Source organism: Ornithorhynchus anatinus, chromosome 11 (assembly GCF_004115215.2).
Source record: "Ornithorhynchus anatinus isolate Pmale09 chromosome 11, mOrnAna1.pri.v4, whole genome shotgun sequence".
In the NCBI taxonomy this organism is placed as follows: domain Eukaryota; kingdom Metazoa; phylum Chordata; class Mammalia; order Monotremata; family Ornithorhynchidae; genus Ornithorhynchus; species Ornithorhynchus anatinus.
In genome coordinates this window covers 11,214,762-11,286,850 of record NC_041738.1, presented here as the reverse complement: position 1 = coordinate 11,286,850, position 72,089 = coordinate 11,214,762, and positions in this window count along the sequence as shown.

The following is a 72,089-nucleotide window of genomic DNA, read 5'->3' as shown; positions in this document are numbered from 1 at the left end:
CTTACTATGAGAGCAGAACTGACTAAGCACTTGGGAGAGTACAGCATAATGATATAACTGACCCATTCCCTGCCAGCAATGTTAGTGGGATGCTGTAATTAATCAGGGAAGACTTCCTGGATGAGGTGGGGTTTCAGGAGGGTTTTACCAAGGGGGAGAAGTGTGGTGTGGCAGATTTGAGAGAGGAGGGAATTCCAGGCTGGGAGGAGAAGGGATCAAAGCTGGAAATGTCAAGAGAGGGGTCAATTTGAAGTATAGCATGGAGGAGAGAAGAATACAAGCCTGGGAGTAATAGGGGAAGACCACTGACTCATAAATTGGGAAGAGCTGGTGGAGAGTCCAGTGTCAGCATGTTTTGACATTTTCACCAGAACATTCCAGGCTTTCTTCTCCATACGTTCTGATCGAAATAGGGACTGCAAGCTCCATTACAGTATAAGTTCCTTGAAGGCAGGGATCTTATATGCCAACTGTATTGTACTCTCCCAAGCACTCTGTACAGTGTTCTGCCCCAGGCAAGCACTCAGTAAATATGATGGATGGATGGATCGATTGATTAAAGAAGTGTGAGCATTAATAGCGTTTGCCTTCCAAACAGTGAGAAACCCAACCCTTTCGAGTCAGCGCTGTTCCATTGTGGACACATTGTTCCACACGGACACAAGTGATTGCTAACAAATTTGACAGTTTCAGTTTGGCTTCTCCACACAGTCTGAGAAACTTCTGCCCTGATTCTTTTTAAAGCTATCTCAGGCATAACCCCCTGAGGGGAGTCAGACAAGGTCTTCTCCGGCCTTGTGTGGGAAGCTTTGTCCTTCTTCCCCTCAGCCTATTAACTTTCATTCATCTGGAGCAGCAGTGACCCCTCGCCGTGACCTTTTGCCAACCCCTGTAAAAGGGACTCAATCTGTAGATTTCCCTCAGGTTTACAAAGGCCGAGAGGGTGTCCGTTTATGGTCCAGTCGGCTCGGTCGGGGCGAGAGCTGGGAGTCCAGGGCAGGGAAATAAAATAGACTTCTGGCCTCATCGGTGGGGAGACCGGCTGTTACCTAGCAACCAGGATGATGGACAAGGGACTGGTCCATAGCCCTGGTGCTCTGGCTCCACTAAGAGCAGTGGCCTTCAAGAGGGACCCTCGGATGGGGGGAAGAGATGGCCATTACAGTGGCCTAGCCAGAATTGACTGTTATCACCACTGCCGAGGAGTTACAAGGCTGTACAGCAGAGTCCCTGTGGATGCAAAAAGTGGGGATGTAAAAACTCCAGGGTTGTGTGTATGTGGTGTGGGAGGATCTTTTTAGAATCTATTGATTGGAGGAGAATACTTGTAGGGAGGAGCTTTCAGGTAGCCTAAGAGTGAGGTCAGTATCTGGGTCAGGAACAATAGCACAGGCTGAGGGCTGTAATTAGTCAATCAAAGGTTTTTATTGAGTGCTTACTATGTGCAGAGCACCTTGGGCAGGGAATGTGTTCGGGTTATTGTTGTATTGCACTCTCCCAAGCACTTAGTACAATGCTCTACAAACAATAAGAGCTCAATAAATAGGAATGAATGAATGAATGTTTGAGAAGAGTACAATACAACACAATTAGCAGACCCTTTCCCTGACTCTAAGAAGTAGTTGGGGAACCAACAAAAGAAATACAAAACAAAATCCCAGCCTGAAAGGAGCTAAGAGTCCTGTGAGGGAGATAGAAGAAGTACATTGGTATCTTTACAGTAATTAGAACAGTTACTGAGTAGAGTCAAATAATGGAAAGGAAGTATAGTCGTAGTGGTGGCAGTAGTGGTGATAATCTCAGGCATAGTTTCTCCCCTTAAGTATGTGACAAAATTCTGCAGTCAGACACGTTTCCAAGAGAGGCAGTGTGGCCTATTGGAAAAAGTGCAGGCCTGGGAGTCGGAAGACCTGGATTCTAATTCCAGGTCTGCTATGTGACACTGGAGAGGTCACTTAACTTCTCTGTGCCTCAGTTACCTCATCTGTAAACTGGGATGAAGACTGTGAGCCCCATGTGGGCCATGGGCTGGGTCCAACCTGATTATCTTGTATCTACGACAGAGCACAGTTCAGTGCCTGGCACAGAGTAAGTGCCTAACAAATGACATTTAAAATAACAAAAAACAAAAAAACCCAGAATGGCATCACTTCCATCTTACAGGGAAACCAGGCTGGATCCACCAAATAAATCCCAAATGGCATGCTTTCTCTCGGGGCAGGTGGAACCAAGAGATGAAGGCTTTTCTGAGGATTATTTTTTTTTCTTCAGCAAGTGTCTTTAGCCATCAGGAGAACATAAAACACACAAGTTCAGCCTAGAGAAAACAGCTGAACATAACATTTGTCTAGCTAGCATCAATGCCCAAAGTATTTGGCTTGGAAATAAATCAGTCAATCTATCAGTGGTATTTATTGAGTGACTTGGGAACCAGGCTTCTGATCTCCCCGTGTTGGGCTGCATTCAGGACTGGAATCCCTCATCCCTTGTCCTCATGAGCAATGAAAATATGGTTGGATTGGCTCGTGGCCCGAAAGCAGATCTACCCACTTTCCCAACCACCTAGGACATAGTAAGTGCTCAATAAACACCACTGATTGATTGATGGACTCCACCATTGAACACCTTGCCAAAGGGCAGGAACAGCATCATGCCTATGGAAGTTGGGGACCAGGAGAGGGTACCATACCATACTTACCTCAAGTTGGGAAACCCCAGAGGGGAGGCAGTCAAGAGTTAAAACAGTCTCTCTCTCTTCAGCTTTCATCTTCTAAGTTCAAGGCAGCAATAGGGCAAGACCACACCTATGTCTTGGAATTCATTGTATCTTCATGTACTGTGCTTTAAGCCCTTGGTTCAGTACTGTGCATACAGGAAGGGCTCAATAAATACCATGGACTGATATTTGTGCCTAAATATTCTTCCACAGAAAGTCGTTTTTAGACCTCCCCAAAATAAACAAATAAAAAGGAAAGCTTCAGACTAGAAAGGACATGCAGAGGTCATCTAATCCCTCCCCCTGCCTCCAGGCAAGCCCCATTCAAACCAGCCCTGTCAACTCATTTACCAGTAATCGATTGAGTCCTCCAGGGCAGTATAGGAAAGTTGACAAGCAGACAGGCTTCACAGGAGAACCTAACAGAAAAGGCAAGTGGAGTGAGTTTCTTCCGGAGAAACAGGGAGTCTGAGTCTCCTCTTTAAGAAATGTGGCTCATTTTCTGTCTTAGCATTGTGGTTCTGGTGGTCTAAGTGATCTCCCCTCCCCCTATTTCTTCCATGTAAGTGAACCTCACTGACTGGAGCTAGTGGGCTCATAATGACAATAATAATTGTGATGTTTGTTAAACATTTAGAATATGCCAAGCACTGTGCTGAATGTTGAGGAAGATGCAATCAGACCAAGACAGGCCCTGTCCCACAAGTGTCTCACAATCTAAGTTAGGGCAGCATGGGAACAGGTACTGAATCCCCCTCTATAGATGAGGAAAACGAGGTCCAGAGAAGTGAAATGACTTGCTCAAATCCAGGCAGCAGCCAAGTAATAATAGCTATTATGGTATTTGTTAAGGGCTTACTACATACCAGACACTGTTCTAAGCGCTGGGGTAGACACAAGATAGTCAGGTTGGACACAATTCCTGTCCCACATGGGACTCAGTCTTAATCCCCATTTTACAGATGAGGAAATGAGGCCCAGAGAAGTGAAACGACTTGCCCAATATCACACTGCAGACAAGTGGCGAAGTCAGGATTAAAACTCATGACGTTCTGACTCTCAGGCTTGTGTTCTATCTACTGGGCCATGCTGCTTCTCACTAGAATTGGAAATCAGGTCTTCTGTTTCTGAGTCCTGTATTATTCCCACAAGGAAGGTCACAGTGCTGCTCCATTTATGATTGATGTTTGCAAGACAAAGGGAGCAAGCAGAGGCGGGCTGAAGGAACCAAATTCCTGGATGGAGGTGGTCCTACTATTTGGGGACAGTGAGCATTTTTTCTAGACTCCACACTAATTAGTAGTTGTGACTTTAAAAAATTTAGCATTAAATAAGGTCCTCAAGTGACTGTCTGGGGTTGGAAGGAGGGAGGCAGGTATCATCAAAAACAAGACTGGGTGTTTTCCACATGATGCCTTCCCTTCCTCCAGCCCTATGGGGAGGAGTAGGAAAAGGGCTCCTGAAGGAGAGTGGGGTGCTCAGAATGGGAGGAGGGAGACCCAGGTCCTCTCAGTTGTAATGAGGAGGAGTCGAAGGATCAGCAAAGTTGGACTTTTTGAAATGTGGTATTTGTTAAGCCCTTGCTATGTGCCGCATACTGTAGAGAGTGCTGAGGTAGATACAAGATAATCAGGATGAACATAGCCCAAGTCCTATGTGAGACTCACAGCCTTAATCCCCATTTTACAGATGAGGTAACTGAGGCACAGAGAAGTGAAGTGACTTGACCAAGGTCACACAGCAGACATGAGGCGGAGCCAGGACTATAACTCACATCCTTCTGGCTCCCAGGCCTGTGCTCTAGCCACTAAGCCACACTGCTTCTCAAAAGGGCATTGGATAGAAGGAGGCAAGGTATAAGGAAAGGAAAGCTGCCTTTTCTCTAAGCAACCTAGAGAGAGACAGATTAGTGCATTTAGGATTTTGACAACAAACCTTTTGTTTGAAAGGGAATCATTTTCCTTAAAATGCAGGTAGTTGTCAGTGGGTCTATTGGTGATACATCACCTCAGTCAGTCAATGGTATTTATTGAGCACTTACTGAGTGCAGAGTACTGTACCACCTCCAATGTTAGAACAAGAAGAAATCAATTTAAGTGAAACAGGAGGGACTTAGGCTAGACTTTAAGCTAAAAGACTAAGAGATTAAGAAATGAGTGATGAAGGGAACTTTAAAAAAAGATGGAGACACCCTCCCTGCCCTCCTCACTGCCTGGGCGAGGTTGGGGGAAGACTGGTTAGGAGACAGGGGATTGGATGAGATGACCTCTGGAAACTCTTCCAGATTTAAGTTTTGATTCCCTTTCGAACGAAAGGTTTGCTGTCAAAATCCTAAATGTGCTCCACACTCTCTCTCTAGGACACTTAGAGAAAATGCAGCTCTCCTGTACTCATACCTTTCTGTCTCCTGTCCAATGCCCCTTTGAGAAGCAACGTGGCTTAGTGGATACAGCACAGGGCCGGGAATCAGGACATGGGTTCAAGTCCTGACTCCCCCACATGTCTGCTGTGTGACCTTGGTCAGATCACTTCACTTCTCTGTGCCTCAGTTACCTCATCTGTAAAATGGGGGTAAAGGTGTGAGCCCCATGTGGGTCAGGGACTGTTTCCAACCTGATTAACTTGTATTTACCTCAGCTCTTAGCTGTATTTGGTATACAGTAAGTGCTTAACAAGTACCAAAATTTATTTTTTTATTTTTTACAGTCAAGGCTTGCCATCACTGAGGAATAAGAGGAAAAGGAGGAGGAGTGGATTGAGGGTCAGGGAGAGGGAGGAGAAAATGGGGGAGATCAGAAATGATTAAGATGATGGATGAAGAAATGAAGAAGGAAAAGATGGTGGGGTTGGTTGAGGTGATGGTGTTGATTACGATAATGGAGTGGGAGGATAAAGGTGGTGGTGGAGAGAATGGTGATTGCAGTGAAAGGAGGGGAGAATAATAAGAAGAAGAAGAAAAAGAAGAAGCAGAAGAAGAAGAAGGTGATTATGTTGATGAAGGCGTAAGTCAAGATAGATGTTGAGTGGAAGAAGAGAGAGGAGGAGAAGTCCAGTCTAAGATTATTCCAGTAGACAAAAGGACTTCACCCAGTCACAGAGCCCTGGGACTCTCAATCATTGGTATTTATTGAACACTTACTGTATGCGGGGCAATGTACAACTGTGTTGATAGACACGGTCTCTGCTCACAAAGAGCTTACCATCCAGCTAGTTATGGATAGAGAACGTGTCCACTAATTCTGCTAAATTATACGCTCCCAAGCACTTACTACAGTGCTCTGAACATAGTAAGTGGTCTATATATACCACTGATTGATTGAATGATTGATTGAATCAGGGCTGGTCTCCACTTCACTCTCTTGCCTTCCCCTGTACCCCTCCACACCTCCCCTCTGGCCCAGGCCTAAGATTTGACTGTTGTGGATTTCCAGTGCCTGAAGCCCAACATTCATATCTTGTCTAAAAGAGAATAAATAAATAGGAAATATCTTTTTAATATGATTACCTGGACAGACCCAGAATACTAACAAACTAAAATCGATGCTGCAGAGAAGTCACATTGGGCAGTATTGACAGCCATGCTGGGTGTATTTTTCCTCTTGAACTAGCAGAATGAAAACTAAAAGCTGCACTCGTTTTTTTTGTTGTTGTTGCTGTTGGTTTTTTTTAATTAAGACTCTGGCATTATCAGGCTTTAGAAGACAGAGCGGAATGCACAGATGAATTACCATTTAATTAAGCTTTCCAAGAAACTTTTGAAGGCTGCAGATTAAATATGGACTCAGGTTTCACAGTGCTTTTTTAAGAGGTTTTAATTGTTTCCCCTGTGATTGTTAAATAAATAAATTAATTAAAGCATGATCTGAGAGAGAATGGGGGCACCCACTTTTCTTCCCTCCGGTTGGAGGAGGAAGCCAGCAGCGAGATTCATGTGCATGGGATCGGCCTGAATGATAAAGTAAATCAGTTGTACTTAATGAATGCGTACTGTGTGGATAGCACTCCACTAAGGGTGTGGGAGAGTACAGCAAACGCTTAGCACAGTACAACAGTTTAGTACAGTGCTCTGCATTTGCACAAAGTAAGCTCTCAGTATCATTGACGATAATACAATAGAGTTAGTAGGCATAATCCTTTCTCTCAAGACACTTACAGTGTAAGGAAAACGCTTCAAGGAAATGTTACACCATAGGGCATAATGGGAAAAAGGTGTCCTGTTGGTAGCAGGAAGAGATATTGGTTAGGATATTAGTCAATCAAGTAATGGTTTCTTCTGAGTGCCTGTTGTGGGCAGAGTTCGGTACTAAGCACTTGAGAGAGTAGCGGAGCGGTAAAAGATGCATTCCCTGTCTACGACAAGTTTACAGTCTGTTGGCGGACATAGACGTAGAATGATATACATCTAAGAAGAGGTGGTGCATAAATAATAGCATGTGTGAATTGATATTTACAAAATGACTTAGGGACATAGAGGGTGCCAAAGTGCTGAGATGGTAGTTTGGAGGTTGTGAGGTGAGAAGAAGGATTGAATGGATGAACGAATGAATGAATGGTTGCTATTTTTAGTGGTATTTGTTAAGCACTCAATTTGGGCCAGGCATTGTGCTAAGCGCTGGGGTAGTTTTTTTATGGTATTTGGTAAGTTCTTACTATGTGTCAGGCACTGCACTAAGTGCTGGGCTAGATACAAGCTAATTAGGTTGAATACAGTTCTTGTCCCATGTAGGGCTCACAGTCTTAATCCCCCTTTTACAGATGAGGTAACTGAGGCAGAGAGAAGCTAAGTGATTCCCCAAGGTCACACAGCAGACAAGTGGCAGAGTCAGGATTAGAACCCAAGTCCTTTTGACTCCCAGGCTCACGCTCTATCCACTAAGCCAGGCTGCTTCTATATTGAAGACAGACTCTAGACTCAAGATTCTAGGTAGTCTGATTGGACACGGTCCTTGGCCCACATAGGGCTCATAGCATTAATTCCTATTTAACAGAAGAGGTAGTTAAGTCACAGAGAAGTAAAGTGACTTGCCCAAATTCAAACAGCAGGTAAGTGTTGGATTCAGGATTAGAACTCAGGTTCTCTGATTCCTAGGCCTATGATCTGTCAATAAGGCCATGCTGCTTCTCAATAGTTAATCAAGAAAAGTCTCCTGGAGGAAGTGGGATTTCAGCAGGGGTTTGAAGATGGGGAAAACAGAGAACTGACAGATTTGAGGGGGAAATAGGTGAGTCAGAAGGTCATGGGTTCTAATCCCACATCTGCCACTTGTCTACTGTGTGACCTTGGGCAAGTCACTTCATTTCTCTGTGCCTCAGTTCCCTCATCTGTCAAATGGGGATTGAGACTGTGAATCCCACGTGGGACAGGGACTATGTCCAATCCCATTTGCTTTTACCCACCCCAGTGCTTAGTACAGTACCTGGCATATAACAAGTGGTTAACAAATACCACAGTTATTACTAGTATTACTCCAGTCAAGCAGAAGGGCCTGATCCAGGGTCTGTGATGGGAATTTCTGAGAATGAGGAATAGTGAAGAAGTAAGCTGGGGAGCAGGGTGAGTGACAACTGAGATACAGTAAAAGAGAGAAAAAAGGACCAAGTGTGTTCAATTTTCATCATTCAATCAATCAGTGGTATTTATTGAGCACTTATCGTGTGCAGGGCACTGTACTAAGCACTTGGGAGAATTAGCAGATATGTTCTCTGTTCATAAGCTTTTGAAATCATTCAGGGCTGAAGATGGCCTCCTGTCCAGGCCCTTGTATTTAAAAATATAGTGAGTTAACAAAATTTTAGAACTGGAAGTGATCTCCAGGGTCAACAGGTCCAACCCTCTGCCTTCAGTCAGGTCAACATTAAATTATCTAGGACCAGTGGTTGTCTCAGCAAGTGGGATGTTGGTGAGTACAGAGTCAGTCAGTCATTCAATCACATTTATTGAGCTCTTTCTGTGTGCACAGTACTATCCTAAATGCTTGGGAGGATGAAATACAAAATAAATAATAATAATAATGTTGGTATTTGTTAAGCGCTTACTATGTGCCGAGCACTGTTCTAAGTGCTGGGGTAGACACAAGGGAATCAGGTTGTCCCACGTGGGGCTCACAGTCTTAATCCCCATTTTACAGATGAGGTAACTGAGGCACCGAGAAGTTAAGTGACTTGCCCAAAGTCACACAGCTCACAAATGGCCAAGCCGGGATTTGAACCCATGACCTCTGACTCCAAAGCCCATGCTCTTTCCACTGAGCCACACTGCTTCTCATAGATTCCTGACCACAATGAACTTACAGTGTAGAGGGAGAGTCAGACATCAATATAAATAAAGTACAGATATGTACATAAGTACTGTGGGGCTGGGAAGGGGCATGAGTTTAAAGGAAGAAGTCCTTCCTCTTCCATTTTTTAATTGATCTTAGGTCTGTCTTTCAATCTGGGATATAAGCTCCTTAAGGTCTGGGATCATATCTTTTAGCTCTATTGTACTCTTCCAAGGGCTCAGTACAGTGCTCTGCACATAGTGCTTAGAGCCTTCCCCAGCTAGGCCCTCATTTCTTCTATTCTCCTACTCATTTCTTTACTCTCACTTCTGCATTGCCTATGCACTTGGATCTATATCTTTAAGCTTGTTATGGGCAGGGATAAGTCTATCAACTCTGTTATATAGAACTCAATCAGGCACTTAGTATAGAGCACAGCACTGAATAAGTGCTCAATAAATACGATTGAATAATTGATGAATTAAGCACTTAATATTCACCTTACCCTCAGCCCCAAAGCACTAATGGACATTTGAATCTTTATCTCCCCTTCTAGGCTGTAATCACAGAGGGCAGGGAATGTGTCTACCAACTCTGTTGTACTGAACTCTCTCAATTGATTAGCAGAGTGCTCTGCACACAATAAGTGCTCAGAAAATTGGCCCTCAGGCCCTTCTGCTTCCCCCCCCCCCCCCACCCCCCACCAAAAAAAAATCCCAGGGGAATCCAGGAAACAGACTCTGCCTCGCATCACCTGATCTGAGCCTGGGACTTGACACCACGGAGACTGAGCTTCCCCGTTCACAAATTCAACAACCAGGCAAGGGTTTCCTGGAAATCCTCACCTAACTATGCTTTCAGATAATGTCTTCATTTCACCTGCTCCCAGTTTCCCTCCACTTATCCCAGAGAGTCAGAATGGAATGGATTAAAGTGCTAGATCATAATTTCATCTGCTCTCCCGTGAATCCGGGCAACAGGCCGAGGAGTTAAATGTGGGCTGGGTGATCTGGGTGAATTATCGTTTGTGTCTGGGGGTGGTACCTGGGGTGATCCCTGGAAGGGGGTTTGGGTTATCTGGTTCCTTCCTGGGTCATTGATATCCTGGGTCTGTTTCTGTGGTGTTAAAAGAGAGAAGAGGAATTTTCTAATTGTTTCAGTGAATGGCAGTGGAAGGGAAAGGTATCCAAAAAACGTTAGTATGCAGCACAAGGGAGGAAAGGATGATGATGAAAATAATCCCCTCAGCACTTGCGTTCATATATATAAATCATATATTATTTATATTAATGACTAACCTGTACCTACCCTAGCGCTTAGAACAGTGCTTGGCACATAGTAAGCACTTAACCAACACCATCGTCATCAAACAAGGCTTGTGGAGCCTGGGATTTGAAAGCTGAGTGGGCTCTGTTGGTTCCAGCCCTCTTCTCAAGCCCCTCAGCTACCACCAGGCGCTAGCCCACTTCCAGGACGAGCCAGCCGGGTGGTGGTGGTGGGTCTGGCATCTCACGTAGAACATTTGCAGGCCACCGGCCTGCAGAATCACCTTGGCTGCCCTCTCCACCACTTCCTGCAAGGACCACAGATGGACCTGTATGAAGAGGTCTCAGAGGACCAGCTGGGCAGATTTGCTGCCGAGAGTTACACTCGTGGCCTTCGGCAGGAAATGTTCTAATCATGTCGACCAAGCGGAAAGAGCAGGCACCTGGGATTCAGGAGTCTTGAATCCTCTCCCGGGCTCCATTCCCGACCTGCTGTGTGACCTTGGGCTTTGTGCTGAACTTCTCTGGCCACTGGTATCTTGTTAAGGAAACAGGGGTGGCCAGAGCTATTCAGACAGAGGAAACGATGCATGACAATGTTAAGCCGGCAGCCAGAGAATCTGACTTAATCTTCCTCGACCTCTCGGCTGCTTTTGACACTGGGGACCAATCCCTTCTCCTGGAAGTGCTAACTGAACTTGGTTTCTCTAATGCGGTTGTCTTCAGGTTTTCCTCCTATCCCTGTGACAGTTTCTTCTTGGTCTTTTTTGCCAGCTCATTCTTTGTCTCCTTAACTGTACACAGAGGTTAAGTCCAAGGTCACATAGTACACCAGTGGTAAAGCCGAGGCTAGAAGTAGGATCTCCTGATCCAAGCTTCAGATTCTGTATACTACATAATGCTGAAGAAATAGAAGGAGGGAGAGAGAAAGAGAGCAAGAAAGAGAAAAAGAGAGAGAGAGAGATCTCTCGTATACAAGGATAGAGAATATCTATGTATCCATTTATATGAATGTGGATTTGTGCATGAATTCTCTAGCAATGTTTATGCGTGTTTTAAAAAGCATCATTCTGTTTTGTCCACCCACAGCCAAAGATTTACAAGGATCATCCCAGGATTCAGAGCACTGCCAGGGAACGTAAAGAGTTAACAGTCCAGAGCATTTCATGGTTTTCATCTCCAGTCCAAATTGTTGCTTTAATACTTGAGTTTAATGCAGAATGTTTGGGTAATTTAGCCAGCAGCGATAAACAATAAAGCCCTCAAAATAGAGTGACACCACATTGGACATGGGGATCGAGAGGAATAGGAGGGTATTTCTAAAATAAAAATGCAAAATCCCTCTAAGCATTTGAATCATGCCCAAAACTTGCTAGTTTTACCGGTGGTTTTCTGGCCAATGGGTACTGATACCATTATGTAATGCAAATTACATGGAAAAAGCCTTAGAAAAATATAATTTCTAAAAGGAAGCTAAAGTCTCCAGCATTCTCCCCAAGGATCTTCCCTAGGACGTGGCAAAGATAACAATGATTGACTGTAGGAAGCTCCTTATAATTTTCCATCCTGAGAGATCTCAAAGCACATGACAGACCTTAGATCCCAACTGGACCATTGTCTTTCCTGGGGCTTTCAGCTGCCTCACACTGTCGGCAATGATGGATCCGCTTTCATCCTTACAAATTGGGGGCGGAAAGTTCCATCTGCTCCAAACTGCTTCTCGTCCCTCAACCAAGCTGACTGAGGGGAAAGTTCCACCTAGAAACTGTTCTCCTGTCAGGGCCGGGATGCTGTATTAGGCATCACAGAGTACACTTATGGGGAAAAATCTAGTAAAGGGCCAAAACCATGTATGAGTGCTATGACTACTTGTTTGTTATTGTGGTGCAGATGAAGAAGGTGGTTCTGGACCCTTCATGGCATCCGGCTGGTGAAAATGGGATTGTATAACTACTGCAATATTTTCTTGTAGCTAATGAACCCAGAATTCAAGTTCTACTCTGCTTGTTTTGTCCCCTCCCAAGCACTCAGTACAGGGTTCTGTGCTCGATAAATACATTTAATGATGATGATGGTGATGCAGGGAGAGGAGGTTCCAACCTTGTGCTTTTGGGGGTACATTTAGGTCTCTTCGAGAACTGGGGAAGCTCCCTGTTATGTGGCATGGCCTAGTGGAAAGATCCCAGGGCTGGGAGTCAGAGGACCTGGCTTCTAATCCCATCTCCACCACTTGTCTGCTGTGTGACCTTAGGCAAATAACTTGACTTCTCTGGGCCTCAGTTACTTCATTTGTAAAATGGGGGTTAAGATTGTGAATCCCGCGTGGGACATGGGCTGGGCACAACCCGTTTTGTCTGTATCCATTCCAGTGCTTAGTACAGTGCCTGGCACACAGTAAGCACTTATCAAATACCGGAATTATTATTTAGCCTGTAAAGAAGTTCTCCTGTGGGTTAGCCTGGATTTGGGGGACTTGAACTGTGGAAGATGATACCACTTAACTCCTTAATTAGATTGGAAGCTTACGGCTGGCAGGGCATTGTTCTTATTGCAGGTCTGTTGAGCACTTATTATGTTTCAAGCACTGGAGTAGAGATGAGAAGGAGCATAGCCTAGTGGAAAGAGCACAGGCTTGGGTTCTAATCCTGGGTTCTAATTCTGGCTCAGCCAATTGTCTGCTGTATGTCCTTGGGAAAGTTACTTAACTTCTCCATGCTTCAGTTCCCTATCTGTAATTTGGTGACTAAGGGTGTGAGCCCCATGTGGGAAGTGAACTGTGTCCAAACTGATTAGTTTGTATTTATTCCTGCGCTTAGTATAGCGCCTGGTACATAATAAGTGTTTAACAAATGCCATAAAAAAAATGTAGCATGGGTCACTGGGATTTTTGAGACTGAGGCAAGAACCCAGGCAGATCTGACCTCCTCCATGGGCACCAGTGAATGGATGAAGCCAACCCAACTTTCAGCCCAGCTCCTGACTCCTCTGGCTTCACTGTCCTCTTCAGCTAATTCTGCTGTCTCACCTTGGTCTACCGTAAAGCCATTCCCCATTGTAGGAGGTTTCTCTGCAGCTGCTTCTGCCTCATGGAGAGAACTCCCTGGTTTGCTCAGGGCATTCATTTCCATCCCTTACATTCATAATAATAATAACAATAATGGTATTTTTAAGTGCTTAACTATGTGCTAGGCACTGTACTAAGCGCTGAGATGGATACAAGCAGATTTGGTTGGACACAGTCCCTGTCCCACATGGGGCTCACAGTCTCAGTCTCCATTTTACATATGAGGTAACTGAGGCACAGAGAAGTGAAGTGACTTGCCCAAGTTCACACAGTAGACGAGTGGCAAGGCCAGGATTAGAACCCATGACCTTCGGACTCCCAGACCCGTGCTCTATCCACTATGCCATGCTGCTTCTGTGACCCAGCTGAGTCACGGTACCCGTCGAGATAGACAAGGGGGACTCTTCTTGGTGTTGAACTGATTGACCGAGGGAGAGATAGATTGGGTTTTACGTTGGGAAATCAACAGTTTGGAAATGTTTTGGTGTCTACTGACATTAAAACTCTCCCTTTCTCCACCAGCTATTAGGCAGGTGGCGTTCCCTCTGCTGAGGCTGAAGAGAGACGCTTCGGAGAGCCAAATTACAGGGGCCGTTTCCACATTTTGTTTTGTTTTTTCATGGTATTAAGCATTTACTATCTGCCAGACACTCTACTAAGCACCAGGGTAGATACAAACTAACCTGGTTGGACACAGTCCATATCCCACCCAGGGCTCACAGTATCTATCCCCATTTTACAGATGCAGTAATTGAGGCACCGAGAAATTAAGTGACTTTCCCAACATGATGCAGCGGATGTGTAGCGGGGCTGGGATTAGAACCTAGGTTCTCTGACTCCCAGGCCTGTGCTCTTTCTATTAAGGTGCTTCTCATATGTTTCTGAGTTCCATTCTTCACCATCTCTCCACTAAACTGCCATCTCAGAATGTCACATCACTGGTCCTCATTTCAAAAAGAAATGAAATAATTAAAAATTGAGCTACACCCAAAGGGGGAAAGAGGACGGATCCCGTAAATTATTTAATAACCGTAGGTTGATGGGGGAGAGAGGGAGAGCTTTTCTCAGAGATTAGAGGAATCCAGTTGTATTTGTATAAAGATAATATTACCTGGAATTTGTCTCACGGTTTCCAAAGACCTAGTATGAGAGTAATCTCATTTTACCTTCACACCAGCTCTGTGAGGTAGGTATTTTAATTCCCACATTTTGGTTGAGGAAACTGAGGCCGAGGAAGGTTATGCAACTTGCCCAAGGTCACTCAGCAGAAGGCCAGAGCCAAAGCTCTGGGTCTCTTGACTCCCGATCTCACATTTCTTCCTCTAGGCCACACTGCTTCTCATGATCCCTTGCACTAATGCAATTTTCAAGATGGCTTCCTTAGCAAGGCCAGCCTGGATAATTTCTTCCTTCAGGGAAGTAAAGCTCTTCCACTGTGAGCCTTGACCAGTTTGATTCAAGCAAATCAGATTAAGGTAGTTAGGTCGGACTTGAATTCCATAGAATTATAGAGTTGGAAGAGTCCCAGGGATGTGCATGACTCAACTTTCCAAGGCAGAGAGTTGTCTTATTACTGAATATTACATTTCCAGGAATGGAAACTCCCCAGCCTCTCTCTGGAGCTGGCCCAGGATTTTAACCCCCAGAGTTCCACGGAGTTCCTTCTGAACAGCCCAGCTTGGGGTCCAGTGGCAAGAAGACTGCTCTGAAAGTCAGGACACCTGGGTTCTAATTCCTGCCCAGCTTGCTGGGGGTGATGATGATGATGATGATGATGATGATATTTGCTAGGTTCTTATTATGTGCCAAGCAGTGTTCTAAGCACTGGATGGACATTCTGTGCTCAGCTAAAGACATAGGACAACATACAATAATGATACTAGGGACATTTATTAAACGCTTGCTATGTACAGTGCTAGGTACTGTTCTAAGCACTGGGTTAGCTATAAGGTAATCAGGTAAGCTCAGTGGGGGCAGGAGATGTATCTGTTCACTGTTATATTGTACTCTCCCAGGCACTTAGATACAGCTCTCTGCACTCAGTGGGCTCTCAGTAAATATGACTGAATGAAGGTTGGAGACCCCACTATCCTCTCCACACTGCCCCTCAAGTGGAAATTTGTTGCAGCCAACTTTGTTCGTCACTGATGACTCTCTCTTGCCAATGAATGCTAAATATGGCAGACTGGAGTGTTGGTGGGATCATTCCACCAATCAGTCAACCAATTGAGTGTTTACTGTGTGCAGAATACTGTCCTAAACACCTGGAAAAGTTCAATGAAATACAGTTGGTGGACATGATCCCTGCCTTTAATAATTATTATTATTATTAAAATGAAAAATTATAGCATTTTAAGCACATTATTTGCCCAGCACTGCTGTAAGCATAAGGTAGATTTGTTTATTCATTCAGTCATATTTATTGAGCACTTACTATGTGCAGAACACTCTACTAAGCACTTGGGAGAGTACAACAATAAACAGATATATTCCCTGCTTATAATGAGCTTACAGTCTAAAGGATGATACAAGATAATCAGGTTGGGTACAGTCCCATGTCACCTATGGGGCTCACGATTTAGGCAGGAGGGAGTAAGATTTCATCCCCATTTTACAGATGAGGAAACTGAGGCACAGAGAAGTGAACCTACTTGCCCAAGGTCACATAGGAGATAAGTGGAAGAGCCAGGATTAAGATCCAGGTCTTCTGACTCGTAGGCCCGTGTTTTTCCCATTAGGGCCATGCTGCTTACAATCAAGAGTTTTGAAGCACTGTTCAATCCATCAATCATTCATCAGGCCAGGACTGTGAAGAGGATGGACAAGAACAGCATGCCTATACCATTCTTCATGGGTGAGCTGACATGGGGTAACTGCAGAAAAAGTGGACCTGTACACTTAGAAACTTTAAATGAAAATAGTGGTATCTTCACTCTGGAAGCACAGTTTTTTAAAAGATCTATGTATGTATTCTATATAAATAGGTTCATATATTATTTTTTATAAACATAATTCTAATTTAATAAGAGATAAATATGTGTGTAAGTATCTTTACAATATACATATATATATATATATACATACACACATATTTTTACCATATATATACATATCTGTATACGATAGAGCCAAATGAGATAGTATAAAAGATGGCACAGCTGATTAACAGCCCCTTAAGCTGAAATTATCTCTCTGAAAACTGGCAGTCACAAAGATGAGTCCTTGTCTCTCAAACTACGATTCATGATACATTTAAACAGAAAGCAAGCTGTTAATGGTAGCTTCGACTCTAAGCAATTTGAGTGCAGGGCCTGTGACTTCTATTTTTACTGTATGCTCCCAAACTCCTTAGTCCAGTGCTCAGCCCACAGGAGGTGTTCATTAACTGTGGAACCTGATAGTAATGATCATTGCACTGTCTTGAGTGGAGCGGTACAAAAGATAAGCAAAAGAGTAGATCTGTGAATGAGTTTTAAAGGAAGTCCAATCACAGAACTGGTGAAAAACAGTTAGCCAACTTCATTGAAGTCTATTTAAGTGAAGATCTGGTTTTCGATGCTAGGGACTCCCTCCAAGAGTGAAATAATATTTTCTTCTTGGGAATGATTTCAATGGAAAAGAATGGAGAAATTGTTTGGATCCTGAAAAAGCAGGAATGTTGGATATCAAGAAGCAGCGTGGTCTAGAGGAATTAAAGCAGGCCTGCTGGTCGGGAGACCTGCATTCTTGTGCTGGCTCTGTCCTGAGCCTGGTGGGAGACCTTGGGCAAGTCATTTCACTTTTCTGGGCCTTGGTTTTGCCATTTGTAAAATGGAGATTAAATTCCTCCCCGCTAGACTGTGAGCCTCACATGAGAAAGGGACTGTGTCTAATCTAAACTACTTTATATCTACCGCAGTGTTTAGTACAGGGCTTGGCAAATGTCAGTCAATCGATGACATTTATTGAGCTCTTGTTATGTAGAGACCACTGTACTAAGTGCTCGGGAAAGTACATTCCAATAGAGTTGGTGGACATGATCAAAGCCTTTAAGGAGTTTATATTCTAGGAACGTAGTAAACATTTACCAATACCATTGTCATTATTATTATTATTATTCTTGATCAATCAATAAAGAAGAAAAGAAAGGTTGTGAACTGCTAGCTCACCCAAGAATTTATTTGAGCATCCTTATTACTGGTTAAGTGCACATTTCATATTTACAAGTAAAACTGTTAAATAACAAAGACAAGCACAAGGTTGTTTGCTGAGAAGAAGCAGGCACAATTCTTGTTGATGAAAAATACCCAAAGATTTCATCTTGCTGATTTTGTCAAAATAATTTAAATGTCTTTGGTCCGTATTGTCCTTCTAACAGAAAGGGTGACAAAAACATCCCTCAAACACCACAAATAATCTAGTGAATTTTAGATAGTTCACTTCCCGGTGCCTTCCCAAATATATGTTTCAATTAGTTCAGCTAATTAAAATAATCAAATCATAATTCAACTTTCTGAGATAGCAGCAAAATTAATCTGGAAAAACATCAAATAAATTACTTCTTTAAAATAGGTTCCCTGGACAGCTTCTCAAAATGAAACTTTCATCTATCTCCGTGTTACGAATAACACATATTAAGGTTACACCAAACAACAGGAATAATGCATATGTTTTGAAGAAAACGATGATTAAATTGAAGCTTCCTGTCCAGTAATTGACATTGTGATTTAAATCCTGATTTAGGTACATTTCATTTCAAGTCAAATCTGCCGTGCTTCTAGCCTGCTGTAAATGGATCGTTTGTTCGGCTGTGCAATTTTCCTAGGTTTCTCCCTATTATTTCTAGGGTCATTCTTTTGTCTCTGTTTAAAAGTAGAATTTTTTGAAATCTCTCCGCCACTCTGCACATCCAAGTTGATGAGGATCATGACCTCCTCTGTCTCCCGTGTATCATAAGACACGAGATCATTTGATTTTTAATATATCACTCAGCTATTTCTTTCCCAAGCTATAGTGGTTCTCAAACCATATAATAATAATTATTATTATTATTATGGTATTTGTTAAGTGCTTACTATGTGTCAGGCACTGTTCTAAGCCTTGGGGTAGATACAAGAAAATAGGGTTGCGTACAGTCCCTGTCCTATATGGGGCTTACAGTCTCAATCCCCATTTTACAGGTGAGGTAATTGAGGCACAGAGAAGTGAAATGGTACACAATAGGCAAGCGGGGGAGCCAGGATTAGAACCCATGTCCTTCCGACTTCCAGGTCCGTCTTCTATCCACTAAACCAAGCTGCTTGACAGGCAGTGATAGCTCACTTGTCATCCCACCTCTTGGCAGGCTTGGACAATTCTCTTCCCGTCACTAGCCTTTGTGCAACTTCTTACCAAATCATCCGGTTTTCAGCTGAGCTAGCCCTTGCCCACTACTGAAACTACACCAGATGTCTTTGGGCCCAGTAATTTTCTTATTTTAATACTACTACTAATAATAATAATGATTATTGTGACATTTAAATATTTACCCTGGGCCAAACAGTGTACCAAGCACTGCCTCTGACCATTTCCTGGAGAAGACAGAGTGTAAAAGAGCCCAGAGCAGAAGAGACTGGCTTATGTCTGCCTCTTGCTTCTGGCACCCTGGAGAGAGTCAGTCAGTCAGTCAATCTTATTTAGTGAGCGCTTACCGTGTGCAGAGAACTGTCCTAAGCACTTGGAAAAGTGCAATGTAACAATACGAAGACACATTCTGTGCATATAATGAACTTACAGTCTTGAGAGGGAGACAGACATTAATATAGGTAAATAAATTAGAGATATGTACCTAAGTGCTGTGAGGCTAGAAGAAGGGATGAATAAAAGGAGCAGGTCAGGGTGATGCAAAAGGGAGTTGAAGAAATGCAAAAGAGAGCTTGGTCAGGGAAGGCTTCTTGGAGGGGATGTGCCATCAATAAAACTTTGAAGCAGGGGAGAGTAACTGTCTGTTGGATATGAGGATGGAGGGCGTTCCAGGTCAGAGGCAGGACATGAGGAAGAGGTTGGTGGTGAGATAGATGGAATTAAGGAACAGTGAGAAGCAGCGTGTCTCAGTGGAAAGAGCACGGGCTTGGTGGTGAGATAGTTGGAATCAAGGAACAGTGAGAAGCAGCGTGTCTCAGTGGAAAGAGCAGTGGAAAGGTTGGTGGTGAGATAGATGGAATTAAGGAACAGTGAGAAGCAGCGTGTCTCAGTGGAAAGAGCACGGGCTTGGTGGTGAGATAGATGGAATCAAGGAACAGTGAGAAGCAGCGTGTCTCAGTGGAAAGGGCACATCTCAGAGGACGTGGGTTCTAGTCCCGCTCTGCCACTTGCCTGCTGTGTGACCTTGGGAAAGTTACTTAATCTCGCTGAGTCTCAGTTACCTCATCTGTAAAATGGGGATTAAAAGAGTGAGTCCCGCATGGGACAACCTGATTGCCCTGTATCTACCCCTGTGCTTAGAATAGTGCTTGGCACATAGTAAGTGCTTAACAAATACCATAATTATTAAGATTGGCATTAGAGGAGTGAAGAGGAACGTAGGACTCTGATTTGAGAGACAGGATGTGACCCCAGTTTCTAGAAACTGTCATCTACTGCCCCCTATGTCCCACCTCAAATTTCTTTAACTATTCTGATCCCTTTTTCATATTCCTTCCTTTTCTCTGGCCCACACTGAGCCTTGGGGTATTCTATAGCCACATAGATATTCCTGTTGACCCTTAGAAGGAGGTGGAGGAGGAAAAGAAGGAGGAGAAATAGGGGGAATAGAAGGAATATGAGGAGGAGGAAAAGGAGGAGGAGGAATAGGGGGAATAGGAGGAATATGAGGAGGAGAAATAGGGAGAATAGGAGGAATATGAGGAGGAAGAGAAGGAGGAGGAGAAGGAGGCGGCAGAATAGGGGGAATATGAGAAGGAGGAAGAGAAGGAGGAGGAGGAATAGGGGGAATAGGAGGAATATGAGGAGGAGGGGGAATAGGAGGAATAGAAGGAGAAGGAGAGAGGGGGGTTGTAAACTCGGGAGGACGTTGCGTTGGGACGATTTGGGGGCCGGAGGGAGATGCACCCTCGGCAGCTGGGACCCGTGTCTGATGCACGGGCTCAAGGGACCCTGGTCCCCAAGGAATGAGCGTGACTCAGTGGGCCCACGGGCCTGGGAGCAGAGCGTGGCCGTCCTTGCCCGCGACCACGCGGCCGTGGGGCTCCACTGCCCCCTGCTGGCCGCCCGAGGCTCTGCTCGCAGCCTCGCCTCTTTCCCGCCGATCGGGCCCTGAATCCCTCCCCTCCGGAGAATCCGGGCTCCGAGGCCATGCAGCTCTGGCCTGGTGGGAGTTGAGGGTTCTGGATCTGATTCCACTCAAACCGGTACTCTCCCTGCCCTGGAGGAGCTGAGACTCTGGGGCCCGAGACCACACAGCCCTATGCTCTCCCTGCCCTGGTGGGAGTTGAGAGTTCCGGGGTCTGATTCCACGCAACCTAGTACTTTCCCTGCCCGGAGAGAGCTGGGACTTTGGGGTCCAAGGGTTCTGCAGATGGCAGGCTGAAATGCGGGGGTAGAAATCGGCAGAATTGGGCACTCTGCCCCCCGTGCCCATTCATCTCCCTGCCAAGGCTCTAGTAGCACTCCTACCCCTCATGGGCACTCAGACCTGCTCCCCAGGGGTCAGCTTTGCCCTCTTCTTGTTCCTAGTTTTAGGTCTCTGCCCTCTCCCTTGGCCCCATCTCTTGTCCTTTCTTCAAGTCTGGTAGCACCTGCCCTTTGCACCGCCCTGCCAGTCATCAGTCACACCCTGGGAGTTTAGCCATCCTGAGCCCCAGGTGGTGATCCGAAAGGAAACCACCTTTACCTTAGGGAGACACAGGTAGGAAGAGAGGAAAGGAAGAAATACAAACTGGTAATGGAGGAAATTCTCTGAAGGAGACAAGAATATGGAGAGATTCCTGCTTGGCTGCTGCTGGTAGCCACAACCTCCGGCAAGGACCGTTTTCAGGTCAAATTCTACGGACCTCTCCTTTCCGATGAAGGGATTCAGAAACCTGCCTACTTCCTCATGTCAAAATTCCTTGGTGGTCCTAATCACCCATCCAACCATCCATCCATCTCTCGTTCTCTCACGGGGTGCAGTGTCCAATTCTGAAAGATATTTATATATACGGAAGAAAGTGATCTCTCTATACGTAAAGATTTAATATCCATAATTCATTTATTGTATCTGTAATTTATTCATTCTATCTGTAATTTATTTATATTAATGTCTGTCTCTCCTTCTAGACTGTAAGCTCACTTTTGGCAGGGAACATGTCCTCCAACTCTCTTAAGTGTTAAGAACAGAGCTCTGCCCACAGTGAGTGCTCAATAAATACGATTGATTGATAAATAAGTATGATTTATTGTTATATAAAGAGATAGCTTTCTTCCATGATATTGCAAGCTCCTAGAGGGCAGGGACAATCCCTTTTCTACTCTGCACTACGTCAGAATTCAGATAGACCTGATATTTGTGTGCAAATGTGGCTGAAAGGACTAATATGGGATCAACATATCTTCTCTGCATTATTCAGCAGAAAGATAAAAGTGGTCCATGTATAAGCCAGTCGTGAGTTTACAGAAGTAGGTCACATATCGGCCCCCCTCAGTCCAGGAAGACCAGTGCCTTCCTAAATAAGACCGATCACACCCTGGGGTCTCCCACCTTTACCTCACTCCCAGAACCAGGATGACCACACATCCCCGGTTAGCTGGGCAGTCCTGGATTTAGGGCTGCATTCTGGGACTCATAGAGAGACAGGCAGTCATGCTCAGTTTGGGTTGCCTGGGCTGCAGATCTCTGAGGAAGCCGGTCGTTCCTATTCTTAGCTCTTCCCAGCATCCTGCGGGGTCTTTACTCAGCCGATGTCTCTTGGGGACCATAGTTGCCTAATCGAATGGGAATGATGAACGCAGGGCTTCGGGCCGCCTGGCTGGATTGGGCGGGTTTACCTCAGGCCCTTAGGGGGTGGCAGCTGGTGATGTCATCGATCCCCTTCCTGGATGATGGTGTCTCCTACATGCCTTGACAAAGTTGCTGTGGAATGCCTTTCTGGGTCCAGACCCTGCCATAAGTCCAGTGGAAAAAGCACAAAGCTCCTGGGAGGCAGGAGACCTGGGTTCCGGCCCTGGCTCTGCCTGTGTGCCATAAGATGGTGAACGTTTCTGACCTAAGGACCGCCAAGGGAGTTCAATGAGATGGACAGGCCTGGCGGGAGTCTGGACGAAGAGTCTGGCGGTTACTGAGGCAACTGTCTGCCGGGTCGCCACACCCTGGGCCAAGGTCAGGCCTGTGCTGTGGTCACTTCAGCTGATACCACATCCTGTGTGTGCTTTTTGCAGGGGGCCTCGCTCTTGCCCGCTTCCTCTCTTGTTGCACCTGGAGCCCCAGCGGGAAGACGATAGGCAGGGACCCGAGAGTAAGGTTGGCACCTTGCAAACCACCAGCATTGCAATCAGTCCCTCCCCTCAGGTTCTCAGGCACTTTCAGAGACTCTACTTCCCTGGACTCAGACTGCCTCAGTTTCCCTCATCCTCAAACCAACTCCCTCTCAATGTCCCGCTTTTCTCTTCTTAATTCCATCTCCTCCGGGAAACTTACCCTGATTTAGCCACCCCCAATCTGCTAACTACCTTCCCCTCAATGTACATTCATTGTATCTATGTTCTTGTTTTGTCTTGCCTCTGCTATTAAAATGAAAGCTCCTATTCAACACACATCCTGAGCATGCTCAGTAAAACTTGATTATTGGATGTGGCTCTTAGACTAGGTATCGTATAAAATATAGAGAAGTAATGTGTCCTAGTGGATAGAGCACAAGTGTGGAAGTCGGAAGGACCTGGGTTCTAATCCCGGTTCTGCCACTTGTCTTCTTTGTGACCTTGAGCAAGTCACTTCACTTCTGTGTACCTCGGTTACCTCATCTGTAAAATGGGAATTAAGTCTGTGAGCTTCATGAGGGATATGGACTATTCTGATCTGATTACCTCATATCTAACCCAGTGTTTAATATAGTACCTGGCAAGTATTGTAAACTTCTAATAAAATAGCATAAAAATACATACGTATATAAATATACACATACATACACATTACATGTCTTCTGCCCTCTGGAGTTTACATGCTAAGGTGGCATGATCCATATGTGTCATGTATGTTCATTCTCACATCTGTTCAGGGTAATAGTAGTAGTGGTACTAAGCACTGATATGTGCCGAACACTGTACAAAGTACTTAGGGAGAAGACATAGTGGGAATTAGACACAGTTCCTGACTCTTGGAGGGGCTCACAATCTAGGAGTTAAACTGGGGAGAAGGAATAGGAGACAGACTCAATCAAGAACGATGAAATATTAAAACACAATATGGACAAGCACATAAAATGGACTCAAAGTCTTGGCAGGGATTGAGGAGGCAGGAGCAGCTTTTATCCTGTGCCTGTGGATGCAGACCAAGCTGGCAGCAGGCACCCCAGGAGGGAAGGTGGTGGTTATCTTAGTGCTTTTCTCAGGGTGTGGAGTTGCGAGAGAGAGAGAGAGAAAGACAGAGAGCATGCATACATATAGTCCTCAGGCATTTGCAGATCAGGTTGATTTTATTTCCTATTATTATCTCAAACACTGTTCCCAGTGCTGGGTTAGTACGAGTTCATTAGGTTGGAGACAGTCCCTGTCCCACAAGGGGTTCACAATCTAAGACAGAGTGAATGGGGGAGTCATTTGGGGCTCTGGGGCTAGGCTGGTCCTGGCTGGATCAGGCAGACATCCGCACAGATGGCAGTTGGGTATCATCATTGCATCAGAATTTATGCTGGCATAGGTAGCATGTGTATTTCGGTGTGCATATGTGTTGTCACATGTCTTGGGGGATTTTTTGTGTGTGAAAGTGTCACGGGCCACTCTAAGTGAGCCTCTTTAATGTCATTCTCTCCTTCCTTTTTGCCTCAGCCTCCCTACCACTTTACCTCCAGTAAACCTTTGCTCTCCCTGTTTTCAAGGCGCTGCTGAGAGACAGCATGGTCTAGTGGATAAAGCATGGGCCTGGAAGTCAGAAGGATCTGGGATCTAATTCTGACTCTGCCACTTGTCTGCTTTGTGACCTTGGGCATGTCACTTCACTTCTCTGTGCCTCAGTTACCTCATCTGTAAAACAGGGATTATGATTGTGAACCCCATGAGGGACAGGGACTGTGTCCAACCTGAATTGCTTGTATCCACCCCAATGCTTAGAACAGTGCCTGGCATATAGTATTTAATAAATATAATAATTATCATTATTATTATTATCCTGAAATTACATCTCTTCCAGGACAATGCTCTGCACAGAGTAAGTGCTCAGTAAATAATACTGACATTGATAACAGGGATTCTGTCTATCAACTGTAGACAAGAGCTTAGTAGAGTGTTCTGATCAGAGTAAGTGCTCAATAAATACTACTGATTTGAAACACTTGAGTTTCAGTCGATCAATAGTATTTATTAAATGTTTGGTGTGTACAGAGGATTGTAATAAGCACTTGAACAAGTACAAGAGAGATGTCACACAAATTAGTGAAGCGTTCCATATTTTTTTAGAGAAGCAGCATGGCTTAATGGTAAGAGCACGGTCTTGGGAGTCTGAGGAGTCAGAGGTCGTGGGTTCTAATCTCACTTCCGCCACTTATCAGCTCTGTGACTTTGGGCAACTCACTTAACTTCTGTGTGTCTCAGTTACCTCATTTGTAAAATGGGGATTAAGTCTGTGAGCCCCACACTGGGCAACTTGATTACCTTGTATCTATCCTAGTTCTTAGAAGAGTGCTTGGCACATAGTAATCACTTAACAAATACCAACATTAGACTGTTGCATTCCCTGTCCTACCCTCAAGGAGCAGCCAGTCTAATGAGGTGAAGCAACATGGCCTAGTGGTAAGACTACAGGCCTGGGAATCAGAGCACCTGGTTTCTAATCCTACCTATGCGGCGTGCCTGTTGTGTGATGTCGAGTAAATGTTCTCTGACTCAGTTTCATCTGCAAAATGAGGATTCAATCAGTACCAGTTTTCCATTCCACTTGGACTTTAAGTCCCAGGAGGGACAGGGACTGTGTCTGACCTGACTTCGTTGTATCTTGAGTAGCAACATGGCCTCCTGGAAAGTGCATGGGCTTGGGAGTATGAGGATCTGGGTTTGAGTCCTGCCTCTGTCCCGTACCTGTTCTATGATCTTGGACAAGTTACTTCTCTGTATCTTAGTTCCCCCATCTGCAAAATGGGAATTCAGTGCTTGTCCTCCCTCCTACTGAGATATGGTTACTCTGTATCTATCCCAATGTTCAGTACAGTGCTTGGCACATAGTAAGCACTTAAAAAGTAATGCAGTTATTATCGTAACTACCCCAATGTAGTGTTTGGCACACAGTTAACACTTAAAAAAATCACACACTTTTTATCATAACTACTCCAGGACTTAGTAGAGTGCCTGGCACATAGTAAGCGCTTAAAAAATAGCAAAATTATCCTTGTCAGAATCCCAGTGCTTAAGACAGAGCTTGCCACATAGTAAGTGCTTAAAAATAGCACAATTATTCCAGCACAAAGGACCATGCTTTACACAAAGTGTGTGCTTAAAAATAGAGCAATTATTATCATCATTAATAGAAAAAGAGAGTGGAAAAGTGGCTACAGGAATAAGTATCTGCCCCTGACAGATACTTGGCCTTAGTATACTTTCCATTTAGTGTTCCTTCCTCTAATACTGGCTTGGTTCTGATGGGTACTTTGTCCCCCGTTAAAGGAAATTTTCCACTGGAAATTGTCCTGTCTGTCCAGCCAAATTCCTTTAAGTGCTCAATAAATGCCACTGATTGATTCATTTTTCAGCTCCCCTCTCTGACAATGCAATGCTGGGGCAGACCTTGCTCACTATAGGTCCCTTCACATTCTGGGAGTTGGACTTCAGAGAGCCCAGGGAGGCCTTTCCCTTCCTGCCTCCACTTGCCCTCTCTTCTCTCCAGAGGGATGGAGAAGCCTCCTGGTGTCCCTTTCACCCCAGATGAGACATCCAGCCAACATCTGGTCATCGTTTGAGCTGAGCCTCCATCGGACAGACGGAGCCGAAGGTGACTTTTTGGCCCATAGCCGATCTGTGCCTAGCAGAAGGAATCCCCTGGCAGAAGGAACTAGGATATTTGGAATCTGTTTATGCTTGTTGCTCATCCAAACCTCTGAAATAATTCTTTCTTTTTACTGAACAGCAGCTATAAGCCCCCTCCTGCCCCCCGTCAGCTAGGATGTAGCTGCCCACTAAAATACTGCTGCAGGAAAGCATTGCCAAGCCATGTCCATCTGGCAGCTCTGAAACCATCGGGGCTTCCAGCTGGATCCATGGCCCAGCGCTTCATGGCCACCCTCTAGAATCTTGTCGACTCACCGGATTCCGCCCCATTGCATAAAGGGAAGGGGCAGAAGTGTTCTCCAAGGCCGTGGTCCCTGCCTCAGATTTCCCTGCCTACTTCGCTGAGGTAGTTAGGCACAAGACTGTATGAAGCAGCATGGAGTAGCGGAAGGAGCATGGTCTTGGGAGTCACAGGGCAATCCTGCCTACTCCACTTGTCTGCTGTGTGATCTTGGGCAAGTCACTTAACTTCTCTGTGCCTCAGTTACCTCATCTGTAAAATGGGGATTAAGACTGTGAGCTCCACGTGGGACAACCTGATTATCTTGTATCTCCCCCAGAGCTTAGAACAGTGCTTGGCCCATAGTAAGTGCTTAACAAATACCATTATTTTTATTATTAATAATGATGTTATTATGGTAAGCACTTAATGAATACCATCATTTTTATAATAATAATAATAATGGTATTTGTTAAGCACTTACTAGGAGCCAAGCACTGTTCTAAGCGCTGTAGGGGATATGAAGTAATCAGGTTGTCCCACTGTGTGGGGCTCACAGTCTTAATCCCCATTTTACAGATGAGGTAACTGAGTCACAGAGTAGTTAAGTGACTTACCCAAAGTCACACAGCTGATAAGTGGCAGAGCCAAGATTATACTGCTTGAGGGCAGGTATCACATCTAGAGTAGCCACGTGGCCTAGCAGATGGAGCATGGGCCTGGAAGTCAAAAGGACCTGGCTTCTAATCCTGGCTCTGCCCCTTGTCTGCTGTGTGATCTTGGGCAAGTTGCTTCTCTGTACCTCAGTTTCCTCATCTGTAAAATGAGGACTATTAATAATAATAATTGTGGCATTTAAGTGCTTACTATGTGCCAAGCACTGTATTAATCACTTGGGCGGGTACAAGCAAATCGGGTTGGACAAGACTGCAAGCTCCATGTGGGACAGGGACCAAGTTCTACCTGACTATCATTTATCTACTCCAGGACTTAGAGATGGCTCTTGTTCCACAGAACGACACAGCTCAAAACATTTCCTACTTTGGCTTCAGATAGTTTTTATTGAATGTTTTCTCTGGGTGGAGTCCTGTACTAATGGAAAAGTACTCTAGAGTTAGTAGAAGTGGATACTGCCCTAAAACTGTTTATAATCTTAGAGAAGCAACGTGGCCTAGTGAAAAGAGCACGGTTCTGGGTTCTAATCCTGGTTCCACCACTTGTCTGCTATTTGACCTTGGGCAAATCATTTAGCTTCTCTGTACCTCGGTATTCTTATCTGCAAATGTAAGCCCCATGTATTCATTCATTCAGTCGTATTGATTAAGAGCTTACTGTGTGCAGAGCTCTGTACTAAGAGCTTGGAAAGTACAATTTGGTAACAGATAGAGACAATCCCTACCCAACAACGGGCTCACAGTCTAGAAGGGAGGAGACAGACAATAAAATAAAACAAAGCAAGTAAATAGACATCATTAGCATCAATATAAATAAACAAAATTATACATATATATCATTAATAAAATAGACTAATAAATGTGTACATATATACACAAGTGCTGTGGGGGGAGGGAGGGAGAGCAGAGGGAGGGAGTTGGGGCAATGAAGAAGGGAGAAGGAGCAGAGGAAAAGGGGGGCTCAGTCTGGGAAGGGCTACTAGAGGAGGTGAGCTTTCAGTAGGACTTTGAAGGTGGGGAAGTGTGCTAGATTGGTAGATATGGGAAGAGAGGGCATTCCAGGCCAGACAACGTGGACTGTGTCCAACCTGATTAACTTGCATCTATACCAGTGCTTAGTACAGTACCTGGCACATAGTAAGAGCTTAACAAACACCACAAAAAAAGTCATAACACAATAACAGAGGGGGGAGATAAAACATGCTTCCTCTTGCCCATAGAATGTCTCTGTGACCTAGCAGAGAAGAGGAACAGGATGGGAAAATTCATTCATTCATTCATTCAATAGTATTTATTGAGCGCTTACTATGTGCAGAGCACTGTACTAAGCACTTGGGATGAACAAGTCGGCAACAGATAGAGACAGTCCCTGCCGTTTGACAGGCTTACAGTCTAATCGGGGGAGACGGACAGACGAGAACAATGGCACTAAACAGCGTCAAGAGGAAGAACATCTCGTAAAAACAATGGCAACTAAATAGAATCAAGGCGATGTACAATTCATTAACAAAATAAATAGGGTAACGAAAATATATACAGTTGAGCGGACGAGTACAGTGCTGTGGGGATGGGAAGGGAGAGGTGGAGGAGCAGAGGGAAAAGGGGAAAATGAGGCTTTAGCTGCGGAGAGGTAAAGGGGGGATGGCAGAGGGAGTAGAGGGGGAAGAGGAGCTCAGTCTGGGAACGCCTCTTGGAGGAGGTGATTTTTAAGTAAGGTTTTGAAGAGGGAAAGAGAATCAGTTTGGCGGAGGTGAGGAGGGAGGGCGTTCCAGGACCGTGGGAGGACGTGACCCAGGGGTCGACGGCGGGATAGGCGAGACCGAGGGACGGTGAGGAGGTGGGCGGCAGAGGAGCGGAGCGTGCGGGGTGGGCGGTAGAAAGAGAGAAGGGAGGAGAGGTAGGAAGGGGCAAGGTGATGGAGAGCCTTGAAGCCTAGAGTGAGGAGTTTTAGGTGGGTTGATAGAACTGCTTTTCCCAAGATCTCCCAGAGTCCTTAAAAGATAAATTTTGCTCCGCTCGGTTCCAGGTGTCCCCATTAGAGAGCTGCATCGAATGGTTTCTTCAGAGCTCTCTGGAGACTCAGTGGAAATGGTGTTCATGCTTGTCAGAGAATTGAACTGACCCCGGGGAGCTGGACGACTTCCCTTCAGACCTGGCTAGCAATGTCCAGGCCATGGAAACCCAAGCTCCCAGTGAAGAGAGTGTTGGAATAACAAGTTATTCCAGGGCCGTGCACCGTGAGACCAGTATTTCAACACAGCCTTTTCTGGTAGAGAAGTTTTGACGTGAATAATGATGATGGTGGAGAGAGAGAAGCCTCCAAAACAAACTATCCATTGTGGTGAGGAGATGGCTGTCGGGCTGGAAACTATCCTGGCCTTGCACCTCACCTTGGCCTCCAGTGCTCAGGGGGGCACTGACAACTTTGAGCTGGAGGAGATGAGGGGGGAGAACACACAAACGCAAACATGCACACAAACACAAACACACACACAGCCCAGTGACAAAGTGATAGCAAGGGAGAGAGATTGCAGCTGGTGACCTGTGCTTAGGATGAAGAATAATGAAAAAGAGGAATCAGAAACTGACTGAAGGGGCAGAGAAGCAGAGTTGCCTAGTGGAAATAGTTCTGGTTTAGGAGTCAGAGAGCCTGTGTTCTAATCCCGGATCTACCACGCTCTTGCTGTGTGACTTTAAAGTCACCTAACTTCTCGGTGTCTTCGTTTCCTCATCCGTGAAATGGAGATTAAATTCATTCTCTCCTATTTAGACCGTGATCTGTGGAACAGGGACTATGTCCAACCTGCTGACCTTATATCTATCCTGTTGGTTTGTACAATGCTTGGTAAATAGTAAAATCTAAACAAATATCACAAATATTATTTATTGTTGTTGTTATTGCTAGCATTATCATTATTCCAGACCCTCTTGGAAAGAACTGAATTTTGGTAAAAGACCTCAGAGACAGAAGTACCCCAGGGAGTGAGACTTAGACAAGTCCGTATACTCCTTCAGCCTACAGCCATGCAGCCATGCAGCCATGCATGCAGGCAAATGGCAAAGGCAAGTTTTGCTCCCCTGAGCTTTGCAGAAGTTGCTTTGCTTTCCTTCATTTTCCAACTTGATTTATCAAAAGGGTTCTCACTACCCGCAGGCTTCTGTGTTTGTGCACAAAATCCAACCAGGGCATTTAAACTCCCTTCAGATGTTAAAACACCAGGGAAGGGAAAGATGACAGACTAACCCTTTAGATTGCCAAAGTAGAAGTCCAAACATATAGTTCTGCACAAACTATAGATTCTAGCTTCCACACCTCTTAATATGGATCATGAGCTCTTTTTCACTAACAGCAAACTGCCACAGTATACCACTAGTCAGTCTCCATTCAGCATGGATGGATCAAAATTATTCGCTTTCAATCACAGGTTCTGGACCCTTCCCTTTTGTAACACTTCCTCAAACCAGCTGTCTGAATGGCTCAGAAGGCCATTTGTTTGACAGCTGCCGCCTGGGGTTCTTGGGGATTCTGGCTGCTTCCTGCACTCCTTTGCCAGGATATTGGGGATTGGTTTGAGACCCTTCAGAATGGTAGGGGGCCTTAGGGGCAGGACCAGTAGGTTGAGAAGTTCAAAGCCCTCTCTGTCCATTCAGGCAATGAGTTAACAAAACAGCTCGTGCACGGGGCATATTCCGAGCCCGAGTCAGTAGCCGCTGGCCCCCAAGGGTCTCGCCTTGTCCATTCATCGTCATATCCCCTCCTGCTATCATCACCCTGAAGGTAGCTTGGGTGTGGGTCAGCTGGGGGAACCACTTGACTGGTCAGTTCGGGCATCTGATGGTTCACACACTGACTGGAAATGTAATAATAATAACTATGGTATTTGTTAAGCACTACTATGTGCCAGGCACTGTGCTGAGCACTGGGGTGGATACAAGCAAATCAGGTAGGACCCAGTCCCTGCCAGAGGTATGCTTTAACAATACTGGGACAGACCAATCGTCTACCCAGCCCATCTGTCTCAACAGCAATGTAGAGTGCACCATAATGGATCCCAGTTTTTCCTCTATTATTTTCCCTGGGATTATCTTCGAGATGCAGAATCCTGTCCCGTGCATTCTCTCTGATGAATAAAGCAGGGGATGGAGGTTTTCCTTGCCAAGTAAGATAGTCGTTGAGACCTTTATTGCCAATGGGGTCTGGGAGTCAGAAGGTCACAATTGTGGTATTAATTAAGTACTTACTATGTGGCAGGCACTGTGCTAAGCACTGGGATAGATCCAAGCTTCTGGAACATTTACTTTTGTCTATCTGTCGCCAGGAGATCTAAACCTCCAGCAACTTCTCATTCCCTTTGAAGAAGTGCGCAGCTTCCCTCCCCGTGAGACAAGCGGGCAACCAACAGCCACAGAAAATCAACCACTAAATTAAATCTCTTGTTCTCTCGCCACTGTAGATTGTTCCTGCTGTTTCTCTAAAGTTCAGGAGGTGTCTATCTTATTGTTTATATATTAACTTAAAAAAAAAGAATGGATACATGTTCCTGGTATTTTCCTTTTGAGCAAAGGTTGATGCTGCTCTGCGTTGGAAATAGAAGCAGCAGAAGCAGTGTGGTTTAATGGACAGGGTATAGTCCTGGGAGTCAGAAGGACCTTGCTGAAGGGAGGGAATGTGTCCTTTGTTATAATGTACTCTATCAAGTGCTTAGTGCAGTGCTTTGCTTACAATAAACGCTCAATAAATACAACTAAATTAATGAACCTGGGTCTAATCCTGCCTCCTCCAGTTTACAGATGAGGTAACTGAAACACAGAGAAGTGAAACGACTTGCTCAAGGTCCCAAAGCAGATAAGTGGCAGAGTGAAGATTAGAACCCAGGTCCTTCTGCCTCCCAGGCTCGTGCTCTATACACTAGACCCTGCTGCTTACTGATGCAAATCCCAGCTAATTGCCCTCTTAGATCTTGTGCCCGGCCTTATGGGGTCATATTTCCATCTCTCCTTTCCTGCTGCCTCTTGCCAGGCATTCATTCAAATTCTTCCAAGCCTTGCTAGAGCGGGGGCTGACAGTCCTTAACAACCCAGCCCACACACTTCACCTCTCTAATGCTAACCTTCTCACCGTTTCTCCATCTTGTCTATCTCGCTGTCGACCACTTGCCCACGTCCTGCCTCTGGCCTGGAATGCCCTCCCTCCTCAAATCTGACAGATGATTACTCTCCCCTCCTTCGAAGCCATACTGAAGGCTTATCTCCTCCAAGAGGTCTTCCCTGACTAAGCCCCCCTTTCCTCTTCTCCCATTCCCTTCTGAGTCACTGTGACTTGCTCCTTTTATTCATCCCCCCTTCCCAGGCCCACAGCACTTATGTTCATATCTGTAATTTATTTATATTAATATCTGTGTCCCCCTCTAGACTGTAAGCTCATTGTGGACAGGCTTATTGCTCTATCGTACTCACCCAAGCACTTAGTATAGTGTTCTGCACTCGGTAAGCTCTCCATAAATATGATTGAATGAATTATGTTAGCTCACAGCTAATAGCCAGACTATGAAATCACTCGGCTGGCTAATCCCAGCCACGTGACCTAATGTTGCAGCAGATTTTCCTCCTGTTGATTACCATGGAGGCCAGGGAGGAGGCTAGGAGAGGCAAGGAAACTGCCGGCCAGGCCAGGCTAGCTTTCTCCCCAGGCAATTGAAGTGAGAGGGAGGGAGCATGGCCCAGGTCAGGGGCAGATCTCATAGGAGGGGCCAGGGCCGCCCATCCTGGACTGATTAGGGGGCAGGAAGTGAAACCTGACATCGCTGACACTTAACACCCACCCCCCACATCCTGTCTCCTAGACGATGAGAATAAAGATATTGTCCTTTCAATGGCGCTGACATTTTTATACCTTGAAATGAAAGGCGAAACTCCTATCCACCGCTGGTGGGAAGGAGGAGGGAGTGGAGAACTCCCTCGGCCCATCAGGGGAAAGAGAGGATCTGCGTGGGAAGTTGTATACAGGGAAGAAGCATCAAATGCCATCCCGTGGTTTAATAAAGCCTCGGCCTTAGCCGCCTCGTGAAAAGAAGTTGGGGGAGAGAGAGGAAAAAGCCACTTCCAAAGGGAGAAATGGAATAATACCACCTTGTAGTTGAGGAATGCTTTTATTTTTCCAGTGTGCTTTCACATCAGTTGTCTCATTTTACACTCACAACCTCCCTTGAGGGAGGGGCAGGCAGGTACTATTACAGAGGAGGAAACCAAGGCCCAGAGAGGTTAAGCAATCCGTCCAAGGTCCCAGAGCAAATCAGGACAGAGCTAGGACTAGAATCTGGGTCTCTGGACCTCCAGACCTCCCTTCTTTCCACCAAGCCTCTCTGACAGGAATATTCCTGAACATCAGTGCATTTAACCTTGTCAATGAAGATTTTTCAGCAAGGAAAGGGGCCCTGGCCTGGGAGTCAGAGGACTTGGGCTCTACTCCAGGCTCCACCTCTTGCCTGCTGTGTGATCTCAGGCAAGTCACTTCAGTTCACTGTGCATCAATTTCCTCAACTGTAAAATGGGGATAAAATCCTACTCTCTTCTACTTAAGCTGTCAGCCCCATGTGGGACAAGGATTGTGTCTGACCTGATTATCTTGTATCTACCCGGCACTTAGAACATAGTAAGCTTTTAACCAATATAATTATTATTATCATTATTATTATTATCATTATCATCACCATCATTCTCACCTCACTCTGTAACTGTTGATCCAAGCCTGAAGAAAGCCCACTGACCATCCCAGGCATCTAACAGATGTATCTTAGGAAGCTTCATTGCTTTTGGGCAGGCGCAATCCCTTACTAAATGGACCCTCGATGGCTCGCAAGAGTTATTCAAACTTCTAACAGTATGGGGTGAATCGTTTCTCCGAGTGACAAATCAAGTCCAGTTGGACATCTCTCTGTTCAAACTCTGTCAATGAGCTGGGGGCTAAGGGAGGGCTCCAGCCACTGGATTTACTTTGGAAAGGGAATGTTGACAGCCCCTAGACTTTCCCATTGAGTTCACTGGAGGGGCTTCCACCTTGAGCTCTCTGCTACCGGAGTACCACAAGCAAATACGCGGGCAGGGGCACATAACAATGCCATCTGCACCCAAAACTCTTTAATGGATGGAACCAGCTAGCGGGTAGCTCCTCATGAGTAGGGACCACATCTGCCAACTCTGTTGGACTGTTGTCAGTCAGTGGTATTTACTAAGCACTTTCTGTGTGCAAGGACAGTACTAAGTGCTTGGGAGTGTATAATATAACAATAAACAGACACATTTCCTGTCCACAATGAACTTACAGTGAAGAGGGGAGGCTGTACTCCCCCTGCCTCTGGAGTACTGTATTGTACTCTCCCATGTGCTTAGTACAGTGCTCGGCACACAGTAAGCACTCAATAAATACTGTTGACTGACTGACCGGCAGGACCCTCTGATGGTCAAAGTGAGCACAGCTTGGTGCCAATGCTGGGCTGGATCGACGGGATCCAGCAGGTGGTTGCCTTGGTGGTCACTGCCATCTTCGCTGCCGGTCAGCCATGACTAGCCTGGCTCACTTATAGGAAACCCTCGGGAATTCTCTGGTTGGAAGAACCACTGATGGATTAGCTCCAGCAAGCAGCCCGGTCTCCTGACTTCCAGCACCATAATCTTTTTGCTGTACTCACAACAGAGGGACATAATAATACTAATAGTGGTATTTGTTAAGTGGTTACTATATACCAAGCACTATACTAAGCTCTGAGGGGGAAAACAGGCAAATGGAGTTGGACACAGTTGTTGTCCCACATAGGGCTCACAGTTATTATTATCCCAAAATATAGGAAAACTTCAACAGCAAAACCAGTTGTCCTCCTCAACCCCCGAGGGTTCCAGCTACTAGCGTGCTCTGACATGCACTTTTGGCATCCCCCTACACCATGACTGGACAGATGCCCACAGTGCTCCCTGCTGGTACTGGGTGTAGTGGATAGAGCCCGGGTCTGGGATTCAGAAAGTCATGGGTCCTAGTCCCGGCTCTGTTAATTGACTGCTCTGTGACTTTGGGCAAATCACTTCACATCTCTGGGCCTCAGTTACCTCATCTGTAAAATAGGGATTGAGACTGTGAGCCCCCTAGTGGGACAGGGACTGTGTACAACCCATTTTGCTTGTACCTACCCAGCTTTTAGTACAGTGCCTGGCACATAGTAAGTGCTTAAGAAATATCACAATTATTATTATTATTAGCTCTCCCCCACCCCACTGATGAAACTCTATCCTGTCCACCCTTCCACTGCCACAGAGTGAAAGAGAGAGACAAGACCCTGGGAAGATTGGTGTCTGCTGCGGTGGTCTCTGTGGCTATGGATCTCCTTGGACTCTGAGTCACGAGGAGCCTGAAATTATTCTCTAACCACTGCACCCTGCTAATTTTGTTTTTATTTCATGGGTGGTTGTCAGTGGTTTTTAATTTTTGTTTATGGTATTTGTTAAATTCTGGTATTTATGAAGTGCTTACTATGTGCCAGGTACTGTACTAAGCACTGGTTAGATAATAATTGGGTAGGGCACAGTCTCTGTCCCAGATGAGGCTCCTAGTCTTCATCCCCATTTTATAGATGAGGTACCTGAGGTACAAAGAATTGAAGTGATTTGCCCAAGTTCAAGGAGTAGGCAATTGGCGGAGCCAGAATTAGAACCCAGTTTCTTCTGACTCCCAGACCAGTGCTCTATCCACTGGACAACATTGTTTCTCACCACCGGGCTCCTCATCTTTACTCCAGGTTTCTCTATCCCTGGAACAGCCTTCTCTGCCTGACTGATTTTTGCATCTCCTCTGCCAGCTCTTCGAATGCTATGACAAAGCACCAGGCTCTTTTCATTAAGAGGTCTGCTGGCCGCTTTCTGAATCCTCATTCCCCAGGCCTATTTTTTCTTGATTGCTCCAATTTCAGAATCTCCTCTCCTCTCCAAAGATAGCCCTCCTCTCGAAATGAAAATATTTCAGCAGGGCCCCCCGGTGCCGAATATTGTATTATTATGAAGTGTCGCTTTAACAAAGTGTGGAGTAAAGTGCTTTCTATAGACTTCTGGTGTCCGTAGCCTTCGGTCTCTTTGGAATTGCAATAAAATTCTCCCAGTTTGAACTCACCTCCAAATATGTGTGCTTTGGGGAGGGTAAAGCCTTCCTTGTCAGCAGTAGTTAAAGGACAATTAGGGTGGTGTGGGGGTGTAAGCCTGCGGTTGCTCAAAATTGTACTCCTGGCTTCTGTTTGGCTTAACTTCTGATGACATTCTGCTTTATCTTCTCCTCCAGAAATTGTATTTCAAATGAACTGCGAAGCTGCGTGTCTTAGTGGAAAGAGTACGAGTTTGGGAGTCAGAGAACCTGGGTTCTAATCCAGGCTCCCCATTTGTCCTGTGTGACTTTGGACAGTCATTTGACTTCTCTGTGCTTCAGTTCTCGTGTTTTCCCTCCTACTTAGATTGTGAGCCCCATGTGTGGACAGGGATTGTGTCTAACCCAATTAACCTGTATCCACCCCAACGATTAAAACAGTTTTTAACACATAGTAAATATTTAATAAGTATCATGAAAAAAAAGGAAAAAAAAAAATTGTTGCGTAGCCCTGAGCAGTGTAGCCCAGGGGAAATAGCACAAGACTGGAAGTCAGGGATCTGGGTTCTATTTCCGACACCACCACTTCAGTCAATATTTATTGAGGACTTACTATGTGCAGAGCACTATACTAAGCACTTGGAAGAGCACACTACAACAGAGTTAGTAGACATATTCTCTGCCCACACAAGCTTACAGTCTAGAGGGGAAGATAGAAATTGTTATAAATAATGTATAGATATGCATATAAATGCTCTGGGGCTGAGAGTAGGGTGAATACCTAATGCTCAAAGGGCACAGATCTGAGTACATAGATGACACAGAAGGGGAGGGGGCCACTTGCCTGCTGAATGATCTTGGGCAAGTCACTTCACTTCTATGGGTCTCAGTTTCCCCTTCTATAAAATAGGAATAAGACATCCAGTCTCCCTCTTAGATAGAGGTTCCCTTGTGGGCCAGGACCTGAGAAGGATGAGGGCAAGGATTGTGTCTGTTTATTGTTGTACTGTACTCTCCCAAGCACTTAGTACAGTGCTTTGCACACAGTAAATACAATTAAATGAATGGATGAATGAATCTAATAAATTTTCTCTCAGCAGTAGCATCTAGTAGGTATTTAATAAATGCCACCATTAATATTTTTCTTGGTCGTAAAAGATCGTGGGTTCTTCAGGTAGAGTGTCCATGTCTACTCTTTCCCAACATTTAGGACAGTATTCTACCTACATTAAGCATTTAATAAATAACTGTTACTACTACTGTTATCAAAGCCAGTGCAGTTGCTCATTTGTAATATTTACTGTGAGCAAACAGATATTGTCCCGGGAGCAGTCACATGGAGGAGAGCTAGTAATGTTTGTGGGAGGAAGTGAGGGATTATTCACTCAATTGTATATATTGAGGACTTACTGTGTGCAAAGCACTGTACTAAGTGCTTGGGAAGGTGCAATATAACAATAAGCAGACACTTGCCCTGCCCACAATGAGCTCACAGTCTAGAGGTATGAACCCTCTCCTCATTTCAACACTTTTCTGCACCTTCCTCAACTCTGAGAGGAAGGGGGATGGGGACATTTCGGACTAATAGGAGAGCATAGGGCCTGTGGCTTACTGAATGGAAGGAGAATTTGTATGAAAATCCACCTAATAATAATGATGATTTTTGGCCTATTGGAAAGAGCTCAGGGTTGGGAGCCTGAGAGATCTGAGTTCTAATTCTAGCTCTGCCACTTGTCTGCTCTATGACCTTGGACAAGTCACATCACTTCTCTGTGTCTCAGTCACTTCATCTGTAAAGTGGGGCTTAAGACGGTGAGCCCTATGTGGCACCCAGACTGTGTCAAACCTGATTAGCTGGTACCTGTCCCGGCACGAAGTGGAGCCCGTGTTCTCTGGGACCTGGATCATGGGGGCGGGGTAGGGCGAGAACACAGCAGCGAGTCTGGAGGAAGAGTGGGAGACCAGAGTCCCCTCAGAGAAATGCACAGGATTCAAACAAACTCAGGATACCTCCACCAAAAGACATGCAGAAGTGCATCAAGAGAAGCAGCGTGGCCTAGTGAGAAGACCACGGGCCTGGGAGTCAGAGGAACTGGGTTCTAATCCCATTTCCACCACTTGCCTGTCAGTCAGTCAGTCATTTTATTCACTGAAAGCTCACTGGGTGCTGAGTACTGTATTAAGTGCTTGGGATTCACTCCTTCATTCATTCAGTTGTATCTATTGAGTGTTTTCTGTGTGCAGAGCACTGTACTAAGCACTCGGGAGAGTACCGTAAAACAATAAAAAGACATGTTCCCCACCCACAACAAGCTTACAGACTAGAGGGTGACCTTGGGCAGGTCACTTAACTTTTTTGTACCTCAGTTCCTTCATCTGCAAAATGGGGATTCAATCCCTCTTCTCCCTCCTATGCAGACTGTGAGCCCTGCATGAGACCTGATTCTCTTGTATTTACTCCAGTGCTTGGTTCAGCATTTGGCACATAGTAAGTCCTGCACAAATGCCACAGTGATTATTATTATTTTCAACTTAACGTGTGTGTCCAAAATCAGGCCCTTAGCGTCTGGTACATTCCCGTGACATTATTTTTGAGGGGCACCCTTTCCAACACAGGAGAGTTTTGGGCAAAAAGTAGCCAGTACCCAAGCCTCCTTTCTGCGCTTTCTGGAAGTCTGAAAGCTGTGGTGGAGAGGAAGGATTTATTAAAGGTCAGCGATCATCAAAGGCAAGAGGAGGAAGGCGGGGTCACATTGTGAAGAAAGAGGCTGTGGTTGATGGTCAATGTTGATAGCACCTTAGTCACTATTCAATAAGACTCAAATCCTCTTACAAAATGAGTCCATTAAATCAGAGTTAAGACTACATGCTTTGAAGTTACAATCCACCCTTTTTATTTATTCCAGCGGATTCAATACATCAGTCATATTTCTCAAGGTCCTACTGGATGTAGAGCACTGAAATCAGCACTTGGAAGAAAACAGTGTAACTGAAAGACATCGTCTCTGCCACTCAGGACTATATAATCTAAAGGGGGAGAAAGGGAGACACTTTTGATTTCATAAACAGTAATTGGAGAAGGAAAAAGATTAGAACAGGTAAGAATAGGAGAGAGGAAAGCTACAACTTGTGGTAGCAGGACAGAGAGCAAGATTACAACTGGTAGTTGCAAGAGAGAGAACATTGCTCCAACAGACAGCGGTTGTAGAAAGAAAGAGGCTACAACTGAGAGTAGCAGGAAACAGCAAGACTTCAACTGGTAGTAGTTGGAAACATAGCAAGGTCACTACCGGTAGTACTGGGAGAAAGAACATGGCTACAACTGGCAGTAGCAGGAGAGAGAAAGGCTACAGCTTGTAGTCGTTGGAGAAAGACCAAAGTTACAACTGGTAGTGGAAGGAGAGAGAAGCAAGGCTAGGGAAGGACAGTGTCTTTCTGCTTCTTGTAAAACCAGTAGAAAATGAAACAAAAAAAAGAGAAGTTGGATGGAAATTCAAGGTGAACATAAAGACTCTTGCCTTCCCGTGTGCCTTTCTTTAATCCGTGTATCTCCTGGACTCTATGCCTTCTTACCAAGTAGCATGGCCTAGTGGAAAAAAGTGGGAGTCAGTAGATTTGAGTTCTGGTTCAGGCTCTGCCACTTCTCTGCTGTGTGACCTTGGGCAAGTCATTTATCTTCTCTGTGCCTCATTTCCCTCGTCTGTAAAAGGGGCATAAAATATATCCCTTCCTTTGTGAGGCCTTGAGCCCTCTGTGGGACCGGGCCTGTGTCTTATCAGCTTACCTCGTAGCTACCTCATTCATTTATACATAAGAAATGCTTAATAAATGCAAAGCCTGAGATGGGGAGATCAGAGGCTTGGTGCCTTCCTACTACCAGCTCTGCCACCGGCCTCCTGTATGACCTTGGATCAGTCACTTTACCTCTCCAAGCCTCAGTTTCCTCACCCACAAAGTGGGGAGAAGGTAATAATAAGACTGTGGCATTTGTTAAGTGCTTCATCTGTGCCAGACACTGTGTTAAATGCTGGAGTAGATACAAGCAAATTGGGTAGGACACAGTACCTGTCCCACTTAGGGCTCAGAGTCTTAATCCCCATTTTACAGATGAGGGAACTGAGGCACAGAGAAGTCAAGTGACTTGCCTGAGGCCATACAGCAGACAAGGGGCAGACCCAGGCTTAGAACCTATGAACTTCTGACTCCCAGGCCTAAGCTCTATCCACTACTCCATGTTGCTTCCGTCTTCTGCTTCCTCCTCAGACTGTGAGCTCCTTGTGGTAGAGGGATTGTGTCTGATTAGTTAGATTAAATCTATCTTAATGCTTACCATAATGCTCAGCATCTGGAAAGCGCCCAACCAATAACATAATTAATATTCAAGATTTAGCCACAGAAGGGAGTTTGTTGGACCTATTTCTTCTCTGAGGAAGCATTTTCCCTGTAGGATCTGGGACAGATATGGACAGAAACTGGAGCAATCCACTTTCCAGCCCAAGCACGCATGTACACTCACAAACACATATATTCACATGCATGCACCCGCATACACACCTGTCTGCTGTGTGACCTTGAGCAAGTCACTCCACTTCTCTGGGCTTCAGTTATCTCTTCTTTAAAATGGGGATTGAGACTGTGAGCCCCACATGGGATGGACTATATACAACCTGATTAGCTGTTATCTGCCCCAGTGCTGAGTACAATGCCTGGAACATAGTAAGCACTTAAAAATTACCACAGTTAGTATTATTTTTATACACAGATGCACAATCATGTCCACATACATGCAGACACACATGAGCATGCACCAACATGCACACACTCCCTTATGTGCATTCTGGGGTTACAATGATATTCCCAGATCTGAGACTTGCCGGGGTTGCAGTAGACCTTGGGAAGCAGCTCTGAACTCACTGCTTCTATTTGCCAACTGCCGGCCTGTTCTGGCTCGTTCCATTCTCCTCCTGTGTCACCCCAGATCCGGTGCCATCTCCGGGTAGATAGATCCAACTTTGGAACCGATGCCAGCGATTCCTGGCCCAGAGGGGATACAAGACAAGAATAGATGTGTCCCTTTAGATGGTAAGCTAGTTGTGGGCAGGAAATGTGTCCTTTTATTGTTCATTCATTCATTCATATTTATTGAGTGCTTACTGTGTGCAAGGCACCCTAAGGGTACAACAAACAGACATCTACAGTATTAATATATTGCACTCTCCCAAGCGCTTAGTACAGTGCTCTGCACACAGTGAACGCTCAATAAATACAATTGAATGAATGAATTATTGAAGAGATCCGGGTGAGCTACCCCTACAGGCCGGCTATCTTGCTCCATGCCCAACCCACCCGGAGATGAAAAACTGGGACCTGGGCTTCTGAAACCTGACACTCACCAAAGCAGAGGGTCTGGAAAAACAGGCCTCAGAGTTGGGGGGCCTGAGCTCCTGCTGCTACTCACTGGACTGGCAGAAAACTAAAACTCCTACTGCTGCTATTACTACTACTGGCAGTATTACTTACAGCTCCTGCTGCTACTACTACTAGTATTACTCTGGCTGCTTCTGCTACTACTACTGCTCCTCCTCCTAATAATTATACTATATAATATAATACCACTGCTACTAACAATGTTACTTCTGCTGCTGCTGCTTCCACGACTAACTCGCTTAACTTCTCTGTGCCTCAGTGACCTCATCTGTAAAATGGGGACTAAGAGTGTGAGCCCCACGTGGGACAACCTGATAACCTTGTATCCACCCCAGTGCTTAGAACAGTGCTTTGCACACAGTTAGCGCTTAACAAATACCATAATGATTATTATTATTACTGCTGCTGCCTCTGCTGCTATTACTATGACTACTACTGGTTTTACCACTACTACTACTCTGCTAGTGATACTACTATTACTCCTGCTGCTGCTACTACTGCTATTACTAGTACTGGTCCTCCTATTGCTGACATTGCTGCTAATTGCTGCAAATCCCTATCACTTCTACTACTGCTGCTGCGGCTTCGGCTGCTACTACTAATACTATGACTGTCACTGCTGCTACTCTTGCTGCTGCTGCTGCCACAACTGCTAGGAGTAGAGTCCCCCATTTTGCCTTCCAAAGTGGTGATCCAGGACAGTAATTATCATATTCATTTACTCTGTTTACTATGTGCCAGGCATTGTGCTAAATGCTGGGGGAGATACACGCTAATCAGATTGGTCACAGTCCTTGTCCCACCAGTCTAAAAGGAGGGGAAGAGGAAGTATCCCCATTTTCAGATGGGAAGACTGAGCGCCCATTGGGTCTAGATGACTTGCCCAAGGTCACCTAGCAGGCCGGAGGCAGATCTGGATTTTGAACTCAGATCTTCTGATTCCCTGACCTGTGCCCTTTCCACTAGACTACGCTGCTTCCCTAAAGACAAAACTCTCTAGGCCCATGATTTTCCTTAGGCTTTCAAACCTCAGGCAGATGAAAAGCCAGACTTGATGTTGAACCCCTCCTTTAAAAGAAAAATGGTATTTGTTAAGCACTTGCTATGTCATATAATAATGTTGGTATTTGTTAAGCGCTTACTATGTGCAGAGCACTGTTCTAAGCGCTGGGGTAGACACAGGGGAATCAGGTTGTCCCACATAGGGTTCACAGTCTTAATCCCCATTTTACAGATGAGGTAACTGAGGCACAGAGAAGTTAAGTGACTTGCCCACAGTCACACAGCTGACAAGTGGCAGAGCAGGGATTCGAACCCATGACCTCTGACTCCAAAGCATGTGCTCTTTTCACTGAGCCACGCTGCTTATGTGCCAGGCACTGTACTAAGTGCAAGGGTAATCAAGTTGGACACAGCCCTTGCCCACTTAGGACTCACAGTCTTCATCTGCATTTATAGATAAGGTAACTGGGGCACAGAGAAGTTAAGTGACTTGCCCAAGGTCATACTAAAAACGAAAGGTGTAGCAGGAATAAAAATCCAGTTCCTCTGGCTCCTAGGAATGAGCCCTTTCCTCTATGCCATGGTGCTTTTCAATTTCCTCCTGGAAATTTTTCCACCTTGCATGAGGTTTCCCTCCAATCATCATTAGGAAGCACTCTATAAACCAATCAGGGGGCTGCTTTCATCCAGTTATCCATTAGATAGTGCTTTCTTTCTTACATCGAGGATGTAACTTTAAGCTGGAATAACTTGTAACATATGTAGGATGAAAAGAAAATTTAAATAGTATTGGAAAGCTTAATGAATAGTGTTTTTCCTACAGTGTGGATTCATCTCTGACTTCACTGACTTCAGTTCAGCTGACCTTCGCACACATCTGAGAAGCAGCATAGCTTAGTGGAAAGAGCATGGGCCTGGGAGTTAGAGAGCCTGGGTTCTTATCCCAGCTCTGCCACTTGTCTCCTGTATGACCTTGGGCAAGTCGCTTAATTTCTCTGAGCCTCAGTTTCCTCATCTGTAAAATGGAGATTAAATACTATTCCCCCCTATTTAGATTGTGAGCCCCATGTGGGACAGGGACTGTGTCTAATCTGATTATCTTGCATCTACCCCAGAGCTTTGCACATAGTAAGTACTTAACAAATGCCAAAATTATTATTATCATAATTATTATCATCTAACTTTTTCAATGCCTAGTTCGTATGTCGAGGATCTGAAATTAAAATATGGGACTTTAAGCTTATGGTTTGTCAGTGATTCATTAAAGCCGTAAAAAGACTATGATAAATGAATCAATGAAGTGGTCTTCTTATGCACCAAAAGCCAAGTCTGAATTTGCGCAAAGATTTTATGAACACACTGAACTGTAAAGAGATGCAAACCCCAACCCCTGATTCCCAATGCAGTTCAGCTGTTTAGGGAATCTGGCTGGCTTTGATCCTGCAGGATCTAGACCATGAGTGAGTTCTGCTCCATTTGGTTTGCAGAGGTAACTGACCCCTAGAATCCTTTGCATGCAAACGACCAACCCTTTAGGGTCTCGCCTAGTTCTTGACTCTACCTTTGAACATTTGACCTCCCTTAGGTAGGAAAACCAATGTTCCCCCATCCCTGCCTGTGTGAAATCATCGCATTGTGATCCGTGTGCCTGTAGTTTAGAGTAATGCTGTCATACATGACACTTAGCAGTAATGGCCTAGGGAAGCAGTATCTCCTAATGGATAGAGCCCCAACTTGGGAGTCAGAAGGATGTGGGTTCTAATCATGGCCCTACTACTTGTCTACTATGAGAACTTGGGCAAGTCACTTCACTTCTCGGTGCCTCAGTGACCTCATCTGTAAAATGACTGTGAGCCCATGTGGGACAGGGACTGGGTCCAGCCTGCCTAGCTTGCATCTACCCCAGTGCTCAGAACAGTGCTTGACACATAGTGCGTGCTTAACAAATGCCATCATTATTATTAGTAGTAGTATTGTTTAGCAAAAGTCCATCCTAAGGGCATTTCTCTGCTGCGCCCCTCCAAGGAATTCAGGAGAACTCGCCAGCCATCTCACAGACGGATAACATCCATCCTGCCAGACCCCCAACCCTATAACTGCCATCTTATGGGAGCACGTAGCCATTGGTGCTGCCATTTTTGTGAGGGGCCCTTCACCACCTCTATTCCCCCCAAGGCTGTAGCTTACCTTGTTTTCTGACTGAAGCCAGCCCTGCCCCTAACTTCCAGGAAGCTCTCTTGCAGGTTGAGTTGGAATTCTGGCCAAGGATCTTGGCAGGGGCTTTCTAGGTTCTGCCAACGGATGCAGCTACCACATCTCCCAGGCCTGGAATATCGGGGGGGAGGCAGTACCCGGAACCTCGGGTTCACACTTCTCATTTCTCTGATGATGGGATCAGCCTCCGGTCACCAGGGTGACACATCCTGACCTTTACACTCCATGTAATTCCCTTCCAGTCCCAAACCCTGAGGGTGACTGATTGGAGCGGCTCGCCTGCATTTCAAAGAAACTCGATTTCACCTCCTCTGCAGAGGAAGATGCTTCAATGTCAAGGAGAATAAATGTTCCACTGATTCGGAATAACATTGGTCCCAGGGAGGGAGGGCAGGGAGCCCCAGCTGCTTTCACTCCATCTCTCCAGCTGTAGCTCTCAGCCAAGAATGAAGTCAGAGGAATTTGGGGGTGGCTGGCGACTCGCAATGAAAATCTGCAAGAAGCAGATCACCTCACCTTAGGAGGCTCCCGGAGAGCGAGGATAGGGGTTCCTGGTTCAGGTGTGATCAGGAAGGGTGAGCGCTGCTCTCTGCAGTGGTGGGGTTCTGTCCCTTTTGAGCGAGATCCAAAAGTATTGGTTTCATACATGCAAAGTATTCTGGGTGTCAGCTACCTCTGCAGACCAAATGATTCAGAACTCACTGTCTAGATCTTGCAGGTCTTCCTGCATGCTAGCCTGGGGTGGGAGATGCCTGTTAGCCATTTCCAATTGCATTTGGCTCTGGTTGAGTATACAACCAAGTGGCACTGATGCCCCAAAATTTCCCTAGTTTATTTCCCTAGTACTCCAACCAAATTGCTGAGATCCACTTGTGTACAGCCAAATGTGTAGAGCACAGGCTTGGGAGTCAGAGGAACTGGGTTCTAATCCCAGCTCTGCCAAATGTTTGTTTTGTGACCTTGGGTAAGTTTCTTAACTTCTTTGTGCTAGAGTTCTCCTGTTCTCCTTCCTACTAAGACTTTGAACATCATGCAGGACAGGGACTGGATCCAACTTAATTGTATCGACCCCAGCAGTTAGAACGGTGTTTGACACACCATTAAGAAATACCATAAAAAGCCTCCGCCTATGTCATGGGTGTTTAAAAGAATGACAGTGAGATTGTGAGTTCATTGAGAGCAGGCACTGTGCCTTCTTCTTCTTCCCATAGTAGTGGCCTTAGTAGTAATAATAGCAGTAATAACAACAGCTGTAGTAGCAGTAGCAATACTAGTAGTAGATGTGAATGTGCAGGACTCACTCCCGGCACAGATGACCGCAGCACAGTGCTGATGTTGGGCCCTAGGTCCTGGACCCACCTGTGGTCACCGTAGTAGCTGCCGTGGTTTGTCGCCCATGTTAGCCAGATCTTTTTCAGGTTTCCATCTGACCTGTACACCTTGAAGAACACCCATGGGGGTGCTCTTTGTCCAGAAACCTTCCCCCTACTAGTGGTCGGGCTCCTGCAGGGAAATCCTTCCTCATGGAACTGAGACTCCTACATGTGCTTACATGTGCAAAGCATCACACTAGGTTGGTTGTGGGGTAGGTTCAAGATTAGCAGGTCTCACATGGGGCTGACAGTCGAAGTAGGAGAGATAACACGTTTTGAATCCCCATTTTTCAGATGAGGGAACTGAGGCACTGAAGCATTGAGGGAACTTAGAAGTGTAGTGATTTGTCCAAGGTCCCTCTACAAGAAAGTCTCAGAGCTGGAATTAGAACCCAGGTCCCCTGACTACTAGGCCTGGGCTCTTTCAATTAGGCCACTCTGTTTCCTCTAAAACACAATTGCTTCCCTTACCTGTAACTTACACTGTAAACTCTTTGCAGGCAGGGTTCTGATCCATTTACTGTATTCTACTCTCCCAATGCTTAATCCAGTACTCTCCTCACTGCACAGCATGTACTCAATAAATCTTGATCGATTAATTGATCAGGAGACGCTTTCTCCCGAGATTGGAGCTGGTCAATGCCTACTCGGGGAGATGGGGAGAGCGAGGTGGGGAGGGAGGCCCACTCGATCATTTAGGCAGCATCGGTTCTGTGTGGAGAAACACAGCTCCTCAAACAGACCCAAGCGGACTCAAGAAAGTGGCGATCCCTAATCTCTTAAGGCCGAACAAGTCTGCCTCATAAATTGTTCATTTTGTATATCAGCTGGCCCCTTTATCCAACCCTTACTGTTATTCTTCCTGCATCTGGTTGCAATCACTTAATCCACAGCTCCGCACGAACAGGCAGAGATATGCAGACAAAAACAGCCACTGCAGCAAGGAGAGAAAATTCCTCATTTACTCAGGCATGCTTCTACCCCTTGAATGAGGCAATTTCCTGCCAGGGTAGCAGAATCTGGACTGCCGAGCTGTAGCACCTCATCATGGCATGTCCTCATCCCTGCTACCTCCACAACCATACCCCCCAGCTCTTTTTGAAAGAATAGCAACAAGGTGCTTTCAGAACCAAGCCTGCTTTGTGTCCTTGGAAAAATCACTTGACCTCTCAGGACCTCATGTTTCCTTATCTGCAAAATGGAGGTGATACCTTAGCTGTCCCTCCTTCTTAGCTTTTGGACCCCATGGAAGACAGGACCGGGCCTTATTGGTTTGACTTCTATCTAGCCCAAAGCTTAAATGCAGTGTTTAGCCCATAGTAAGTCCTGAATAAGTACAGTAAGGTTTGAAGGTTCTGTTCAGGGACCTTACTTTCCTTTGGAGGTCCGGTGGTCCAGGAAGAAGTGCCCAGTTGGGCTGGGAGGTAGTAATGCCAGCTAAATCAAAGAATTTGTATTTATCAAGCACGTACGGTGGGCAGAGCGTTGTACTAAGCTCTTTGGAGAGTTGGTAAACAAGATCCCTACCCTCAGGGAGCTTTCGTCTCATGAAGCAGATAGACATTAAAACAAAATACAGATAGGAAAAGCCATAGAGTATAAGGACAAAGACATAAGGGGAATCAGCATGGTCTGTTGGATAGAGCACAGGCCTGGGAGTCAGAAGAACCTGGGTTCTAAACCTGACTCCACCACTTGTCTGCTGTGCGACCTTGGGCAAGTCACTTAGCTTATCTGTTCCTCAATTATCTGTAAAACGGGGATTAAGACTGGGAGCCCCATGTAGGACATTGACTTTGTGCAAGCTGAATATCTTGTATGTACCCCCATGCTTAGTACAGTGCCTGGCACATAGTAACCAGTTAACAAATGCCATAAGAAAACAAATAAATAAAGAGCTGAGGGGATGAAGGAGGGGTGAGTATGATGATGATGATGATGATGATGATGATGATGATATTTGTTAAGCGCTTACTTTGTGCCAAGCAGTTTTCTGAGCGCTGAGGTAGATATAAGGTAATCAGGTTGTCTCATGTGGGGCTCACAGTCTTAATCTCCATTTTGCAGATGAGGTAACTGAGGCACAGAGAAATTAAGGACTTGCCCAAAGTCACACAGCTGACAAATGGCAAAGCTGGGGTTAGAACCTACGACCGCTGACTCCCAAACCTGTGAGTATCAAAATGCTCCTGAGGGAAGAGTCTAAAGCTGCAGAGAGGACCAGATGAAGGAGAAGCAGAGTAGCCTAATGGAGAGAGCATTAGATTGGGAGTCAAATGACTGGGGTTCTAATCCCAACTCTGTCAACTGCTTGCTGTGAGACCTTGGGCAAGTCATATGACTTCTCTGTTACTCAGTTAACTCATCGGTAAAATGGGGATTAAATCCTCCTTCCTCCAATTTAGATTGTGAACCCCATGTGGGACAGGGACTGTGTCCGACCTGATAAACCAGCATCTGCTCCAGTGCTTGGAACAGTGCTTGAAACATAGTAACCACTTAAGAAAATACTATCAAAAAAATGTGTCAATGATTTAGGGGATAGAATGAGCACCTGTCTGCCAAATGTTTCTTTCCTTCATTCCTAAATGCGGGGAATATGGGAAAGCTACTTCAGCCAGATGCATTTTATTGATTCCCACTCACACAACCCAGAATTCCTCTGTACAAGTTATTTGGTGGGCAATAGCCTTTTGTGCTGTTTTATAGTCAGGTAGGCCTTTGAAAAATAGGAAAGACTGTTTCCCCAAGTCAGAGGGAAATCACTTTGAAATCGACATTCCCAGTTAAGACAGAAGACTCTTCATTTCCTCTTGAGCTCACATCCACCTTCCCTTAAGGGTGAGTCTGTCTTAACCCAGTTTTATATATGAGGAAACATGCTCAGACAGGTTAGGTGTCTCATTTATACTATTACTGCTACTAATACTACTACTGATGATAACAGTAACAGTGCCTGACACATAGTAAGTGCTTAACAAATACCATAATAATTAATAATATTTATTAAGAACTTATGCAAAAGACTGTGCCTAGATTCAAGGTAATCAGATAGGATATGATTCCCCTCAACTAGGGTTTACAGTCTATTTTCTCTCTATTTTGAAGCTGAAGGCATTTAAGTGACTAATTATAAACATTAATATGATGTTTATTTATTAAGCCCTTATCCCAAACATTGGGTTAGATATAAGGTAATCAGACCAGACATGGCCCCCATTCATTCATTCATTCATTCATTCATTCATTCATTCATTCATTCATTCGTATTTATTGAGCTCTTACTGTGTGCACTTGGAAAGCACAATTCAGCATCAGAGACACTAACTCCCCACAATGGGCTCATGGTCTAGAAGGGGGAGGACAGCAACAAAACAAGTAAACAGACATTAATAACATCAATATAAATAAATCGAATTATATATATACAACATTAGTATAAATATATAGAATTATAAATATGTAATATATGCACAAGTGCTGTGGGGGGTCAGGTAGAGCAAAGGGAGCAAGTCAGGGCGATGGGGCAGGGAGGGGGAGCAGAAGAAAAGGGGGCTTAATCTGGGAAGGCCTCCTGGAGGAGGTGAGCTTTCAGTAGGGCTTTGAACAGGGGTGCTGTAAACTCAAGGTTTACAATCTACTAGAGAGAGAAAGCAATATTTTATCCCCATTATATGGATGAGGAAACTGAGATCAAAAATGGTTAATTTTTCAGGATCTTTATGAATGGGGCCCATGTCTGGTCTTATTACCTTGTGTCTAGCCCAATGTTTGGGATAAGAGTTTAATAAATATCCTCATAATAATGTTTATAATTATTGTTAACAATTAATCAACTAAACTCTCTTGGTCTCTGTGCCTTCATCTTCAAAATAGAGAGAATTGTAATGCCCATTAGAGTAAAATCTCCCTGTGGACAAGGCTCACGACTTCAGCCTCAGTGGTGCTTTTCCAAGTGATCAGTACAGAGTACTATACTCAGTGTGAATTTAATAAATACCAAGAATATTTATATCACTACCACTACTCCTACTTCTACCACTAGTCAATCAGTTGACTGTATTTGTTGAGCGCTTACTGTGTGCGGAGCACCGCACAAAGCTTTTGTGAGAGTGCAATCCCACAGTTCGTAGACACATTTCCTGCCCTCAGTGAGCTTATGGTCTAGAGGGGCAGACAGATATTAATATACATGAATAAATTACAGATATGTACTGGAGTGCTGTAAGGCAGGGAGGGGGGATGAATAAAGAAAGCAAGTCGGGATGACGCGGGAGGGAATGGGAGGGTGAGAAGAGGAAAGGGGGCTTTGTCAGGGAAGGGCTTTTGGAGGAGACATGCCTTTAATGAGGCTTTGAAGAGGGGGAGAATCATGATGGGTTGGATATGAGGAGGGAGGGCATTCCAGGCCAGAGGCAGGACTTGGGTGAGAGGTCAGTGGTGATATAGACAAGATCGAGGTACCACTACTGCTACTATTATCATCACTACCACTAGTATGGCTAATGTTTCTACTACTACTTCTACAAATACTACCTCTAACACTATCACCCACAGTATTAGAATTGTTACTCCTTCTCCTACCACTCCTAATTCCACCACTACTATCATTACCATCAGTACCACTCGTATACCCCTCTTAGGGTCTCACCTGTACAGTTTCCAATCCTCTACCTGTCTCGACTACAGGAGGGAGAGTCATGCAGAGGCCTACCCATTCCATCCCTAGCTTGGGCAGTGGCTAGTGAGTGGCAGGCCTTCTGCTACAAGTCAAAACTCCCTTGTGCTGGGCTGCAGCGGCACGGGAAAGAGTCGAGGGCAGAGACTTGAGTACACTGTGCCAAAGGCAGCAGTGGTTAACCACGTCCGTATTTTGAACAAGAAAACTCTACAGATATGCTACCAGAATTATTGCAGGTGGAGGTGGGGTGTTCTGGGAGAGATCTCTCCATGGTGTCACTATGGCTAGGAGACGACTCGACAGCACAGGACAAGATGAGATCACTTGTACTGCAAATACTAGTACTTCTGCTACCATCAGCCTACTACTACTACTACTACTATTTCTGCTACTTCTCTTAATACTTCCACAACACTATTACTACTGCCATTACTACTACTATAATTGCTGCTGCTACAAATACTACTATCAGTGCCCAGCAGTGGCATCTCTTAAGTACCGGTGGAGTAGAAGGAGGAAGAATATGTCCAAGGGTTGAGACCTTCTTATAAAGGCACCCATCCCTCCCTCCCTCCCTCCCTCCCTCCACTCCCTCCTTGGCTCTGCCCTAAATCAGACAGAAACGTTTATGATGATTACGCCTTCGTGGTTTCAACCTGAACCCCTTGGGTCCGAGCGATAAAAACCCAGACGGTAAATCAGCGGTTACATCACCCCTGGCAAGACTGGGGCTTGGGTTGCCTCTGATCCTAGCTCCCACTTCTGCTTTATTTCAAGATGCCGTTTTCTGTGGGCTAATCCCGAGGCTCCTTCCCCTCCCTCCAGTCTCAGCTCTGGAATTCCAGCGGAAACCCAGGGGCAGTTTCAGTTAGGATATCGCTCCTCCTGCTCCCCCTTGCCTGAAAGGAGGACCAAAGGTTCTCCGGAAGACTTCAGAGTCCTGCCCCTAGAGTCCATGGGGTCTCCCACTGGCCTGAACCCCAGCTACATACAGAAGTTGTGGGGAGAAGCCACGTGGCCTAGTGGAAAGAGCAGATGACTTCATGCCTCCACATGCTTGCTTCTCCACGTGCTTGCTATGTGACCTTGGGCAAGGCCCTTTACTTTGATTGTTCCTCCATTCCCTCATCTGCAAAATGGAGATTTCATTCCATTCATTCATTCATTCAATAGTATTTATTGAGTGCTTACTATGTGCGGAGCACTGTACTAAGCGCTTGGAGTGTATAATTCAGCAACACAGACAATCCCTGCCCAATAATGGGGTCATAGTCTAAATGGGGGAGACAGACAGCAAAGCAAAACAGAACAAAACAAAACAAGAAGTCTAGCACAGACATCATCCAGATGAATAGAATCATAGAGATATACACATCATTAACAAAATAAATACGGTAATAAATAATATATACAAGCTGGGGTAGATGCAAGTGAATTAGGTTGAACAAAGTGCTTGTCCCATATGGAGCTCACAGTCTAAGTAGGAGGGAAAACAGGAGAACTGAGGCACAGAGAAGTTTAGTTATGCCTGAGGTCACACAGAAAACAATTGGCAGAACTGGGATTAGAACCCAAGTCCTCTGACTCCCACGCCCATGCTCTTTCTATTGGACTATGCTTCTTTTGACTCAAGATTGGTAGAAATCATAGACTGCTCAGACAAATCCATTATACAACAAAATGCCCCTTATGCAAACACACCCCAGTCACAGAGCAAGTGACGACAATAATAATGATGACAGCTTAGACGAGGATGATGGTGGCAGTGTTAATGATGACAAAGTTGTTGATGTCGATGAGGACAAAATGACAAAGAGATGCTGATGTGAAGAAAATTGATTGGTACAACTCCTTAGACTGGTTAAACCTGTGAGTGGCCTGGTAATTTTGGTCATTATCTTCAAAGACAGCTTTAGTGCCCTTTATCTAGCCTAGTTTTAATGGATTCATTCCAGGGAAAGGGTAGATCTCGACTTTATAAATCTCGAAGGCTTGAATGAGTTTCCTTTGATGGCTGACTCCAAGGTTTTGCTCATCCCTATTCTCTTACGTGTGCTCTCTAGTAGAAAAAGCACAGACCTGGGAGTCAGAGGTCCTGGGTTCTTCTTCTGGCTCCACCAATTGTCTGCTGCTTGACTTAGGGCTAATCACTACGTCTTCTGGGACTCAGTTACCTCTTCTGTGAAATGGAGATTTAGACTTTGAGCCCTGTGTGGGACAGGAACTGTGTACAACCCAAATATTTTGTGTCTAGCACAGCATTTGGTACAGTGCCTGGCACTTGGCAAGAGCCTAACAAATGCCATAAAAAAAAAAGCAGGGCTCTTTGGATTCTGATTCAGTTTCTGCTGCTAGTTAGTTGGTTGTGGTCTATATTAAGCACTTTTTTTGCTAAGTGGTGAGGTGATTACTAGGCATAGAATTACAGGGCTCACAGTCTAAATGGAGATAAACAGAACAATAGAACAATGGGACAATTTTAAAACAATGGGACAATGGGAAAAGAATATAAAAAAGACAATAAATTTCAACAGTGCAGACAAAAAGATGTTAAACCCTGTAAACATAGTTTTGGGAGCAAAGAGGACTCAGGCTCATCAGAACTCCAGGCACATTAGCCACAGACAAGGGTCTTTAGCCTCTTCAATCAGCCTTCATTCCTTCCTCTGTGATGATGCAGCGGAGACTCACTTCTGAGAGTTAGGGTCCCAGAACCCATATGGAGAAGAATGCATCAGCAAAACCTTGGAGTATTTTAATAGTATTTTAAGGAGAGAGTGGTCAGAAGCAGCTGAGAAGGCCAGGAGCATCAGGACGGCTATAATGAGGTGGTTTTTGACCTGGTGAGAGCAGTTGCAGTGGAATCTCGAGAGGAAGTTGGTGGGGAGGAAATTAAGGAAGCAGGTGTTTATGACCTGTTCTAGGAGGGTGGATGGGATTGGAAGCAGTGTGGGGTAGTGGAAAAGAGCACAGATCTGGGAGTTAGAGGACCAAAGTCTTGCTGTGTGACCTTGGGCAAGTCATTTGGCTTCTCTCTGGCTGAGTTTCTTCATGTGGAAAATGGAGATTCAATACCCTCTTCTCGGACTTTGAGCCCCATGTGAAAAAGGAACTGTGTCCAATCTGTCTTCTACCTACCCCAGGGCCTGTCAGAGTAAACATTTTAAAAATTCCCTTATTATTAAGATTATGGATGAGGCATGGCTGGAAGGGAGGGCTGCTTTAGAATGGGGGATACTTGTTTGCATGTGTGAAGGCAGAGTCATTGGAGAATGAGAGGTTGAAAATGAGGTTGAAAATGACGTGAGATCAGGGAAGAGAGCAGGGGACTTTAGAAGGCGAATGGAGCTTGGATCAGAGGCAGTGGTAGAGGGGGAGGATTAATTTAAAGAGCAAGGGAGAGAACCTGTGGGAGACAGCTGAGAAGCAGGAAAAAGATGAGGAAGCAGGAGTAGAGTGTTGAAGGGGTGTGGGGAAAATTTGAGGAAGTCATGTCTGATGGCTTCAATTTTCCCAGAAAAGTCGTTGGTGAGGTGCTTGGGAGTTAGGGTGTAAGGTATGGGGGTCTGGGGGATGAGGAGGGTGTCCTTGAGGGAGAGGAAAGTGGGGAGTTGAAGCAATTACCCAGTTACTCCAGGTTTGCCTATGTCCAGGTATGTTGGTGATTTGACTACATATCTCATTATACCTCCCCAAGCATTTAGTAGAGTACTCTGCATACAGTAAATGCTCAATAAATACAATTGACTTTCTACTACAGACACTTGACTCCAAGTGGACGACTAGCCTCACTCCTCCCAAGGTTTGGGCAAGACCCTAGAGTTTCTCATCAGGGCTGAAAAGATTAAAAATGGTGGCCTTTGGCTTGTTCTTTCATTCAGTTGAATTGCATTCAATCATATTTATTGAGCTCTTACTGTGTGCAAAGCACTGTACTAAGTGCTTGGAAAGTACAATTTGGCAACAGATAGAGACAATCCCTACCCAACAACAGGCTCACTGTCTAGAAGTTGCTGTGTTAGTTGTTCAAAGTCCAGCCTGCTTCCAGCATCCAGTCCCACCTCCACAATCCCTGGGCTCAGGATGGAAAGCACCCCCACTGCTTATTTGATCAGATTCACTAGTTCTGAACAGTGAGCGGGTGACAGCGACACCCTGGGACCCTCCTCCATCATGCTCCAGATCAGCGTAGCCTGCCCCATCTAAGAGGGTGTGGGGACAGACACATTTCCACCTCTCAGGCCAGAGCAAGGGCTTTGGGGTCTGGATGTAGAATTCTTGGCTCTTCCCCCTCAACGGTTCTGGGAGTTCACCTCCTGACACTTCCTTCTCAGTGGTTCTACCCAGCCCCACAGTAATTATGCATATATATGTGTAATTTATTTATTTATATTAATGTCTGTCTCCCCTCTAGACTGTAACCTCATCAAGGGCAGGGAATAGGTCTGTTTGTTGTTATATTGTACTCTCCCAAGTACTTAGTACAGTACTATGCACACAGTAAGCACTCAGTAAATACAATTGAATGAATGAATGAATGATCTCCCCCCCTTCCTGGAAATCATTCAGTTCTGAGGGTCTTGGTAACCTTTGCTCACCGCTCAGTCTGGGCAAACATAATTAGCTCTTTTTATCAATAATAATGGCATTTGTTAAGTGCTTACTGTATGCCAAGCACTGTTCTAAGCACTGGGGTAGATACATTGTTATCAGGCTGTCCAACATGGGGCTCATAGTCTTAATGTTCATTTTACAGATGAGGTAACGGAGGCATAGAGAATTAGCATGGCCTAGGGGAAAGAGCACAGGCTTGGGAGTCAGGGGTCATGGGTGCTAATCCTGGTTCTGCCACTTGTCAGATGTGTGACCTTGGGCAAGTCACTTCACTTTGTTCTACCATCATTATTATTGTTATTATTATCAATCATTTGGGGATCAAGTCCTAGTTCCTGCTTAAGTCCCTCTCTGTTGTGAAACTGGAGATTGAGTGAAAGGGAGAGACTCAGAGTTGGGGCCAGGGGTTTGTGTGTAAGGATATGGATGGGGTAGGGAGAGGGTGCTCTCCTTAGAGGGCACCTTCAGTGATGCTTTCTGGGGACAGCTGGAAAGAAGAGCCCATTTAACCCAATCGAAACAGGAAACACACACATTCGGGAAAAACCCAGAGTCAGCTGCCATCAGACAGCCAAAAGTCCCTCTAACGATTGCCCTGTCTACCCCTTGTCCAGATGATTGGATACACTCCCAGAGGTGCAGCGAGATGGAGGAGCTGGGAGTGGAGGCGGGGAGAATTATGGACCCCGGAGACTTGACCCTCAAGGCTGTCTGAACCCCGACAGCAGAGGCCAAGATGAAGTCAAGAGGGGCCCGGCTTGCTCAGCTTCTCAGACCCCGATCGATAAGGTACAATTTCATAGCTCATTATTCCTCAACTTGTGTGTGCCAGAGCCAGGGCAGAGTCAAGGAGGGGGTTGGGGGCAGGGGAGATGGCACATGTGGAAGCAATTAGTGGAGGTTTCGTTCAAGAAAACATTAAGGTGCTTGTAGCATTGAAGCTCAAGTGACCCCTATTTTGGGACCATAATTCACCAACACTTAATACCATTTACCCTGCAGATGTGCATTTTATACAGAAATATCAGCTTACCGCTTTGAAAAATTAACCTATTGAAGGCTGTCAAATTCTGAGGACCCTTGTGGGGCTGGGGGGGGGGGGTTGGGGGAGGGGGAGACCTTGCTCTGTTGCCCTCTTTTCCTTGGGGAAGTGGGAGACTGGTAGGATCTGGGGAGAGTGAGTGATCTGCTGAGGGCTGGAGAAATCGGGGTGCTCAGCCCATTGTATAAGTTGGCCGGTTGCCCTGCCTGTCCTTGGTCTCCTGTCATGGGTACTGGCAGCCCCCTAGAGACTGTAAACTCACTGTAGGCGGGAGATGTGTCTACTACCTCTGTGGTATTGTACTCTTCCAAGTGCTTAGTTCAGTTGTCTGAACAAAGTAAGCACTCAATAAGTACCATTGATTTCTTAGTCGATACCACAGTGATAAAAAAAGGCTCAATAGCCAGTGGTGAACATCTGTGGGACTTCTTCTTTGGAGCTTTCTCTCTGGGGGTTTAGATTGGGGACAAAAAGTAGCAGATCAGAAGATCAAGGGCCCTGAGCCACTTTGCCCTTCTCCCTGGCACCAGCCAGCCCGAAATCTTCTTGAGCAGCCAATTCCTGTGTTGAAAAACCCTCATCCTCATTTTCATCTTTAACATCCCCATCTTCTTTTTTCAGTTAAGCACTTACTATGTGTCAGGCAGTGTTCTACTACTGCTGTAGAAACAAGGTATTATGGTTAGGCACAGTCTATGTCCCACATGGGGCTCACAATTTTACAGATGAGGTTACTGAGGCCCAGAGAATTGAAGTGATTGTGTGACCATGCCTCACAGCAGGCAAGTAGCAGAGCTTGGATCAGAACTCAGGTCCTTCTGACTTCCAGCTCTGGGCTATAACCACTGGACCACACTGCTCCTCATCTTTTTCATCTTCCTCATCCCCACCATCAGTATCACCATTATCATCATCGTCGTCACCATCATTGTCATCATTTCATCGTCACCATTATCATCTTCACTGCTACTATCATCATTCATTCATTCAATCATATTTATTGTGTGCAGAGCACTGTACTAAGCGCTTGGAAAGTACAATTAGGCAACAGATAGAGACAATCCCTACGCAACGATGGGCTCACAGTCAAGAAGTGGGGAGACAGACACCAAAAGAAAACAAAACAAGTAGACAGGCATCAGTAGCATCAATATAAATAAATAGAATTATAGATATATAGACATCATTAATAAAATAAACAGAATTATCAATATGTACATATATACACCAATGCTGTGTTCAATAGTGACATCCTCCTTCCCCTCATCTTCCTCTTCCTTCTCCTCCTCTTCCTCCACTTCCTTTTCCTTTTACTCGTTTTTCTTTCGCCTCCTCCTCTGTCTCTCTTCCTCCTCCTTCTCTCTTCCTCCTCCTCCTCCTCCTCCTCCTCCTCCTCCTCCTCCTCCTCCACTTCCTTCTCCTTTTATTCATTTATCTCTTTCTCCTCCTTCTCTTCTTTCTTATCCTCCTCTTCATTCTCCTCCTCCTTCTTCTCCTCCACTTCCTTCTCCTTTCACTCCTTTTTCTCTTTCTGTTCCTCATTTCCCATCTCCTTTCCTGTTGTTGGGCAGGGAATTTCTCTATCTGTTGCCGAATTGTACATTCCAAGTGCTTAGTATAGTGCTCTGCACATAGTAAGCTCTTAATCAATATGATTGAATGAATGAATCCTCTTCTTTTTCCTCCTCCTCTTCATCCCTGCCAGTATTGTATCTTCTACTTTGGGGAATTTCTGATATAGTCTCTGTGGGAAATTTACAATGAGGTTATAGGTCTCAGGGAGTATAAACATAGTAGAGGAGTCAGGATAAGACACAAATACAACTTGTCGTGGGCAGGAAATGTGTCCACCAATTCTGTTGAATTGTACTCTCCCAAGGCCTTAGTACAGTGCTCTGCACACAGTATTTATTTATTGCCATTTATTTATTGCCATCTGTTTATTGCCATTGTTCTTGTCTGTCCGTCTCCCCCGATTAGACTGTAAGCCCGTCAAACGGCAGGGACTGTCTCTATCTGTTGCCGACTTGTTCATCCCAAGCGCTTAGTACAGTGCTCTGCACATAGTAAGCGCTCAATAAATACTATTGAATGAATGAACAGTAAGCACTCAATAAATATGATTGATTGATTTAAATATAAAAAGAATTGGCATAGAAAGACAAACTGGGACTGAGCCCTTAGTATCCAGTGTACTAGTGCTGGGGACAGAGAGCTGGAAAACTAGCAGAATTACCATCAGACCCGAAGCTCCTTGAGGGTAGTGAAATTGTGTCTTCCTTCTATTGCGGTGTCCCAAATGCTTCGTACAGTGCTTGGCATTCAGTAGGTGCTAAACAGATGCCTTCAAGCGACTGAACAACTGACTGATTTTGTGACACCTCCAAGCCTGGGTTCCCCCACCCTTCTCTCTCAGGACAGTAGGTGACAGAATCTTCCTGGATCCCACGGTCCTTCCTGATCACTTGAGAATTAATTATGACATTTAATTATGGTATTTGTTAAGAACTTACTCTAAGCACTTACACTAAGCACTGTACTAAGCGCTGGGGTGGACACAAGCAATTGGGGTTTGACAGAGACCCTGTCCTGTAAAGGGCTCACAGTCTTAATCCCCATTCCACAGATGAAGCAACTGAGGCACAGAGAAGTAAAGTGACTTGCCCAGGGCCACACAGCAGACAAGTGGCAGAGCTAGGACTAGAATCCACAACCTTCTGACTTCAAGGCCTGTGCTCTATCCACTACTCCATTCTGCTTGCCTAGGAGGAATTTCACCCAAAGAGGCCACAGCCCCGGGATACCTCACATGCTCACTACGTGTCAAACTCTGTTCTGAGCACTGGGGAAGATACAAATTAAGCATCAAACACCTTCTCCATGGGCCCGATCATCACTCCCCCCCATCCCCTAGACCATTGAGAACACGACTCGGAAAAACGTGAACTCTTTTATTCTATTCAAAACCTTTTTCTTTCTAATCCAAGCCAAGTGGATTAGGAACCCGGTCTCAGGCCTCCAACGCTTACTCTGCATGCTTCAGCATGGGGGCTTTCACTGTGAAAGAAGGGAGAGCCTGACCTCCCAAGAACAATGCCGTGCAGGAAACAAAATCCCTCTTTGTCCAGGACAAATGGAATCTTATCAGAGCCTCCCAGGACAATAACAGGAAAGGGCAGGGAGTCGTGGAAAGGGGGTGGGGATGGGGTTGAAAGGAGCAGAGAAGAATTGAGAGCAAGAGTTCTGTGCTGTGGCCCCTGGAAAGGCCTTTAATCAGAGGTGGTGGGCAGCCTTGGGGCTGGTCCCTCTGGAGACCCTCAGGCAGGAGAGAGATGGCCTGGTCAGGACTGACCCCCATAGAGCTGGCCTCACAAAGAGCTAATCGTGTCCAAAAGGAAGACCCATCGCCAGGAGGGCCTGGTGCAGAGCCAGAATATGTCCAGAGTCCACTGTCATGGCAGCTTGACCTCTATTTTACTCATAGGTTTCTTTCTTTTATAATATTGAGTTAATACAAATGCCCTCGGACACCTCCACCAGGCATACATGAATTGGAAAGTGTATGCAAGTGAAGGATACAAAATATGAACATGCTAGATTAATTTTGCCTTCGAGACTGGATTTTTAAATATACATGCACACACATAAACTCATTTCCCATTCCACTGATTTTTTTCATTATTATGATATTTAAGTGCTTACTATGTGTTAAACACTGTTCTAAGCACTGGGGAAGGTACAGATCAATTAGATGGGAGACAATCCCTGTCCCACATGGGGCTCATAGTCTAATTAGGAGAGAGAACAGATACCCCCATTTGGAGGAAATTGAGGCACAGAGAAGTTAATTGACTCTCTTAAGGCTATACAGCAAGCAATTGGCAGAACCAGGTTTAGAACTCAGGTCCTTCTGCCTCCCAGACCCATGCTCTATCCATTAGACCGTGCTACTCAATAATGTTGGTATTTGTTAAGCACTAACCATGTGCAGAGCACTATTCTAAGTGCTGGGGTAGATACAGGGTAATCAGGTTGTCCCACGTGAGGCTCACAGTCTTAATCCCCATTTTACAGATGAGATAACTGAGGCACAGAGAAGTGACTTGCCCACAGTCACACAGCTGACAAGGGGCAGAGCTCAGGCCTAGACATGCACTTGGGGCATGTTAGTCTCACAGTGAAAGACCAACCAGATATCCAATAATATCATAATGGCCCAAAGCAATACAGTAAGGAGCAGCATGCCCTAATGGATAGAGCATGGGCCTGGGAGTCAGAGGACCTGGGTTCTCACCTCAACTCTGCCACTTGCCTGCGGTGGCAACTTGGCTGTGGCACTTAACTTCTCTGTGCCTCAGTCTCCTCATCTGTAAAAGTGGGGATTCAATACCTGTTCTCTCCCATATTTAGACTACGAGCCCCATGTAGGACAAGAACTATGTCAAACTTGACCAACTTGTATCTTCCTCAGCAATTAATACAGTGCTTGACACATGGTATGCACTTAAAAAATACCCTGATAATAATAATAATAATAGTACTAATGATAATAATAATAGCTATTTTGTCATCCAATTAATTTACTGCTACTCCTCTAGTCTGTTACTCTGCATGTGAGTTTTCCAATGGAGTCTCCCATAATAAATATAACTGTGTATCTGTTAAGTGCTTACTATAAGCCAATTACTATACTAAATGCTGGGGTAGATAAATGATCACCAGGTCTCCATGTGACTGTAAGCTTGTCCCTAGACTGTAATCTCATCTCTAGCCTGTAAATTCATTGTGGACAGGGAATGAGTCAGTTTATTGTTGCACTGTACTCTTCCCAGCACTTAGTACAGTGATCTGCACACATCAAATGCTCAATAAATACAATTAACTGAATCATCGAATGAAGTCAGAATGAGGACAGGAATTGAACCCCCATTTGGCAGATGAGCGAACTGAGATACAGAGAAATTAAGTGACTTCCCAAGGTCACATAGCAATAAGTGTTGAAGATGGGATTGGAACTCAGCTCCTCTGACTCTCAGGCCCATTCTCTTTCCACCTACTAAACCACATTGCTTTCCTAAGATGGTTCAGCATCAATGCTGAGGCATCAGGTCAGAGAATCAATGAGAAGGAGTGGATTCTAGCTCTGGGGGTAAACATAATATCACTCACACTCTCTTATACCCATCCATCTTGTTCCCACTGGGGCATGGAGACATAGCTGTTGTTTATTAAGCCCCTACTGAGTGAGGTACACTGTATTAAGTGCTCCTGAGACTACAACAGGATAACCAGACAATTTGAGCTTCCATTCTTGGATGGAAAGTTAGGGGTGGAAAGAGAAAAGTTTGGAACATGTTGGCGAATAGGGTGCAGCCGATGTGCATGTGAAAAGTTGTTTTTTTGTTTTGCTTTGCTTTTATGGTGCTTGTTAAGGGCTTACTATGTGCCAGGCACTGAACTAAGCCCTGGAATAGATACAAAATGATCAGGATGGATAGAGTCCCTGTCCTGCATAGCTCTCACAGTCTAAGTTGGAGGGAGGAGGATTAAAGCCCCATTTTTAAATAGCATTTGTTAAGCACTTACTATGTGCCAAGAACTGATCTAATTACTGGGATAGATACAAGATAGGTTGGACACAGTCCATGCCCCACATGGGTTCATAATTTTTTTATCCCCATTTTACAACTAAGGCAAGAGGCACAGACAAGTGAAGTGACTTGCTCAAGTTCAAATAGCAGACAAGTGGTGGACCTGGGATTAGAACCCAGGTCCTCCAGCTCCCAGGCCCAAGCTTTTTCCACTTGGCCATACTCTTTCTTAATTGTTCCTTAATTAATTTTCTTAATTAAAAAGACCAGGACAAGAATCTTTTAGGAATCATTCAATCAATCAGTGGCATGTATAGAGCACTTACTTTGGGCAACTATACTAAACACTTGGGAAAGGACAGTAAATTTGATAGACACAATCCCTTGCCAAAAGGAGCTTGCAGTCTAGAGGGGGATACAGTCATTAAGCTAAATTCAGTTAGGGGAAGGGGCAGAATCTAAGGATGGGTACATAACTGATCTGGTGCTGGGAGATGGGTGACAAAGTGCTTGAGGGGTACAGAGTCAAGTGCATAGGTGATTTAGAGGGCAAGTTAGGGTTTAATCAATGTGGGCTTCTTGCACACAGTAAAACGCGATGACTGTGACTGATTCCTTGGTTTCCCCTCTGCCTGTTGGGGCTGGGCCTCCAGACCTGAAGGTTTCTGACAGAAAAACTACCTAGATTGTTCTGTGGAGTGGACAGGCCTGGCAGAAATCCTGAAAAGTAGATGGCCAAGGTGGGCAGTGAAAACTGCAATGGCTACCAAGGCATCCATCAGCTGGTTTACGGGCCTACAGCTCAGTGTCCTCACTATGCTATAGTCACTTTGCCCCTAAATGGGTCCTGCTGATAAAAAAAGGAGATTCTGATTTAGGTATTTCATCTTCATCTTTCATCATCATCATCTTTCATCTTCCCATCTTCATATGTCCAGAATGAAACATGAAATGTCTGTGATTCCTTGCTCCATGGAGTCTGTCCCCTTCATGGGTCATTTTGGATAGAAGCATAGCATATTGGGTAGAGCATGGGCCTGGGAGTAGAAGGTCATGGGTCCTAATCCCAGCTCCACCATGTGTCTGCTGTGTGACCTTGAGCAAATCACTTCACTTCTCTGGGCCTCAATTACCTCATCTGTAAAATGGGGATTGAGACTGTGAGGTCCAGATGGGACAGGGACTCTGTCCAACCCAATCTGCTTGTATCCACCCCAGTGCTTAGTATAGTGCCTGGCACATAGTAAGTGCTTAACAAATACCATAAGTATTATTATTATTATGTTGGGGATGAGAACTAGCTGAAAGCCCAGGAGGCTAGAAAGGACTTTTCTTCATCAACAGCTCCTTCCCCTGGGATTCTGCCCTGGCCCTTGGGCCTCCCACATGCCTAGGCCCAAAAGAAAAATTGACAAGGGCAAAATTCTTCTAATTCTGAGGACCCTTTGACTGTGGTCTGAAGAATGGGGAACCCCAAGAGCAGATGGGCCTCTGAGGTGAGCTCAAAGCCCTCTAAGATCAGGAATTATGAATTCAGTCAGCAGGATTCTGGTCCGAGCAGAGGTACCCGAGCAAGCAGCATCCAGCCGGCACCAGGCCCACTCGCCCACCAGCCAGCACCGCTGGTCCCTTCTGGCCCTGAAATGTGTTGCAGGTGTTTCCATGAGGCAGAGGGATAATGAATCCAACATGTCTACCGCTTAGGTTCCAGAAGAAGTGACAAGTCTGAATTGGATGACTTCAGGAATGATATGAAATATGAGTTTGAACTCATCTACGGAGACCATAAGTAGTCCAAGATGTTTCTGCATGTCCTGCCACTCGAGGTTTCCGGCTGACTCGGAACAGGAGAGAGAGAGAGAAAGAGAAAGAGACAGAGAGAGTGAAGAGAGCCGATTGGAAAGCAAAGAGTCGAGCCGTGTCATAGGCTGACTGGGATGGAACGCGTGGGGTGCGCTGGCAAAATCCCTCCTTGTCAGTTTGTTTTAACCCAGAGAGGGAAAGGAAGAGGAAAAACAATTTGAAAGGCAGCTTTTATTCTACCCGGACATTCTTGAAAATCTCTGGAGTTTTGGATTATCCCTTTCACTATGAGGTCACCTTGATTTTTGTGGACCGAAAGGAAGAGGAATTTGACTTTGTATTCTCATCTAGAAAGGGTTACACTTTTGTCCAGAAATGAGTCTCTCTGTCTCCCTCTCTCTGTCTCTCCCTCCATCTCTATCACTCCATTATTGTCCCTCCATCACTGTCCCTCTGTCCCTCCATCTTTGTTCCTCTGTCTTTGTCCATCTGTCTCGGTTTCTGTTTTCCTGTGTCTCTCTTTGTGTCTCTCTGTCTTTCTCTGTTTTTCTCACTCTCTCTCTCTCTCCCTTAAGTGACATAACATCCTGCAGCTTTTTCTCTCCAGAGCCTGCATTTTTCACTGTCCCTGTGAATTCTGGGAATATCCAGCAGAGGATGCTGTAGCACCACTATTTTCTAACTGTGGCTTCCTTCCCAGACACCAGCACTGCTGGAAGCTGACCAGCAGACTTGAACTTTGATTTCCCTTATTGTAGCTGACGCCTGTCCGGCTACTGGCTGTGAGGAGCCATTAGGGATCGGGCTTGTCCAGAGTAGGGCAGACCAGGCGAGCTTCAGACCCCTGGCTCCCATGGCTGGTGGAGCAGTCAGTTAACGAGTTCTTTTGGAATGTTGTGATAAAATACAGTCAGATCATGACCAGGGCTCTGGGGATTTTTGTTCTTTTAATGGTATTTCTTAAGCTCTTACTAGATGTCAGGCACTGTACTAAGTGAGGGGGTAAGGGGGTTTTGATTTTTTATGGTATCTCTTAAGCGCTTACTAGGTGCCAGGCACTGTAATAATGTTGGTATTTGTTAAGCGCTTACTATGTGCAGAGCACTGTTCTAAGAGCTGGGGCAGATACAGAGTAATCAGGTTGTCCCACGTGAGGCTCACAGTTAATCCCCATTTTACAGATGAGGTAACTGAGGCACAGAGAAGTTAAGTGACTTGCCCATAGTCACATATCTGACAAGTGGCAGAGCCGGGAGTCGAACCCATGTACTGTACTAAGTCACACTGTACTGTACTAAGTTGCACTGTCGCACTGTACCAAGTGTGGTGGTGCATACAAGCCAATCAGGTTGGACACAGTGCGTGTCTCACATGGAACTCAGAGTCTTAATCCTCATTTTACAGATGTGGTAACTGAGGCACAGAGAAGTAAAGTGATTTGCCCAAGGTCACACCCTGGAGACAAGTGGCAGAGGTGGAATTTGAACCTAGTCCTTCTGGCTCCAAGGCGCTTCACAACATCACTTAAATTCTCCCCTTCCTCTCCATCCAAACTGCTATCACATTAATGCAAATACTTACCCTACCCTGCCTTGGTTTTGTATCACGTTTCTTGCTGACCTTCCTGCTTCCTGGCTCTCCCTGCTCCCATCCATACTGCATTCTACTGCCTAGATTATTTTCCTTCAAAAATGTTCAGACCATGTTTTCCCACTCCTTAAGAAACTCCAGTGGTTGCTTATCCAACTCCACATCAAACCAAAAACTCCTCACCATTGGCTTTAAAGCTCTCCATCACCTCGGCCCCTCATACCTTACCTCGCTACTCTCCTACCACAACCCACACACTTTGTAATGCTAACCTTCTCACTGTACCTCAATCTCACCTAACTCAAGATGTCTGAGTTGATGCCATGAGATGTAGTTAAGTCAGAGGGGAGCCCCCAAACCTAAAACAGTGCTTGGTGAGGGAACTCCTGATCACCCCCTTATTCCGCACCCAGGCCCCGTTTCCCCCAGGTCCTGTTTCCAACTCAGGCGTAGGTAGGTGGGAGGACTTTAAACTCTCAACTGTTTCCACTGGCACAGCTCCCCTGAGATTACCCTCTGTGGCTGAGCACGCCCAGCCTGCTGCTTCCCTCACTTCCCAACAGAAGTCAGCCCTGCCCCGTCCCTTCCACGTCTCTTTGCTGAAGCAGGGACAGCATCCACTTGCTTCAGAAGAGTCAGGGTGGCCCAGGTTCTCTCCCCCTGCCCCCTGCCCTCTAACCCAGGCAGGCTCTGACCTTTGATAATAATAATAATTATGATGGCATTTGTTAAGCGATTACTATGTGCCAGGCATTGTGCTAAGCACTGAGGTGGATACAAGCAATTCGGGATGGACGCAGCCCCCGGCCCTCGTGAGGCTCATAGTCTTAGTCCTCATTTTCAGGTGAGGTAACTGAGGCCCAGAGAAGTGAAGTGACTTCCCCAAGGTCACAGAGCAGACAAGTGACAGATCTGGGGTTGGAACTCATGACCCTCTGTCTATCAGGCCTGTGCTCTATCCATTATGCCATGCTTCTTCTTGATCTGGGCCTGAGAGACTGGCCTTGCTGGGAAACTCTGCCAGATCGAGAAGTGGGCAGAAGCCCAAATCACCATAGAAGTCTAGCCTGTGAGCTCTAAGTGGTCCCCAACCTGCTGTCAGTAATTGTTCTTTCCTTTTATGGTACTCGTTAAGCACTTACTATGTGTTAAAAACTGTTCCAAGCACTGGGGTTGGTACAAGTTAATTAGGTTAGACATAGTTCCTGTCCTACAAGGGGGCTCACAGTCTTAAGGAAGAGGGAGAATGGGTAGTGAATCTCCATTTTAAAGTCGAGGAAACTGAGGCATGGAGAAGTGAAGTGATTTGCCCAAAGTCACAGAGCAAGCAATTGGGAGATCAAATGACACAGTTAGTATTAGGACACAGATCCTTTGACTCCCAGGCCTGTGTTCTTCCCACTTGGGTACCCTACTTCTGGAATCCCAGAACTGGAAACCCAGGTCACTATCCCTGGGATTCCACCAGGGACCCCAAGGTCCCTTCAAAAGCTGGGCCTCAATATACATAATCAATCAATTAATTGTATTTATTGAGTGCTTATTGTGTATAGAGCACTGTACTAAATGCTTGGGAAATACAGTGTAACAATATAAATGTTGGTGGACACGTTCCCTGCCCACAAAATGAGTTTACAGTCTAGAGGGGGGAGACAGATAATTTAATATAAATAAATAATGGATATGTACCTAAGTGTTGTGGGGCTGAGGGAGGGGGAGGAAATGAGAGTCTATAAGTGTTTTAATTCAAGATAGGGGGCTCTTAATGCTGAAATAAAACTCAAGCCCCAAATGATTAAAAGGTCTTTTTGATCCACAAATTATTCAGTGCAGGAAACTTGTTAGTAAATATTCCAACAGGGTAATTTTGAAGAGAACAGAAACCATTTGAAACCTCTGTCTCTGTCCCGCTATTCTTTCTCTGCTCCATCTTTCTCAGGATCTGACCTTCTCTCCCCTGCCTCTGTCTCTGCCTCTTTCTCTCTCCCTCCTTCCTTCTCTCAGTCTCTGTCTCTATCACTGTCTCCCTACATGTCTATCTCTTTCTGTTGCACTCTGCCTTAATGCCCTGCCTCCGGCTCTCTATCTCTTTTCCTGTCTCTGCTCTCTTTGTGTCTCACTTTGCCTCTCTCTCCCTCTGTCTGACTGTCCAGCTTTCTCTCCCTCCCTCTTTTTCACTGTCTCTATTTCTGCCTTCAGACCTATTTGCCACCTCAGTCTCTGCCTCTCTGTCTCAGTCTCTGTCTCTCTCTGTGTCTCAATCTCTCTCTGCCACATCCCCTGCCCTCCCAACTCCTTTGTCTTCACCTGTTGTATATGGCCCTAAGCAGGTTCCCAAAGGTCAAGGAAAGAAATTAACTGATTCATTCCAAGTAAGTAGGGAAGGTGCTGAAAGATAACAGCCAAGATAAAGCAACCCAGAGTGAGCCCGGAGAAGAAGGGAGAGTCCTCTTCTGTCTCCTTACCAGTGTTGTCTGGCCTGTGTTCACAACAAGATCGTATATCTGACAATATCCTCTCCACTAATGCTTTGCAGACTCAAGGTATATGATACTAGCCCAAGCCTGAACTCTCCCGGGAAATCAGGCTGAGGCATAAAGGAGGAAGTCTGCTCGTAAAACCCGGCAGGCAGGCCGTGGGGATCCCCCAGGCCCAGCAGAGGGGGCCGTGAGACCGTCGGACAGGGTGAGTTGCCCGCTGTGGTCAGGGAATCTGTTTTTTGTTACTTTGTAGTAATAATCATAATTATGGTATTTGTTAAGCTCTTATTATGTGACAAGCACTGTTCTAAGCATGGGGGTAGATACAAGGTAATCGGGTTGTCCCATGTAGAGCTCACAGTGTTAATCCCCATTTTACAGATGAGGTAGCTGAGGCACAGAGAAGTCAAGTGACTTGCCCAAGGTCACACAGACAAGTGGTAGAGCTGGGATTAGAACCCACGTCATCTGACTCCCAAGCCTGTGCTCTTGCCACTAGGTCATGCTGCTTCTCTCATAGTCTCCGAAGCGCTTAGTACAATACTCTGCACACAGTGCTCAGTAATTAAGATTGAATAAATGAATCAACCCACGGGGACCGGATATCATGAGCCGGCTAATAGGAGGATATGGCATCTTCCTGCTGCAGGTGGGAAACGAGCTCCTTTTATCCGTTCAGTCTCTCCCATCATTCTCTCCGAAGCACCAACCTCAAAATGAAAATCATAAATAATATCACCGGTGTCTATTAAGTGTTCCCTCCATGCCAAGTACTGGGCTGACCCTTGGGGCAGATACAGGTTAATCAGATTGGACACAGTCCCTGACTCACTTATCACCACTTTACAGATGAAGAAACTGAGGCCCGAAGAGGTGAAACGACCTGCCCTAGGCCACCAAGCAGAACTGAAACTGGAAAGCCGCATGGTCTAGTGGTTAGAACACTGGCTTGGGAGTCGGAAGGACCTAGGTTCTAATCCAGATTCACCACTTGTCTGTTGTGTGAGCTTAGGCAAATTACTCTATGCCTCATTTACCTCATCTGTGCAATTCTCTGTGCCTCAGTTACCTCATCTGTAAATGGGGATTAAGACTGCGAGCCCCATGTGGGACAAGGACTGTATCCAACCTGATTCTCTTATATCTATCCCAGCTCTTAGAACTGTGCCTGGCACAGAGTAAACCCTTAACAAATACCACAGTTATTATCATTATTATTATTGTTAATATGATGATGATATTACTCCCTCCTCTCCATAATTCATTTTAGTATCTACCTCTCCGACTGGATTGTAACCTCCTTGTAAGCAGGGATCATGTGGGTACACATTGTGCTCTCCTGAACGCTCAGCCCAGTGCACAGCACACAGCGGGTATTTGATAAATTCTCTTTGATTGATTAATCGATTGTTGGCTTGAGGGATGCAGCATGGTGCAGTGGATAGATCACGGGCCTGGGAGTTGAAGGTCATCGGTTCTAATCCCTGATCCTCACTTGTCTGCTGTGTGACCTTGGGCAACTCACTTAACTTCTCTGTGTCTCACTTACCTCACCTATAAAATGGGGATTGAGTCCATAAGCCCCTTGTGGGACAGGGACTGTGTCCAACCCAATTTGCCTGTACCCACCCCAGCTCTTAGTACAGTTCCTGGCACATAGTATGTGCCTAACAAATTTCATAATGATTATTATTATTACTATTAGTATGCATGCAGGGCAAATTCAACCTGTAGCTCAGCTTAAATCTGTGGGTCCATCAGGATTAAAATGCCCCGAGGGTCTTGATTGCTTCAGGCAGCAGACTGGAAAGAGGCGTGTCAGATTCTGGAGAAACTTGGGTGGAGGAACAGGGAGAGATGCCCCATGCCCCCACCCCCTCCTCCAACACACACATGCTGAAGAACCATCACTTCCTGGACACCAGGCAAAGGGTAGGGGAGGTCAGAGGTCAAATGGAAACAGTGTTATGAAGGGGATGGTGCAGCTGCCTGGAGGTCGGTAGTCACATGTAGAGCTCTCTCAGGAGGAAGGGAAGGGTGGCAGCTTTTGAGGAAGGATAGAGCAGCACAAGATTGGGAGTCAGGAGACCTGGGTTCCAATCCTGGCTCCACCACTTGCCTGATGTGAGACCTTGGGCAACTCATTTAACTTCTCCGCCTCAGTTTCCTTATCTCTTAAATGGAGATTTAATACCTGTTGTCCCTCTTTTTAAGATCTTGAGAGCTGTGTGGAACAGGGACTGTGACCTCCCTGATTATCTTTTCTCTATCCCAATGTTTAGAACAGTGCTTGGCACATAATAAAGTGCTTAACAAACACTACAATTATAAAAATGGGTTTAAAATATCTGTTTCCCACCTACGCTTAAGACCATGAGCTCCATGTGGGACAGGCAGTGTTTCTAATATGACTGTACTGTATCTGTACTGCCCAGATTTTAGGAATTCTTTGGTGCAGAATAGGCACTTAAGAAGAGCCAATTTAAATTGTGAACCCCGTGTAGGACAGGGACTCTGTCCAACCTGATAAACTTGGGTCAATCCAGCACTCAGAACAGCACTTGACACATAATACTAATGCCCCCCCCCCCCATTCTATTTTCATTACGGTTATTACTATTTTGACTATTATTATCCTCTATGACTGTAGTGGGAATACAAGCAACTCTGTTGTATTCATTGATTCATTCAGTTGTTATTATTGAGCACTTACCATGTGCAAAGCACTGTACTAAGTGCTTCGGAGAGTATACTATAAACAGACACACTCCCTGCCGACAATGAGCTTACTCTCCCAAGTAATTAATGTAGTACTCAGCACACAAGAAACAGTTCAATAAATGTGGCTGGTTGATCGATTATTATTATTAGCTTTTCAGCAGACTGGCATGAAGCAGAGCTGGTCTCTGTGAGCCTCACTTTGACCTGGAGACACTGAGGCTGGTGTGGGGCTAGGGAGGCCACAGACCATGGCTACCGAAGGACAAAGGGAACCAGTGGAGTCCAGCCAGATGGGCCCTCTACTCTGCTTCCCTGGGACATTATCTGGGACATTCCCTGGGCCATTATCCCTCTAGACTCTGGGCTTGTTGTGGGCAGGAATGTGTCTCCTTGTTGTTATAGTGTACTCTCCCAAGCTCTTTGTACAGTGCTTTGCACACAGTAAGCGCTCAATAAATATGATTGAATGAATGAATGAATTCTGCAAAAGTAAGCAAAAGGGTCATAGTTGGGTCTGAGGTCCCTGGCTCCCAGATCCTGGACTCTTCCCGCCAGACCACAGTGCTCCTCAGGACACTACACTTGTCCACACCACCTTTTTTTTTTTAAATGATATTTGTTAAGGCTTATTATGTGTCAAGCACTGCCTTAAGTGCTGGAATAGGTACCTGATCATTAGGTTGGGCCTCAAAGTATAAGTAGGAAGGGGAAAAGGAGAACTGAGACACAGAGAAGTGAAGTGACTTGCCCAAGGTCATACAGCAAGTAACTGGACAAACCTCTATTAGAAACCAGGTCCTCTCTTTTTCCACTAGGCCATGGTGCCTTCTCCTTCTTCTCCTTTTTCTCTTCACCCCTCAGAGTGCAAGACAGGAGACTGGAGAGGAGCAAAAACTGGTTTGGACACTATCTCTCCTTCGCTTCCCTATGCCTCGGTTTAGCATGGCACAGTGGATGGAGCACAGGCCATGGAGTCAGAAGGTCATGGATTCCAATTCCACTTATGTCACTTGTCTGTGTGAACTTGGGCAAGTCACTTCACTTCT